At 36.7% G+C, this 64,030-nt stretch overlaps 3 protein-coding genes and 1 long non-coding RNA gene across 10 annotated transcripts; 1 reads left to right on the top strand and 3 right to left on the bottom strand.

Annotated features, from left to right (window-relative positions):
* Nucleotides 1-4,441: 4,441 nt before the first annotated feature.
* Cluap1 (clusterin associated protein 1) lies at nt 4,442-13,303 on the bottom strand. Its single transcript, XM_019058220.2, has 8 exons — nt 11,725-13,303; nt 11,106-11,302; nt 10,162-10,332; nt 9,179-9,274; nt 8,339-8,556; nt 7,067-7,217; nt 5,448-5,562; nt 4,442-4,881 (listed from the first exon to the last, which is right to left on the bottom strand). The coding sequence occupies exons 1-8, from the start codon at nt 11,744-11,746 to the stop codon at nt 4,652-4,654; spliced, it is 1,200 nt and encodes a 399-aa protein (XP_018913765.2). The 5' UTR covers nt 11,747-13,303; the 3' UTR covers nt 4,442-4,651.
* Nucleotides 13,304-13,524: 221 nt separating this feature from the next.
* Usp7 (Ubiquitin-specific protease 7) lies at nt 13,525-35,153 on the bottom strand. Of its 4 annotated transcripts, none has more exons than XM_019058233.2 (21): nt 35,006-35,153; nt 31,441-31,572; nt 30,698-30,873; nt 29,722-29,818; nt 29,196-29,314; nt 28,710-28,853; nt 27,110-27,660; nt 26,288-26,441; nt 25,592-25,786; nt 25,029-25,250; nt 23,488-23,782; nt 22,548-22,672; nt 20,863-20,966; nt 20,514-20,675; nt 19,634-19,790; nt 18,630-18,769; nt 17,320-17,412; nt 16,368-16,491; nt 15,068-15,139; nt 14,662-14,758; nt 13,525-14,103 (listed from the first exon to the last, which is right to left on the bottom strand). In XM_019058233.2, exons 2-21 carry the CDS (start codon nt 31,517-31,519, stop codon nt 14,003-14,005), a joined length of 3,207 nt encoding a protein of 1,068 aa, XP_018913778.1. In that variant the 5' UTR covers nt 31,520-31,572; nt 35,006-35,153; the 3' UTR covers nt 13,525-14,002. The 4 variants fall into 4 exon arrangements, with proteins under 4 accessions (XP_018913778.1, XP_018913774.1, XP_018913777.1 ...); XM_019058229.2 differs by having other exon boundaries at nt 34,720-35,122; XM_019058232.2 differs by lacking the exon at nt 35,006-35,153 and adding an exon at nt 34,256-34,658.
* Nucleotides 35,154-37,177: 2,024 nt separating this feature from the next.
* Nadsyn (NAD synthetase) lies at nt 37,178-44,814 on the bottom strand. 3 transcript variants are annotated; one of them, XM_019058236.2, is made up of 5 exons: nt 44,631-44,814; nt 43,514-43,662; nt 42,684-42,854; nt 41,252-41,336; nt 37,178-40,033 (listed from the first exon to the last, which is right to left on the bottom strand). In XM_019058236.2, the coding sequence occupies exons 2-5, from the start codon at nt 43,660-43,662 to the stop codon at nt 38,339-38,341; spliced, it is 2,100 nt and encodes a 699-aa protein (XP_018913781.2). In that variant the 5' UTR covers nt 44,631-44,814; the 3' UTR covers nt 37,178-38,338. The 3 variants fall into 3 exon arrangements, with proteins under 3 accessions (XP_018913781.2, XP_018913780.2, XP_018913782.2); XM_019058235.2 differs by having other exon boundaries at nt 44,635-44,813; XM_019058237.2 differs by lacking the exon at nt 44,631-44,814 and adding an exon at nt 44,442-44,590.
* Nucleotides 44,815-49,064: 4,250 nt separating this feature from the next.
* On the top strand, nt 49,065-58,743 carry LOC109041799 (uncharacterized). Of its 2 annotated transcripts, XR_002009998.2 has the most exons (3): nt 49,065-49,776; nt 50,222-50,271; nt 57,268-58,743. It is a non-coding gene; the product is annotated as an uncharacterized lncRNA (long non-coding RNA). The 2 variants fall into 2 exon arrangements; XR_011899210.1 differs by lacking the exons at nt 49,065-49,776; nt 50,222-50,271 and adding an exon at nt 52,409-52,801.
* Nucleotides 58,744-64,030: the final 5,287 nt, after the last annotated feature.

Raw genomic sequence — 64,030 nt, 5'->3', positions numbered from 1 at the left:
GATGAGGATTGGGCGCGGGGGTAGCCCCTCCCCCGGAAAATTTTAGGCAGAGGGGAAGACCTCCTGCAATCCACCCTCCGTGACTCGAAAAATATTTCCCGAAATGGTCATTGTCGGGTGATTTGTGTGATGAAAATTGGAGTCGTGGAGTTGCCTTCTTCCCTAACCCCGGAATGATACAGATCGGGGGGGAGGGGGTGTCTTAGAGCCCACCTCACGCAACCCGAGAAATGTTTTCCAAAAAGTTCTGGTTGGTTCAATCTGAATGAATCTCATCGAATTTTCGGGATTTATCGAAAAATTGGGCAATGATTTGTTCCAGTTCGAATATCTTGATCAATATTTTCTGTGACAGGGTATTTCCCACTTTGAAGGGATTTGGTGGGTTCCAATAAAAAAGGGGTCCCGATAAAAGAGGCTACAGAACAATATTTTCTGTTCAGTTCTTTAATAAGCCCTACTGCAATTAGCTTTTCATATAAGCTGGGCAGGTGAATAGACTGGGTGATACTGATTCACTGTTGGGGAACCAAGCTTTTGTAACATAAGCTTACAGTATGGTAATAAGTCCAATTTCAACATTTCTTGTACTGTCTTAGGTGCTGGTTTAGGTCTTAGCGCATTAATAATGTGGCAAAAACTTTCACATTTGTCAATTTTCATATTTCTTGTTACTTATTTGGATTACTTAGTTGACTTTTTTTTTTTTAAAAAAAAAAAAAAATTACCAGTTTTTCTTTGGCCTCAAGTTAAGCTTTATAAGAGTAAAACTAGAAATGCACTTAAAAATAAGCCACAAAACAGCAACAAGAGATGTGAAACGTCCCAAGATTAATCAAATACACTTTTTTTTTCAAACATGAAAAAAAGACAAAAAAAAAAAAAAAGTATAGAAATTATCTGTTCAAAGGTTGATGGCGGTCAAAAAGGTTGATGAAAATAAATAGTTACATATATTAATCGGTTAATGTCAGGTTCAAAAAAGTCTCGTTCAGCAGCTTCTCAGAATTAATGAACATTGACCAACAGCAGCCCACTGTGCCCTTCTGAACACTTTGACTTGAAAAAAAAAAAATGAAATGATGTCTACTCAGGATTAGCACTGTCAAAACATGAAACATTCAGGCAGATCCAGGAGGGCCTGAAAAGGGCTCAAAAGCCTCTCTTCCTTGGGTAAAAAGCTCAGAGTCGCTACTGCCAGAGCGCACAGGTATTGGGCTACTTTAAAAATTGTTCATACCCCTACATATATGTTATGATTTTCAAACTGTTTCCAAACATTACCTCCCAGAAGAAAAAAAGTACGCATATTTTCAATTGAAAAAGGAAAGAGAAGACCACGCTGTTTTCCTACTTTCAGAATAATACTTCGAACTAGCCTCAAAAATTTGATCAGAGGTCATAATACTCTGCCAGGCTACTCAATAACTTCTTAAGTAGTTGCAGTGAAAGGACATGGAGAGTCAAATTTAAGCAGCAGTACATGTGTATCATAGGACTCATATTGTCTGAACAACACACTATCTCGGTGCAGAATACCAATACACGCGCATTAATACTGATGAGAATGGAATCAAATGAAAAAGAAAATTTTTTACCAGCTCCGATGTTTTTTCAAAGGTAGAAAAAATGTAAGAAGGCAGCCCAAACAGCATGTCGAAAAGATCATGCACTTAACTATTCCTGACCTGAGGTCGATTAAAATGTTACTTCAGTCGATCCCGCACATGGATTAAATATTAGCCTGTGTCATTAAAAAGGTTAGGTGGATGGAAATCTAACATATGTAGGTCGGTTTTAGACATCAAGTTCGCACGAAACCACCTAAAGTCTGAATAGGTAGGAAAAGCACATCGAAGCCTAGGGTGTTAGAAGAGGCACAAACGTGTCATTCCCACGACCTGGCCAAAAATAATCGGAGAAGATTGTAAGATAAAATTTCATACAACTGTCTGCCGAAGGCGAAAAATCAGTCTTCAAACCGCATTCAGTAAAAATAATAAAGAAGTCAAACCCCAACACGGCTGTTCATAGTCTAACTGAATCCAAGTTTGTGAGGTTAAGTCAATGAGCAGGCGTTAGTTACAGCCTGTATTTCAAGAGAAGGGGTCGAGAATTTGATTCTTTGATCATTAAGAGGAATTGCCGACGAAATATCGAGGTGAAACTTTAAATAAATGCATACATTTCACTACTCAGAGGATAGAACCATACGTCTGCAGGCAGGAGAAGAGCCCAAAGTAGAGCAGACACATCAGTACAGTTGCTGATGCCTGCAGAATTCGAGAATCAGTTTTTGTTCAATTTGTAAAGAAAGTAAGCAAATCAGGAAGAAAGGAGGGTGATTGGTTCTTCAGTCTACTCAAGTTAGAATATAGTAGGTGCCACAAAAACGAGAAAAACACGGAAGGCGCTAATTAGGGTGGCCATATATAAGAAAAAACAAGCCATGAACGGTGCTCACCCGACATGTTATAAAGAACTACTATAATAAAGTTTCAGTGACTCTTATGTTTTATGCTTACCTTTGAATATAGCACAGCTAAAAATAACTAAATTAGGGTGAAAAACTAAGTAACCGATAACGTTTAAAATGAAAACAATTCACTGGGGGTACGAGGTAGGGTACCGAGAATTTCGCGACCACTGCAACTAACTAACCTCCGGTGTCAAATTTCACCCATTTCGCCTTTTTTTTTTGTCTGACACAAAACATCCTCGCTTCTGCGCAGACGCGCGGGAGTCTTCGTCAGTGTGACGTCATGGAAGCGCGCGAAAACTCAACAATGGTAGTTTTTTTAAAAACGCGCACAATTTTCCTTTTTTAAATAGCGCATGGCGACGGTGAAAGCCGTCAAAAGACGCATCTCGATTGCTATGTTTGAAAGCTTGTGCTATTTTCAGGGCTGGATTTATATTTTTGGCACCCTCGGTTAAATTTTGTTAGGTTCCTTAAAAGTAAACCCTTAATGAGGGAGGGCTTCCGGACTCCCCTCCCCTCCTTTACAGAACAAAAGAAATAAGTTATTTCAGTGTGAGAAAATTTTTTCAAATTCACCGTTAAAAGAGTGCAATTTAAAAAACTATAGGTGCCCAGTTGGTACATTTTGATACCAGGAATAAGTTGATTTCGGAAAATTAGAAGTGACTAAACATTCTCCTCGCCTCAGTAGGTGCTAACTATTTCACGGCGATTCCTTCATAATAATAATGTTTCTTAACTTACAAAATCATCGATTAAGAGAAATGCGATGAAAAGATAATACGGCGTGCCACAACTTAAAGCTAGCAGGCCTGCACCAGTTTTTTGATCCATTCTTTTCTTTGCGCCTTTGTCCGAATTAAATTGACTAATGACGGATGAAGGAAATACATATAGGTATTACTTTGTCAACAACAACGGCACAACATAGAAATTTTTTAATACATACGTATTTCGTTTTTCAATACAATCTCAAAAATTTTGCACCCTGGGCTTCAGCCTTTGATGCTTACTGGCAAATTTTGCCTTGGCTGTTTTTATATTGTTTTAAAGGAAAACCAATGAACACTAAATACTGTTCGAAATATTAAAAAAATTGTCCACAAAGGATGATGGAAAATCTTTGAAAATTTCAAAAAGACATCAAAATGATCAAGGTACATTTTTGGGACTTTCACCATCAGTCCTCATAGGTAATTTTTTCTGCTTCCTTGACCCGCAATAAAATGGACTGCATTTTGCAATAAGGAGCTGCACTTACTTCTTTTATATCCCTTTGCACGTTGCATCTATTAATAAATAAAATGTTTGTACTATGAATATTCCCATATTTATTAACAGTGAAACTGCAGGAATGTGTATCTCGATTTGCAATGTTGCCGACTTCTTGTCTTATTTACTTTATTTTTTAAATGGAAAAATATACAATATCATTCCTTGAAAATTTCACTGATTTCTCTTCTTTGTGTGGAGCTTAGTCTAGGAAAATTTGAAGCTAGCGTTGATTTGTTCTGCTTTGATAAAGTGAAACAAAAGCATAGATGAAAGATAGAGATACAGCTAGGGGGCGAAGGAAATTTAATTTAATTAGGTAATATACTTTAATTTACACCAAAAAAAAAGTGAAGTTGATTTAACATTCTGGATGTAAAAAAAGTGTGCAAGAACTTATAAAATGCTGAATTATCGGCTACAGCAGTTAGTTTTACATCTTGGCATTGTTAAGGTAACTGCTGAAGCGGGTAATTCAGCATTTTATAAGTTCTCGCACACTTTTTTTACACCCAGAATGTTAAATCAACTTCACTTTTTTTTTCAGTGTAGTTATTTGTCTCAAAGATTAGATTGATAAATTTCAATTTTAACTTGACAAATTACTTAATGTTATTTTCTAGCTAAAACTTTATTAATTTAAAAAACTAATCAATTTTTTGAACTTAAGTAGTTTATGTTTATAAAGATAGTTATATAAAAAAAGTAGAATTTGAAGGTCAGGATTCAACTTAAGGATCATACTTGAGGAAAATTTGAGACAACAGAAAAAAAAAATCTCTTCATTTGAAATCTTTAATGACAAAGCAATCATGACTGAAAGAAAATGTTTTAGCCATGGGCTAGGTACCCTTTATCAGACTAACAACAATTATAGAAAATTCCAGTATCATCAGACTAGTAATCTCCGTCTCCTCTGTCTGCATTCTTGTCATGATCCTCATCATGTCTGCCATCATCATCATCTTCATCATCGTCATCATCATCATCGTCTTCATCATCATCATCGTCATTGTCATCATCATCATCAAAGAACAAATCAGAGTCAGAATCAGAGCTGCCCAAGTCATCACCTCCGCCTGTCATGCTTCCAAATACTCTTCGTTTTCCACCGACCATTCTGGAACCTGCGCACAGAAGAATTAATTTATGAGAGGCTTGTGTTATGTAAGCCTACATTGGTTTGCCATTTACTTCTTATAAAGTATTTTTTTCTCCCTAAAAATCTCCTTAAAAGGTAGCTTTATAAATAACCTTTTTCATGCAGACGCTTTTGTCCTAACGTTACTTGAAGGATTCTCTGTTGCATCAAATAGCATCGAAAGAACAAGAACGACTTGACATCTTTCAGTGCTACAAATAAAAAGACAAGGTGGTAAAATGGTGCTGGGCTCACACTATTTTGCGGGGAAAACAAGGCCATATAGTTCACAAATTTTAACTTTAGTCAAAAAGTTTAAGCTTTAATGAGTACCGGCACAAGACTGAGGGGGAAAATGTTCAGCTCAGGCAAAGAAAATGATAAATATCACTTTCTTGATGCTTTTTTTCAGTGTTATGATGAAATCAGAATCTCATTATGACTAGATCAGCCTAATATAATGATTGCTTTAAAACATTATTCATGCTCTCAATTTCTTTTCATTTTTTAAAAATAACATCCTGCTCAAAAGATAATAAAGTGATTCTATACCTGTGCCAGCAGTTTGTGCTCCATTAGCGGCCTGCCCTTCATCTTCAATTGTTCCATCAAAAAGTTTTGCAGCTGCTTCTTGACGCATTTTTTCAACCAGTTTTCTTGTTTCCTCCTAGAAAGCAACAAGCAATTTGACATTGATTTGAATACAGTGCTGTTTTATTGTTGTACATGCTGGTTATTATTCTCTCTCCCTATCCCAGACCTCTGCGGGTTTATATTTAAAATTTATAGACAAAGCGATAGACAAATGAGACATAGAGAGTATGGAGCGATCCTATCGGTTCAAGTGGGTGGTACCTATAGACTAAGGGTGTAAATGATGGTTTATAACTAAAGGGTCTCTCGTGAGTTGCCGTTAGTTAGTCTATTACCTACCTCCTTTGTCCATCGCAATCACCCGCTTCCACCAATAGGGACCCTCCATATTTCTTTCGTCTTCTTTGTCTATTGCTTTGTCTATCAGTTTCAATAATCACTCCTCTGCTCTTACCTTCCTGGGACTCTTCATTTTTTCCCATTTTAACATAATTTCATGAAGGAGGAGATTTAATTTTATTAGAGGTATTAAAGCCATATTGACTCGATTATTTCTCTTTGCCCTCTTAAGAGAAGAATTTTGAAGTCATTCTCCAAAAAAAATATAAGTTTGTACATACCTACTCTACAATATGATGCCAAGACAAAAGCGTCTAATATTTTGATGATGGCAGGGAAATAAAATTTTCATTGAATGACAAATAATCACTTTTGGCATAATATGTCATCTAATTTTGTATAGATGGAGTAATACATCACAAAAACAAACTTAAAAAATTTGCAAAATAAACTTGATGAGTGCTCAGGAAAAAAGAAGAATTTTTTACAAGTCTAAGAAACTAAAAGTAGGAAATAAAGGTTTTTTGCCAAATGAGGACAATGTCTCACTCAATTGGAATTTTTTTACTTTCAAGGAGAGAATACCTTGCAAGATGTCATGGACTTATTTGCTAATTTTTATAGCTGTATTCACCAGCCCAGCCTGGCCAATATGGTTTTCCATCAGCATCCATCTCTTGCGACTGTAGGCTCTTTTTTATAAGCAATTGATGTAGTACAGGGAGGGCAGTTCCTTCCTCACAAACCATTTTTAATAGATCATTGCAAGAATGATTTGGACTTGCACAACACTAACGGTACAGCACTTGATACGTACAAGTCTGCTGCCCAGCATCAGTGCAACAATTTGACGATGGAACTTCAATGGGACACCCTTAGTCACAGCATTATGTCGCCTTCGGTCGCCACCTTACATGAAGGTCTTGAGTGCTTCAGGTGCTGCACCATAAGATACCTTCATAAAATTTTCACCCCCTCTAAAATTCAGAGGGAAAATTTCAACTTAGAGCTCAATTAAAAAACTGAGGATTTTTTGTTTGCTCCTTGCGCTTCTAACTCGATAGGGCCCTCTATCGCCACCTATCGTTCTATGGTTCTTAATGATGGAACATTGCCCTAGACAGTGGCGTAGCTAGGAATTCTTTATGGGGGGGGAGGTGTCCAGACCCCCTGGACACCCCCCCCCCCCCCGGTCTACGCCACTGGCCCTAGATAATAATATTCTTGGTGAAACTTACATGTTTAGCATCAATCCTAGATTGTGTTGCCTGCTCAAATTCTTCAAGTTGTTGCTCTAAATAAGCTACACATCTGTATCTCACAACATAAGCTTCATACAGTTCTTTAAAATCCTTCTCAAGTTTTTCGTACTCTTCCAAAAATGATGGTCTGAAAGGACAAAGGTTGCAGTTTTTACCAATCAATGTTTAGAAAATAATCAGCAATAAAAAAATTCACAAGACACTTGGTTTTTTATACTGGCCTGAATCCGATCAATGAAAATGGAAAGTGAAAAGTGGTTTTTACACCACCAAAATTTTTTCTTCTCAGTAGAAATCAGAGGTGAGACAGCAAGGACAGGGAATAAATGCGGAGAATTAACAATAGAATCCAAGGAGTAATTAGGTTTTCACTCTCAAGTTTAAAAATCATGGTAGCGAACATATGAAGCATTACATGAAAGAATAGCAGATGTTAAGTTTTTGGGTTTTGAGAAAATTGCGTTTGAAGTTTTTGAACCTTTGTACTTTGAAGCTCCTAGAATTAAGGAGATTTCGATAAAGTTTTTCGTAATAAGTAGCACTTCTTCTGCCTTGATGATTTACATAAGTGCAAAGTTGAGTGAATTACAGCGATTTGCCGAGAAAGTGAAATCCGCTGTTTTTATGTAGGACACTTCTTTCGCAACCAAAACTTGATCTTCAGAAGACAAGTGCATTGAGATAAGATTGAAATCAACACAAATATGATCACTGCTCAGCGTATAATAAAATGTGAAATAAAAAAAAGAACTTTCAGTAGCTTCATTAGAAAATAGGAAAAAATTGTGCTCTTGTCCTCCTTTTGAGGAAAACCAATAAAAAGTATTCTCACCACAACAACCAATGTTGCTGGTAGTGTCCCAATTATTATCACTACTTAAACTTAACTGCCACCTGTTTCAGAAATAAGACTTGACGCCTATGTCATATGTAAAACCAACCGCTGTTTTGACAAATAATGATATTTCTTTGGGCCATTGCACGCTGGCAAATTACGCTGAAAGTCTGAAACTTGACTCATACTCTTGAAGAGTTGATGATTTGAAAAAGCTGTTATCCTTGATAATGGCCTGTGTCAGCATCCAAATTTTACAAACAGTGCTTCAAATAAATCTGCCTACCTTTTCTTACTAATGTTGCAAGAAGCTCATGGCCATGTGTCAAATTTCCCGCGGTGGAAGACTGACTTAGAGCATTTTAAATTACATTTAAAGTTACATCAAACCAGTAGAAATTTGGAAATCATACCTAACTTTTTTTAAGGACTCCAGTCTTTTTTTGTTGCGTTCTAAATCTACCTGTCGCTTCTCTATTTTCACATCTAAACTTGCTTCAGTTGTGGCTATGTTCTCAATCATCTGCTTTGTCTGCGTGACAGTATTATTCAAATTTTTTATTGACTGCTTCAGACCACTTTCAATACTTGATATGTCTAGCGGCATGTTTACCTTTGTGTACCTAGCTTCCTGTAAAAATAAATTTGAGCTCTTAGTAATGAATTTAAAGAGATAAATTTAAAGAGTAAAATCTATTAGTATCTACCAATTTGCTGTTCTCAGGAGTTGGAACATGTAACCAGATATACTTCAGCAACATATTGGGAATGAATAAAGCAGTTCCAGTTTCTTTATTTCACAGAGATTGAGACCCGAAAAAAATTTTTTAGTGGAGTCATTTTGTAACTGAGGGTTAGTATAAACACAGCAAAATTTTAATTTTTGAGAGCCCCAGGCTTAAAATATTTCATTTAAAAATTCCGGTTCAGCTTGAAATTTAGATAAAATCACTCTAAAAAAATTCACAGATTCATAAATTTGAAAGTGGTTGACTCTCTGATGTGATGACTGGATCCATGTGTCAATTCAAACATTTTTATTCCAATTTGACCTGCCAATAAGGCTCCTGAGGAGTTTAACGGCTGCATCATGTTCGCTTGCTTTACAGCTTTAATTTACAAAGCAATCACTATCAGTGCAGTGAACGAAGTTATTACTGAATCTCATGAAACGCATTAGTGTTTAAACCTCCTCAATTGAAAGAGGAAGACACTCTTAGAATCTTAGAGAAAAGCAAAATATTCAAACTTACTCGTAATTCTAGTTCCTGTCCAAGTAACTCATAAAGAGAGGCACCGTCAATAGCTATCCTTGAGGAAAGTTCTCGGACTGTTTTCAGATCCTGAAACTGAAGATAAAAAGTCTTTGCTAAAATACCGGCATAATTAGTTATGTCTAGACACAAAAATATTTTATTCACTTTTCCACTCCTTCTACGGCCACAGCAAGGAAGGACTTGCCTGATACAGAGACAAGAAAACTATTTTCTGACAGAAACAAGCTGTAAAATTATACGCATGATGCCCCACATGAGTGAAGAAGAAAATTATTTTGAGTCCGAAACAAAAACATGAAATTCCAATTATATCTTACACTTTTCCCAAGATTAGGCAAAATGAAAAGGGGAATAAAAAAAATGAGAAATCATACTAGATTTTATGAGATTTGAACTCATCGCATCGTCGTCTGGCACCAAGAACCTACTCCAAACAACTCAGAGTTCCTGTCAGATAGATTGGCAATTGCTTTTTTTTACCTAAGTGCGTAGGCTACTGAATCAAGTACCTGCTCACAGCAATTACGACAGCGTCTTCGGTCAATCCTCGGTTGCGAAATAACGGCAGCAGCACAGCTGTATGCTAACTGGAAGGAAACAACTGCCAACATATTTGACAGGAGCCCTAAGTTAATAAAAATTTCACTTTCCTTCTTATTTAATGTTCAATTTTCATTATGCATGATTTTACTTGTCTTGGTTCTTTCTTGCTGCTATAAGTTATGATAGACTCCTAAGCTTGGATTGGTTTAAAGATGCATTTAACGCTGAACCGGCCCTTGACCTATTTTGTGATTAACAGCAATTTGCGTACCGTTTTGGTGTCAGGAGAGATCAGCATAAAGAGACTGCTTATCCACCTTAATGAAATTTCAGCATTATTTAAAAAGCGTACAAGATATTGAGTAGAAATTGTTTTTGGAGGAAAAGAAAGGAATGAAAAATATTGGAGTACATACATTACCCGTTAAAGGAACCCTGCTGGATGATTTGACACTATCGACGTTCTTTGTGCTACTATTCTTCAGTGCTTTGTAGATAAGGCTTGTTATTTTCAGGAGTTCTTTTACGGCATGACCATCTGCTTGGTACAATCGTTTTGTATTTAGTTTAATTCCTGCTTTAACGGCCTTAGAAGATGAACACGAAAAAGAGTAAAAAAAAAAAAATACTGTATATTATAATGTAAAAGTTGTAAGTCATTTAAAGATGAGCTTTTTAAGCTACAAAAAATAAAACAAATTTTGAATTATTTAAAACTTCAGGTAAAAGCGGTGTACCTAGTGAAAAGAAGTACGTACACATATTGATTGAAAAATTAATATGCCGATTTTTCCACTTAGAAAGAGGGAGGATGTGAGTGAACGTTCCCCTCTTGTTTTTGCATGCCAATGATCATAATTGTGAGGCGTCTTGTCCGAAGTCAACAAAATACGTGTCAACAGTGAAACTTCCAAATCAAATATCTTTTTTGCAATGTTTTGGAATCCTGCTCTTATGTTACTTTATTCAAGAATAAATCAACATCATTCTCTAGAGTTTCCACAGAATTTTCTAATATTGGAGAAGAAAAGTCTTGCAAGATTTTAAAAATTTACATTGAGTAACTTCCCATTTAAAAAGTAAAGTAAAACAGGAAGTCTAAAACATTGCTAATTTACATGGTTTGAGAGTTTCACCGTCCGTATTGTGTAGATTGTTGTGAACTTAGACCAATGAAAATAAATAAAACAAAAAAAAATGACAAAAATAAAAAATAACACTCATTCTGTTTGAGATTCTTAAGGGTTTTCAGCATACCTTGGACCAAGAAATAAAATTGTACTTGTCATCTTGATGAAATGACACTTTAAATTATTCAAACATTTCTGTGATCATGTAAAATTTCAGTAAATATTCTCACCATGAATTCAGCAATACTCCGTACCAAGGCAACTCGTTGCTCCTCGGTGTCATAGTCTGTAGAGATACTGGCGACTGGATCAAATCTATATACGAGCCACACTAGAATTTCCGCAACAAGACAGAAATTGGGGTTCTGGAAATTTTCTATGGAAATTAAACGTGGATACCCCAAGACACGCATCATTTCTGTAAAGTCTAAGAGAAAATCAATGGCAGAAGGTCAATGACAAGATGATGACTTCAATTTTCGGGTAAAATGAAAAGAAAGAAACTATACGCGATTCTGATTGTGAATGACTTTCGAGCAAAGTCGTTCTAGACTCTGATTAGAGGTACTGTATCATTTGAATAAGGGCTCATGAATCAGCCAATACTGAGTAATCTCAAAAAAATTTTATGAGTTTTAAAATTATGGATGTATTTTGATATATATTATTGTGTAATGAATCTTTAACTATGCAGAGCAATGCTAGTTTCAAGGATCGATGATTTCAATTTCCTCTCTTTGTTTCCGTTTTTTTAGACACTATCTGCAAATAATGAGGAGTGAAAATAAAAAAATAAATTCTCAAAGTTACTTCCAATCTTTGAAGGATGAAAAGCTGATGGTTACATACCTCTTACTTCTCGATACGACATGGTGCAGTTGACAATCAAGAATTTCAGTTGTATAATTCATTTACAAAAATCAGTCAATGTCAAATTTATGAATTAAATACGCAGAGTTTGCAGAGTAAATTCTGCATGGCAGGATAAAAAAAAAAAAATAATAATCGGTTGGAGTCCCAAGGGAATGGAATTCAGGGTCCAAAGCCACTCTAACCTAATGTGTGGCAGGGTATTTCATATTTGTTTTGTGTTGACTTGAGAGAAGGGATAAGTTGCCATGGTAACCACCACATGTAAGAAAACACAAATGGACTTTCAAAATGACATAAGAAAGAAAATGCATTGTCTTTGTAAGTGATGAAAACTTCCTCTCTTTTTCACCCATGCTGTTTTTGCAGGTTGTAATCATGTTCAGCATTCCGTAAACATTTCTGGAACGGAAATCTGAATCGAGTGCTCCTGGTTCCTATTTTTTGTGCTTTTCAAAATAGTTGCCCCAGTAAGCAGAAAATGGACAGCATGATTCGTTGAACGTTACTAGGCAGGGGAGATTTATTCACATTGAGAAGTTCAGTTGCATAGGTACTTAGGCCACTACTGCGTAATGATATGATGATCCTCCAACGTCTGAATGCTGATAGATAGCTCCAGGTACTTAAATGAAGTCCAATTGACAGAACTGAACCTCATTGCTTGTTCCTAGATCTTTACGATGATCAGCCTAACCGCATTGTTGCCTAATTTTCTTTCATGTTTTATTTTTTTAATGGAGAACTAAACTACCTAGCACCTTAAAACTCCCTGTGGATGTTTACCCTGGATAAAGGAGAATAACCTGACCACATTTTCATGTTTCAGATTTGCTTGGTTTTCTACTTAAAAAATTAAACAGTAGAGAAAATAAGGCAATGTTTGATATAGTTTGGATGATTCCATCGGAATCCATCCTGTTCCAAGCCAAATTTTCACATGAAAAAGTATGATGGAAATCAAGTTTTGAGCAGTCATTTTACTAGTTGAAGACAAACTCAGATAATAGGAGAAATTTGCCACGTCATGAGCATCCTGTTAACTGTAATGACCTTGGTTTTCATTTGGATTGCATTTTGCAATAAAGAGCCACTATCTCTGGCTCGTCCATAAAAACACTTTTCTGTATAGAGAAACCAATGACATATATGCTGTTTCTAAGATGAGCTAGAAATAGCGGTTCCTTTTTGCAAAGTGTGGTCCATTTGATCTTTTGAAAAAAAAAATAAACAGGGTATCTTTCCTTTTTTTTCTCTCATTTTTTAAAATTTTAAAACGGATCTTTTTTCTTTAAGTTTTTTAAAAAAATTAAAAAATGTATGAATCACCGGACACTTCTCTCATTTTTTCAGTTTGTATTACTATGTTAAAACGCACTATTAATAGGCTTAAAATAGCCATATAACTTTTTGATGGCTTTACGTAACAATGAGCCTCCTACTTTTCTTAAAAAAAATTTTATTGCCATAGTTGTTTGTCTTGTTGGTTTAAGTATTCACTGTTACTGCATGATGTAATTTTTGTTTATAAATGTAGTGATTCTGGTCTTAATTCATTGAGAGGTTCCGATAGCTATTAAAATTTACACTCCTCTTTAGACTGAATTGGCTCATAGCGACCAATTTTCTTTTTGTGAACTGATGCTCTAAGCTATTTATTTAAACTATTTATCTTGAAAAAATTTATGAGTGCCAATTTTAGAACAATTATTATATTTGAATTAATATTTACATACAATGTGTTATTAAAAAAAAGACATATTAAAAATTAAGATCAAATTCATTAAAAAGAAAGTATTTATATATTTATAAATAATATAGATACAGTAAAACATACTTTAATATCTTTCTTTAATAGTTCACTTGTAAATCTTGAATACAGACTGATAAAATCGATTCCACAATAATTCAGATAGTCCGACGTTTTGATTTCGTCCTATGCATACCTCTCATTACTCAAGATGATTCTGTGATTTAGTGAAAAAAGCAAAACTGGATTTTAAACTAAGCGGGGTCGCAAAAGTAAAAACTGATTCAAAATTAAAAAATAAATAAATAAAAAAATTATTATACTGATTCTGAGAAAAAGAAAGTCAAAACGAAATAAAATGCAAGTGTTAGTCGGCGAATTAATTCTCTATTCCAAACACAATAGCTTCTCACGCTAGCTTTAATTTTCTGCAAACAATTGATCCTGCTATTTTTTAAAATTTTTGTAGAATTTTTTTTTAACATCAACATAAATATTTTTTAACTTTCAATTGTAAATCTTTATAGCCTTTTCTAAATAGTTGAATCGCGAGCGCTTCGGTGCCTTGTTGTGTTCTAGACCCAGCCAAGCCTTAGTGCTTATGTTCCCTAAAAATGAAAGAAAAAATAAATGCACCTTTAGTAAGAGACCAGAAATATTTTACCGACTAAAATAAAGCAGTCAGGAGAGAAAAATCTGAGCTTGTCTAAAAAGACAGTTTTTAGCAAACTATGTTTCAATGATGAGGGTTGCAACTGGGAAGAGAGCAAAGACTGTCCCATTAACACTAGGGTTAGCCTCTTTTGAGAAATTGCCAAAGGTATTAAAATAAAAATTGTAGAAACGTATTTCATTAGCTCTCTAACAAACCCTCATTGAATTCATTTGGTCAAAAATTTACTTCTTTACTTCGTCCATTGGTTCATTAAATAATGCAAGACATGTTCTCATTACAAAAATTATTTCAGAGCATAGTAGAAATTTACATCATTGAGTTATTAGCGTGAATAATTCATAATGAATTCAGTCGATTCAAGATAACCTCAGAAACTCTGATATCTTGCACTACTTCCATTTGCATCGAAATATTTGGAACAGAGCTTTGTAAAAGGTGATTCATAGATCATAAATCATGGAATTGAAAAAATGATTGGTAGAAAACTTACCTCCGACGATGGGGTGTCTCCATTCGTTCAAATTGATAGTTGTTTCCAAATCTTCTATGCATTCTGGTATGCCTTGGGAAACGATCATAAATTTAAACTGGAAAAAAAAGGGAGAAAAAATTACAACACAATAAAACAGACTGCAAAATGAGGGAGAGTGATAAGAAGTTTTCTGTTTCAAAAATACGACCTTCATGACTTTTAAAAGTCCTAAAATTTGGAATTTCTACAAGATGTTAAGTTTTCTTTTAAAATAAAAGAAAACTTTTTCCCCCTCACACTTGATTCCATTCTGCCTATTTCAGAAATTTTGCAGGGTACAGTTCTGATGATATGCTAGAAAATAGTTAAGGGGGAAATGCACAAATCAGAATGATGGAAGTGATTTTATTATTGTGGCACAAACCTTTTCAAACTCCTTCTCTGGAATTCCTAGTTTCTTGATTAGTCTATCTTTTATCCTACTAAACGATTCTCCCTGGAAACAAAAAATAAAGACAATTAAATCAACTTGCAAGGAAAAGATTCTGAGATTTCAGAGCTGTTGCAGGGCCCACAAAAATTGAACGTATATTTTGTAAAACTTAGCAAGAAATACATACGATTTATTCGAGGCGTAAAAATCATAATACTTCTCACTAGCAGTGGGGTTGCAATCAACAGCTGTAACATCTGAACCTACATTGATCTTACGGGCCTAAGCGCCAAAATTCAAGAATTGAGAAAAACAGGAAAAACTGTGCCATTTGGCTTGCGCTAAATCTTTAAAGCACAAAAATTTGCAAGTCTCAAAAAGGCCTGTTGAAACTGGGCTCGAAAGATTGAACGCAAGCTGCACGGCACAATTTTTTCCTATATTCTCCAAACTTGGATTTTGGCGCTAGGGCCCTAGCGCAAAATAACAGTTCAACTGTGGATTGTGGCTGAGACAACACTGTGATTATAACAACTATGGCTGCAAAAAAATTTATTTTTATGAATTTAATGAAATATGCCATCGAGTTTCATTTTCATGATTCATTTTCATTAAGTCATTAGCGTGCATGTTAGGATGCTCCGGTGGCCCGGTCGCTCCCCCTGTCAGTCGCTTGCAGTTGCCAATGGGTGGGATTTTTGACGCTCCCTTCCTGGCACATGCGAACAGTAGATGCCAGAGTGCGGTTTCCTCCTGCTTTTGAAGCAAAAAAAGAAGAAAAAAAAGGTGCACATATGCCACTGAAAGCAAGAGACTTAAAAGCTGAAAACCGTTCAGTTTACTTTGAAACAGCATTACATGACCTCCAAATGCACCTCCCTGAATCAGGGCGAAAGCACAGCTAAATTTATCGTTTTTCTAGGCGAGATCAAAGACACAAAAAATCAGGGGAGGGGAGAGAGAATTTCTACCGAGATGAAATATATGAAGACTTTAGGAAGATAAAGGGTCGAGCTTGACATTTTTTTTTTCAAGATAATATTATTTCTCATCTTAAGGGGGCATTGTCTCTCACACATGATACAAAATTGCCTGGCCCAATGGGATAAAACCAAATATTTTCATTCAGTCAGGCGAAAATAGAAAAAAAAAACCATTTACAGCAAAACCCCCTTGTATTCTTAACCACTTATTTCACGTTCATCAAATGGAGACACATTCTAAGCAAGTCTCATTTTATTTCCATTTATTATACATTTATTTTTTATTTCAAGTTCTTTTGAAAACTCACCTGTTTGACTTTTAAGAAGAAAGGTATACCGAAGACAGAGAAAACATCTTTACAAAAATGCGCAACAGGTATCAACATCTCATCTTCAGCAAGATTAAGTTCTTCACGCAATATTTCTTCGATCCTGAAAACATAGGGAGAAAACAGTTGTATATTCTCTATATTATGAGAAAGTTTCAGATAATGAATAAAACTCACCTCCATCAATGGTTCTTTAGATTCTTGCTGACATGGATTACCGTGACATTAACTTCAGTCATAGTTTAGAGCTTGGACTATTTTAATTTTGAAGAATTCTGATTTTTGATGTAACGGACCAGTTCAGCCCAGGAAGGACTGGCCCCTTAATAGTTGGTTTCAACAGTTTTTGGCACGAGAAAAACAATGAGCATATTAAAATTTCTTGAAAATTAAATTAGTCCCCTTGGAGAAGTAATGGTGTGTTTTTATGGAAGTATCACAATTGCATTAGAACAAAAACCGATCCAAAGGTAATTCTGCAGGCAAAATGGCAATAGTATCAACTTAATAATTGATGAACCAACTTGATGACCAAATTGGAGAAAAGGTTTGTCTGAATAATCTTTCAAGTGATGGGCACCCACTTGATTTTAAATTCCTTTCTGCAGTGCTTTGCCTCAGGTCTAAATTTAAGGTGACCCTAAGTTCCAGAACCTGGGCACATGATGATTGAGGCAGAATTAAGGAGGGTTCCCGAATAAGGGCCCATAGTAGTCCAGGTATGCTTGTTTCTCCAAGCAGCAGCTATCTGGACAAACGACAGCTTAGTTAAGACCATCGTATTGCTATCTACATGTCCAGATGAGGCAAATTAGAGAAACAAACTCGTCCATGATTAATGAGCACTTCTTTTGCAACCCTCTTTACTTATAAATTTACCTTAAGTAAAGAATTAAAAAAATTAGCAAGGTGATAGACAAAAATAACATACCTATAATTTTTGGCCTGATTCATAACTAGGTTTTCTATTGGGGTGTCTTCTGGTGGACCAGGTTGAATCCTATTTGTAACTATTTCCACTAACCTAAAAGCAAACACAAATAAAGTCAATAAAGAATTTTTCCAAGTTTAATGGAAGCAAATGGCTCCAAGTTTAATGGTAAATATTTACAGACTTGAAACACTTTGATTATTCACTAAAAAGTTTGATGGACAGAAAAAAATTATATCAGAAATGGAAATAATTTTCAGTGTATTTTGTGGAGGTGAAAATAGACTGAAACCACTGCAATCTATAAAATGTAAGCTTTGGACCTCCAAAATCGGATGTAAGTACCACTTTGAGGGCATAAAATGAGAGTGATAGCCCTTTAGACATTTCTTCATATAATACATATGTGAACTTCTATTCATGCGTTTCTCAGCCCAGTTATTTGCGTCAGAATTCTTTGCTTAAATGATACCAAACCTACAAACTAACCTATTTTTTTTAACCTTCTCATGATTTTGCATTGATCCCTCTTTCCTCAAATGATCTTAAATATTTGTATTAAAATGTTTTAGTTGTATTTGTTGAGCCTTTTGAAATATCTTTCAGTGAAAAGAAACTGGAGCAAGTTCTAATTTTCGAAAGTGGAGGCGAAAAAAGGAAAAGGGTAAAATTTTCCCTAATCAATATTATGGATAACTTTGGAGCTTCTCGGCTAAAAGTTTGAGGAAAAGTAATTTTTTCATAAAGCACGCTTGGTATCAAAGTAAAGCATAACTGACTGAGCCACCCCCTGGTGACAAGCATTGAGGGTATTGAATGGAAAGAACTAATACGGATTGTCATATAGAGATTCTTGGACAAAAAGTTACAGGCAAGTTTTTTTTTTAATGATAAATTGTGGACGAAATGCATTCAATTATTGATTTTGGGGTAGATTCATCCTGATTTTTGGAAAAGACATTCATTGGCTATGCTGCATGAGTAAGGAAGTAAAGGGCTGTTGGTAGAAAGATCACTCCTTAAGGACAGCTTCATTTAAGACTCATTAGGACATTCTGAATTGTACACATGCAATGAAGTTTGAGATAGATGAACAACTCTCTTTTGAGACTTGATCCCAAAACTTAGTGATGAGAAAATTTCAATTCTGCTTGTTTGTAAGAATTCTGGATCGCCATGTGTTTCTAACACATGCAATATTCATAATATTCTGATAAAAAATCGAATTCAGAAAGTTGGTATTAATGTTACGCATACCAGGCTTCCAAAGTATATTTTAAAGAAGAGGGTTGCACACAAATACAACATACCTTAATTTACCAGACCCAACTTCTGGATTTAACTCGACTACTTTCAAAGCTTCATCGAGCAAATCTTGAACGGTCCCTGTTTTGTTGACATACAGAGTTAGCTCCTTTTCTTCTTTGTATTTAGGGCCTACCCATGAGACCTAAAACAACAAAATTAGAATTAATATAGCTTTAGTAAAAAGGCTATTAAATAGACAATGAAAGTAAAGATATACCGCAGGAGCCTGCAGATAAGTAGCATCCCAGATTTTTAGGGACCAACCTCCCCCTCCCAAAAATAGAAAAAAATTGGCTAAGTAATGCGTTAACCTTCTTGCCATCACTTGACAACACCGCCTTAACTGACTTCCATTTTGTCATTGGTAGAGTTTGTAACTGCATCCTCTCTTCTAAAAATTCCCATCACTGGCAGAGACAAGGTCAACAAGTGCTCTCAGTTGTTCTCACGTTAACATTCTCGAGCATCGCACAGAACCGACCAGGAATGCTAAGTCGTACTTTGGAGCACCTAGAAAGGATGCAAATTCTTCAAGCATCATAGGTAAGCCACACCCCTATTTTAAGCTTGTCGGATCTGGCAAAAGTGCAGCTCACCTGCAGGTGCATACGTAACCCTATGGGTGGAAACATTTGGAACAGATTTGTTTTTTTAAAGGACTCTTTGGATTAGACGCCAACATTTTTAGAACAGGATCTTGCTACTTTCAATTGTGCACAATGTCATTTGAGTGGAAATAATGTAGAACAACTTTGCCATGGATAAGTTAGTATAAGTTACAGTTGTGTAATTCATGTAATCCATAAAAAATATGGTGCTTGATTAGTATAAATTTGACTGAGTCTTCGATTCCATAATCCTTTTGTTTTATTATTACAGAGAGTGTCTACAATAGAGCTAATTTGAAACGTTTGCACCAAAAAACAAGGATGCAAAAACAATAATGAGAGGTTGCACAAAAACCACTGTTAATTAATGGATTATTTCTGCTATTTGTTGATCGTACCTTGAACTGTTTTTTATTTTCCAGCTCATTCAGAGGTATAGACAATTGCTGATAAAATATTTTTTTGGGTGATTTTGCCGGCGGCTTGGAGAATACGAGATCTTTTAAAGTTCCTGCAAAGTCATACTGAAGAGCATTGCCAGGCATATCCTTGTAACTGAAACAGAGAAAGAGGCAATAGGTAAAAGAAAATCATATTAAGAATAAAATGTCAAAAATTCAAACCAGCCTAATGAGATCTATTTCATAGGGATATATTCAAAATCGAAAAAATGTTTGAAAGTCAACTTATTATATTTCTTATTGAGGTGCAATTCCCAAAAATGTCAATGTCCTAGATGAATTCCTGCACATACGACAGCATTGCAAGTTTAAAACTTTGAAATGCTCGTTCTCCTTAGATGGTGATGATAGTGAACGTATTCTGTGTCAAATTAGGTTTTAAAGGAGAGCATTGTCGATCACTCGGGAGAAACACACTCAATTACAGTCTAATAATGGATAAAATAATAAGTGTCCCGTTGATGTAGATTTGCAATGATATCATTCGCCTCATTTATTTTAATTGCCATTTTTTTTCTTTTCTTTTTCCAGAACAGAAAAACATCACAAGGGGATTAAAGAAAAAATTTAATCTTTTTTTAATTGAAATTTTCCATTTAATGTCATACTTTTAAAGTTCCATGGCCATGGGAACTGCTGGCTTAAAATTTCTGCATCCTTTAGCCAGGTGCTTTGACAGTGCAAAATGTTGAAATTTTCTGCTGAGAATTTCAGCTGAGATGAGGACCTGAAAGTCCAAAATCGACCAAAGAATGTTTTACTTTTTCAGGTTTCTTAGTAAAGCTGAAATGGTTTCTATTGTAATAAACTAACTTACCCTTGACATTTGAAGAATTGCAACCGATGCTTGTCAACACCAACTCTGCGTGCGACTTCTTCTACCATCTCCTCATATGTTGTCCTCATCCACAATTGAATAGTGAAACCAGGGTCATTAGGGATTGATTTATCACAGAAGGTCACTTCAACACGGAAATCTCTGCAAAAAAAGGGAGGAAAACGTGATATTTGAAACAAGCCAAAAAAAAATAAAAAAAATTAACAAGCGATTTTCCAAATGACTGCAAAATCAAGAAATTTTTTACAAATACTTGAATACTGCAACTGAAATTTTTGTTAGAATGTTTGCACAATATTAGATGGGGTAGAGACAAAATAGGACTCACTTAAAATATTCTCCGGGAGTTTTCAATTTATACTGCGCCTCCACAGCAGGGGGTTCTTTCTTTTGAAATACAATGATATCTCCGTCCATGAGCTCTTCAAGAACCTGAAAAAAGAAATTATAAAAAATTTAAGGACTTTAAATTCAATTTGGTAAACTTGGTGACCGACAATGTCTAACATTTGACTTTTCTTGCAAGCGTAAGGAACCTTGGGCTCCATTCCTGCGAAATGATCTTGGCAATCAGTAATGAGCGAAAATTGCATTTTTGCAGCGCTGTTGATCCCTGGCCTTACAAATGGATGCATGGAAACATTTGGCCAACGACGCTGACAGAACAAAAAAAATGTTCACTGAAAATATTACGGGCATGCGGCTAACATTACTCCATAAAAGCCCCAAGAGTCAAGCCCTTAGCAGCCAGTGTGTTAATTTTAGTTCCATAATTAAAGAATGAGATCCACTGCAGGGGTGTAGAAAGTTCTTAGCTTTCCCTCTATTCCAACCAGCCATCTCATTTTAAAAACCCTTCTTTTTCCAAAATTTTCAAAGCTGTGTCCTTCAGTCAAAAATTGACATGATTCAACAAGAAACACTCAAATTTTTCCATGATTATAATGCAATTGCAGGCTGGCTTTTCCATTCTTTATGCAGTGGCCAGAACGATCATGATTGTGTGATAGGGAAATTTTGCCTGTATAAGTCAGAAACCCGCGGAAGCCGGCACAATCGTCCAGTCCCGGCTGTCTCCCATTTACCACAATGCTAAAAAACCCGGATAACTCGGAATCGCGTAAATCAGAAACCCACCTAAACCAATACAATTGTTGGTCCCAACTGGAATAAATAACCTTTAAACTTGGTTTTTTCCCATTTTGCAAAGTCTACCTTCGTTTTTATCTCAATTTGTTCATTTTTACTTCTCACTTTGCGATCAATTGCAGTGCATTATACAAATTAAGACTTGTGAAAACAACCCTCGAGTTAGGTTGTCATAATGGACCACTAGATAAGGTACGAATTTCAGCATTCTGATACATGTTTCTTAACCAAAATTTTACGTAAAACACGATGCACACAACGAAAATTACCGAAATTAACTCCTTACGAAGATATTTTATGATTCTTAATGCGTGAATTCAAACCACCCGCTCATGAAAACACAATGCTCTACGTGATTCACATCGCGCGCTAAACGTTATCATGACAGTCTCTGCGATATAAAAATCTGGCAACCTTAATCTTGACGCTTTGGCTCAGTTATAGCAAATTGCTAATAGTTTGAACAACACATGATGGGAAATGAACATTGCTCGATTGAGAAGCTTGCTGAAACCGTTGTAGTGGGCGATTTGATTCACGTAGAGTTTTGAGTTTCTTGTGAGCGGGCAGTTCAAATTCCTCGTAACCAATGTGAAATAAAAACGTTAATATCTTTGTTAGGAGTTGGTTTCCATAATTTTCGTTGTGTGAATCGTTTTCCACGTGAAATTCTGGTTAAGAAACATGTATCAGATCGCTTAAATTCGTACCTTGTCTAGTGGTCCATTGTTGTGAAATGTCTTGCCCGGAAATTAATGTTCAGTGATTGAACTTGGTACTTAAGCGATAAATTTTTTAACGACGGCTTAAAAGCAGATTTTCAAACACAAAACAAAAACCATAATATGTAAATAGTGAATTCACCTTTTCTAACGGAGCATCAAAATTAGTAATAGGTTCCAGAAGACTAGGTTTCACTTCTTCATAGATATGCAGTTCTGTATTTGGAGGGAAACCGGCTCTTTCATTTAAAATTGGAATTAAGTCATCTGAAAACAGAAGTAATAAAAATTAGGTGAGAGAACAAGAGAGAGAAGACATATAAAGCTTATATCAGAAGCTTTTGGCCGATGAAAATTATGGACAAGTATTCCATTAGTGAGAAAAGTTAGCTGTGAACTATTTGTATTATTGTAAGGAAATTCAATAGGCGGAAAAAATGTCAGAATAGGCCGAAACTTTGCTTAACGTAGAACACAACTTGATGAGAAAGAGGGAGAAACTCAAATGTTCTAAAAAACCATCCATCAATTCAAAATACAGCATGACAATGATCGGGATATTTAACAATATGTTACCAGAAATTTTAACTTTGCTCTTCAGAATCTGTTTCCGTGATTTAACTTCACCACGTTCCTAAAAAATCAGGATCAGACCCCTAGAAGTAAGGGATGTTCTGCGGAAGCGCCTCATGGCATCTAAAAATTACTTCAGCCTAAATTTCTATTTCTCTTTGCATGGTTTCTTGGGTTATCGTAAAAAATCTCCCTTCTAAAAATCGCAAGGGGCAGCTAAAAATTAGGCTTCCTGGTAAATAGCTTTTAAAATTTTGGTGTGATTTTAAAAGAAATGTCTCTTTGGGGGAACAGAATAATCTAACTAATAATAACTAATAAAATAAGCTGACTAATCAATCATTTTTTGATGCAATCAATCAAGGTATAACTGTTGTCGTTTTTTTTTTCCATATAATAAAGTGATAAAATGTTCAAAATTGATGACGTTTCCATTACTACGCAGTTTTCAATCAGTGATAGCTATACGTAGGAAAAAGAGGTGAGTGAAGATTGATAATGGAACTTACGCATTTTTTGAGAAACTGGTACGTAATAATGACCACAGTAGAATATTTTCATCAGCTTAGGGTCGTAAAGTTTAAAGAACAACAAAACGTCCTCATCCTTGTTGTAGGGCGGAAGAGATGTCAGGCCTGAATCAGGAGGAACAACTTCAAGGAAAATATTCCATGGACTTTGGTTCTCTGATAATTCTACAACAAGACGATGCAAGTCATGCTCCAGTTCGATAAGGTTTGGTCTGCAGGTTTGATTAGTACGGTAATTGAGAGGCCAAGGTCGAATTTGTTCGAGGGGATATTTCTGTGAAAATAATGATAGCAAAATCAATGAAATTAAATCAACACTGTAAACGTTAAATACTTGCAAGTCAGGAAAAAAATCTATTATATTCAGGAAAGAGGAATGGAACAGAGACAAATAAAACGAAATGATGAACAAAAAAGAACAATCTCAGGGTTTCCATAATTTCTTCACTTTCCGATTCCCAGACTTTTCTTCGACTATTTTTACTTTTCTATGAGTCAAACATTTTTGGAATCCCTTACTTTCCTTAGTATTTAAATAAAATTTTCATTTACAATTTTTCTCCTTTGAACGACTTGAACTAACTTAATACAAACGCTGCTAGCAAAATTCCCCGACATTTGCTATTGAATTCCCTCAATTTTCTAGGTTGCCATACATTTTCTGACTTCATCTTAAAAATCAGTGGGGAGTTTTAATGCTTTCTTCTTGAGAAATAAGGAATCACTTTCCAGCATACCATGGGGGGAGGGGATTAAAATTTCTTGTAAGATAGGAATGAAAAAATTACAAGACTTGATTAGTACCCACAGTAATCTTTGTATCACTTTTTTATTTTATTTTTTCTCTCTTACGACTAAAATTTCCTAGGATTTGAGATTTGTCAAAGGAAACATGGAGGCTTGTACAATATTTTTTCTTAGCATGACAGTATTCAGCGGCATCCAGATCACTGATTATGCTAAAATAGAAGTGGAAAACTGTACAAAGAAGGCACAAAAATCATCAAAAGCAGTGGATTGGAAGTATTCTGTTTGAATAATCATTTCCTTGTCTTAGGATCCGACTTTAGTGAGGAGGCACAAATTATTAACTAACTCCTCTTACCAATAGGCCAGTTGCACTGGAAACAGTATCGTGTTTTGATGCTTGATTCTTGTAGATTAGCTAGAAATAAGAAGATCCGTCTAAGCAGCAACTTTCTACGTTGAATATTAACGGGTATATCGTCCTTTGAAAAGTCGGGTTTTCGGCGTCATCCACCACGATAGTTCATAACTTGGTACATACTCCCGCAGTGGATGACATCATAAATCGAGTTTTTCAAGGCGCAATATCTCGCTCAATATTCAACATAGAAAGTTGCTGTTTGCACAGATCTTAATTTTTTTAGTTGATCAACAAGAATAAAGCATCAAAGCACGATTTTGGGACCAGCCTAACTGACCAATTGACAGTTGATCAAATAACAAGCATAACCATCATTGAATGGAATTTGTATAAATAGTTTAAAAATACTTACAAGCGTCTTAGATAAATGATCTAGAAAATCTTGGAGCGTTGTATTTCTTTTGACACGGAAAACTCTGTACTGAGCATGTTCAGGGTCAAAGAGATCGGTCCCTTGATGACCATCAAAAGCGTCTTCCAATAATATTTGGATCGTCATATACAAGTGAGCTTCAGTTCGCTCCTTTCTCCTGATCTGCTCTAACCGTTTCTCTTCTGCAAGCCTCTCCGAAAGCTGAAACAAAATAATGGCAAGCTGTGCTCAGCAATTTTTTTCACAATTAGCTCTACAACATACTTCCTCTACAATCTAATTAGCTGTACAACATTCTTTCCGTATTTTTTCTTACTTCAACAAACTGGTTTTCTCCAAATCATGTTCAAAGCATTTCATCATACATGTATGCTTGACTAATATAAGTTCAAGGCTATCTCTTCTAATTTTTTCCTCTATTTTTTTCTGAACAGATATCACCAAATTTATTTTGCCAATGGGAGGATTAAACAAGAAAAGAAAAAAATTAATGACAGGAAAATAAACAAAAATTAAGAATCGCAAGGAAACGTCCTCCTTACCTCTTGTGGAATATCTTCTTCTGTAACTTCTTGTAAAACATTCTTTAACTCAGAATCTCTGATGTAAACTAACATGTAGGCATTCGTACAATGTTTGACTGTCATGATTGTGTCATCGTCATGTCCTCCAAAGTTGTTTTCTATTGCTTCTTTTTTCGTACAGCTCGACACAACATCATCATCAAACTTACACCACTATAACAAACAAAACCAAGTTCATTTAACATATTTATACGCACAAATCATGCTGACTTCCAAAATTTTTAAAAAAGTTAACCGTTAATAGAAAAATATAAATAATATTAACTACATTTGTGCTGCTACTACTACTTTACACTAATGAATCACTAAACAAGGTGCAAATTGCGACGGTATGACAAACTTATGTTTTCTCATCAAACATGTAGAACACGATATTTGCAATGGAAATTATTGAAATCAACTCCTTATAAAGATATTTACTTTTTTCTAGGCATCAATTCAAATTTTTTGCTCATAGAAAAACCAAGATTTACTGCGTTACATCGCACACCAAACATTAACATAACAGTCTCTGCAGTATGATATTATAACTACTTCAATCCTAACACTTTGTTCACATTTTTTTTTACTTTTAATTTCTTTCGGTCCGGATGATTTAATTTGAAGTTTGCTTCTTGTTAGTGCTTTTTCATTAAAATTAATATTGATAAATACCTTTCCATCACCACGAGGATTGATAAAGACAACATAATGTCCACCATGATTATCACCACTGTGAACTAACACAGCATGTAAGGTGTAGTCAGCTGGAGTAGTCTCTGGCTTGTGAAGGTAAGGGTTAAGAGAGACTTTCTCGGTAAATTCAAACCTGCAATAGGAAAATGGACATCATTTTTAGATGATGATCAAAAAGAAGTTACAAAAATATTCTGACTTTAACTGAACAGTAAAGGAAAGCAAAATCAAATCCGTAAACAATTTTGAAGTACAAAAATATATATTGTAACAATATTTTGTTCAAATCAGGGGTACAAAAATTGCGCAGAGCATCACATGTGAGGTAAGACTGGCGATTTAGGGAAATTTTTAGAGAGTAATGACCTTGAATTGGAAACTTAGAAAAATTTGGAATTGATTTTAATTGAATTGAAAGATTCCTCCATGAGTAAATGTGCCTGATCTGTGTCTTGGAATGGCCTGCGAAGGGTTCCAACTTAAAAATTAGATTTTAGGAGCTATCTGGGTAGGCAAGACTAATTAAGAAGAGCCATTCACAATTTTTCAAGCACAAAATGATTTTTTACATATGTGCTCATGGTGTGTAATTGCTGCCTTAAGAATTTGCATTGGGTTGCGGCTAACTAAAAGCTGGAAAACTGGATCTGCTCCCTTGTTACAAATCGGACGATTCAGTTCGCAAGTCCAAGACGAATATAAATATTTTCAATACTATATTTAGCACAGTATTCAACTGTACAGCTGAAAAAGTCCCAATCTTAGAATAGATTTACAAGAAAGAAAGATGAAAAATCTTACCTATCATTAAATTTCACTGAGCAATCAGTGACTGGGTCATACTGAAAGCGCATGAGGTGTAAGTGAAGGACAGGTGGAAAAGTGGCAAAAATAACTCCTTTCTCCGCATCCTGAAGGCCATGCTCACCAGCATCGTACTTGTTATCGCCCTCCAAGACTTCGGGATTGACATAATCTTTAAAAGATTCTGTGATGTTCTTTTTGCCTTTAATGTTCAACTGAATGTCGTAATAAGTCTCTTCTCTCGTTGAAGAGTAATCAATATTTTTACACTTAATGAAGGACATCATTTTTCCTTCAAAGAGCTTGGGAACGGTCCCTTCTACACATGTCCCTTTCATTTTGCTTTCAAGTTTATCTAAAAGCACTCGAAGGAATTCTTGTACATCGTGTTGCATGAAGGAATCTAGGGTCTCCCAGCCAAATGATTTGGTCAATTTTTTGGTTCCAACTGGTTTATCACTGAACTGAAGCTCATGGAAGACTCTTTGTAATGCAAGAGCTACACTTTTGCTACTGTCATCACTTTCAGTTGGCATTTTATAAACAGCCTGTAACATGAAAATAATACGGTTCAAATTTCTCCTTCAGATAATAGAACATTTGACGGTTACAACAGTTTCTGAGTTAATTACCATGTGATTTTTAAACAAAAGTGCAGGAAGTTTCTAGCTTTTCCATTTTTCAAATTGGTTTTTCTGTTTTGAGAACTCTTTTTTACTGAAAATTTTCAAACAGATTAAGCTCTTCAACCTCACTTAAGAGGTACCCTGATTTTGTATTCAACTTGCGATTATCACTGCTATTTTGCAAATGAGACACTATTATTGCTCTGATGTACACAGGCCTTCCCATTTTTACAGCTTCCCTCGTTTTTCATGCAGTTGAAAAGTATCAGTGCCCCTATTTTTAAAATTTAACATGTTTTATCTGAAAACCTATCAAATCATACCAACATTGTTTAAAAAATTTAAAAATCAATGGGACAATTGCATAATTTGCATTAAATTCATTCTCAGAACGTGCGTAAAATGAGAGAATGCCTGCAATTAGCTCTCAATTAAATCTTAGCTGTCAACTGGGCTTTCAAAGTTGCAAGATTCCAATCCAGTTTCAAATGGAAAAATTTTGCTCCGACAGATTTCGTAATGTCACAAGAAAAATTGGCCACCATGCGTCGTTTTAACTGCATTTGTTTATTTACCGTTTGGTCGCAAATGTATCAAGAGATTATGTATCTCAATTATGCTCTACACTATTATTGCTGTTAAAAGTTGTTGCCGCCCCCCCCCCCCTCACTTTTGAATTCTTTATTCTTGCTTTTAATCACACAATGGCCATGTTGCATTGAGTTCAAGGTGGTTGATACCATAAATTTGCCAACAACTTCATAAGCTTCAGGCCGATGAGAAACATTCTTCTTATAACTTCAATAAAAAGCCTCTCATCTTATAAGTAAAAAAAAAAAAGCTGTTCTGAGCATTTCTAAGCTCTACAACTCATATCTTGCTGAAATTTACATTGGAGCACCCATTTCCAAGGAATTTACAAATTCTAGCGACAGCCCAATTCTCAAACATGAAATGTGAAGATGTATTACCTTTCTCAACTGATTAGTGAAGTATAAAGTTTGGAGTAAAGAGTTCATGTAGCAAGTGGCACCTTGGTTCTTCAGACCTACATAACCAGTATGTTTCTTTGAGTCCCAACTGACTCCATGAGGAGCTTCTGCAGCAACATGAACCTGCAGAGTGGACAGAAATATAAAAAATAAAAAATTACTAAACACTTTAAAAAAGGGACGAATCGAACCGAACAATGATTGAATGGTGTCAAGCTGAGTAAATTATTACCATCTTAAAACATGAGAAGAGTAAACAAATTCAAATAATATTCATATTCATAAACTTAATTTGTAATAATGTCATTCCATAATAGAAACAGGCACTCATTTGTTTAATCCCAAACATTTTCACGCACACATTGATATAGGAATGCTGAAGAGGAATTTTACATAATAAAACACTATATGGTTGATTTGTCAGAAAAAAAGGTACGGCTTAGTAAAAGTAAAAGAAAACATTACCTCTAGAGTGATCGAGTCATCTTTGATATAGCCTTTATCAGGATCTAACATGTCATTCCAGACCATGAAGTGACTAAAGCCCCAATCATTTTCTTTTGAGAAGAACAAATGCTGAATTTCTGGAAGGAGGGGGAAAACAAAAGGATTAGTAAAACAAAATAAGAAATTAATTAATTAATTTAGGAAATTTAAAACAATAAAAAAAATTACTTAAAAATCGATCGTGGTACACATCCCCATTAGGAGTGTGCAGGGTCCTTTCTGTTTAAAGGGGGAGAGACTGGAGATTGTAGAATAGTGGTCAGAGGACACAATTACAGGGATTAAGGTAATCCCTTAAACATGAGAAATACAGGTTTTGAACGAAGTGTCATGTTTTTGTCAAACTTTGGTTCAAACACTAAATTCAAACACAGTCTATTTTCAACCAGGCAAGATTGGTGATACAGGGAAACGATAGGGGAAAAAAGCTGCAGAGGGTTGGAAGATTGATCCATTCAGGAGATGAGCCTCCTTAAATACTTACTTCTTGAAATAGGCTCTACTCCTTCTTTCTGTGGAAGGATTTTCAGTTCAGCAGCTGCAAAGCAACTCCACGAGGTATTTTCTGATTCACCATTACACTGGAAAAAATAAGTAAATAAAGTAAGAATGCATGAAGATTAGGACTAGAAATTTTCAGACAGCTGAGCTACTATCAAGACCAATCCACACAGGTCAATCATTGCGCAGCTTTTTTGAAATCCACTCCCCCGCCTGGCCATAACTCGCAGCACTCAATGCTACGTCACAATGGGTGCTCCCATAAGAAATACATTGCAGGCACTCAATACTACGTCACTGCGCAGTAGAGTACCAAAACTCGTCCCCGGGAATGACTGACCTATGTGGATTGGTCTTGACTACTATAATCATGGGTTTTAGGAAACCCTTGCCTTTGCAGCATCTCAAAGACAACACGATACACACTCAAAAGAGACATTCGACTCAGAACTCTTGAATGGGTGAGAAAATAAAATGTAATCGCAAGCTATTCAAACTATCATCATTATGATCTTTATGAAAATAAGTACTATTTTTTTCCATTTACCTAGTGCTCAATTAAAGTAAAAAATCCAGAATCGATCTTGAGGCCTGCCTTAAGTAATTATATGGCAACCTTAAAGGACAGAGACAGGGATGCAGAAACTTCCAAGCTTCCATATCCTTGCACCCTTGCCAGACGCTTTTCCATATTTTCCTGATCCGCTTTCCACAAAATTTCCAACCAATGTTGAAAAAAGCGCCCTGATACTTCTTTTTCCCTCCAACTTGCAACTTTGGATCTTTGAAAATTTGTCTCTCCTTCCGTATTTTTACACGGCTGCCCAGGGCATGATCAGACATTTATGGCATTCCTGAGCTGGAGTGCAGAAAATTTTATAATGCTGATCTTTTCCTGCAATCTCACATTTTCGCCTCGTGGCCAAACCCACACTGCTGAGAGGAAAAAGATAACAAACCTGTAAGAAAAATCCAAGTGATTTCTGATTCTTTTCATGCATTTGCGTGCTTCGCTGCATGACCATTATCTTCCAAGGCAAGTTGCGAACATAGCAGGGAGGTGATAGCCTTGATTCCCTGAGTTCACTGACATTATCCACAGTGAATCTAAAAGTTGCTTCAGATCGCGCTTCATCTACAAGAAAAACATAAAAATAAATAAATAAACATAATGAGGAATATGATGATCATAACAGATGGAAATGGTCTGATTTTTCATTTGTTTTCTGCAATAGCATGGATTAGAGAAACATGTTAACATGAGTATGAGGTCACCAGAATTTTCTACATTTAGTTAGTCTTCAGGATATAATAGTTAAGACATTGCTTCACACAGATTTTAGCACTGCATTAAGTAAGACTCAAAGAGGAGGTTGTAAAATTCTCCCTTAAAAATCCTTGTTATTTCCACCCCCTCTTTCCATCCCTGGTAAATGCATTCAAGTCAGTCTAGAGTAATAAGTGTGGTAGGTTTTAAAGCTGACATCAAAGGGCATCAGATTTTGAATGAGTTTTAATATAAACTTTTTTTGTACATATAGCTCTACATATAGACATATTGATAATCCTTTCTTTAGAGAGAATAAAGGTTGAGTATTTAGGTGACAGGTGTTGTTGGCAAAAATAATGAGTGACTTGAGTCAAACATCATTGATTTCAATTCATATTATTTATTGATCGGTAGAGAGGAAAGCAAACGTACCTTCTGCCATTTCGGCGTCCTGGGATGAAGAAATAGTATTTATCAGTTCTCCGTTCATTCTTCTTTCAACATTAGTCATTCCAAAGTTATAATTTTCTTGAGAATTCAAATTTGTACCAATTTGCTCATCAACTGGAAAAAGAATGAGAGCCATTTTCATTATTTTTAAGGAGGCTGGATGCAGATAAATGAGAATTATTTTTGCCCTAAGGAGATATGGAAACTTTAAGTGACAATTCATCATTTTTCTGTGAAATCGACAAAAGACATATTCTAAAGTTTGGGAGAGTGGAGCACCTGTGGCCAAAGCCATTTCAGGTCGTGGAAAACTTTTTACCTTACACATACACAAGTTGTACCTTGAACATGAGGTCACCTATTTTTTTTTAAAACAGAAAAAAAAAAAATTCAAAGGAACATCATGTTTTGAACTTCACTTATAACCGGTGATCATGTAATTTCATCCGAAGTACTCAAACTACAACTCCAGTAGGAAAAACACAGTTCTTCTGAGATTTTTTTTCAGCTGTGCCTATGTCTCTCATGAAAAATCTATGAGTTCTACTTTCTTCCAGACTTTTTTTTCATGCTATTCCTCTAAAGTTGGGAAAATATAAATCTCAATTGCTGCATAAGTAAATATGGAAAAAGTAAATAAAAATGACATCAATTTTAATTTAGTTGCAATGATTGGTCACCCTAAAAAATAATAAAAAAAAAAAATCGAGTGATTGCAGATCAAGTGCAAGGTATTGCAATTTCACCCTCAATAAATGTTAGGACTGGTATGCTGTGATGGATGTTAGAATTTTTTGTCAGCATAGTTGGTATTATGAAGAAAAAGGTCTTCTGGACCGAGTATTGACTTAATGGATATTCTAGGACTTCATTTCATTTAGGTGTATCTTACCGATACTAATTTTCTATCAAAATTAATGCTTTCAGAAATGATTTGTCAATGTATCCAATTATTTTCCAAAAAACAGTTCACACCAACATTTTTCATTTTAGAAACTATTAAGATAATTTCATGACTTATAAGAACTTGACAAACCTCTCTTTGCCACAGTCAATCTCATAGAGAAAAAAAGGGAGGTGTTTGCATTTCGGGCATCTTGGAACTTTTTTGATGACGTAGGTCGGTACAGCAATGTTTATCATCGATTTTCTTGGAAATGGTGTGATTTATGGAAAAAAGTCATTCTATAATAAGTGCTTGAAATTATATCATGAGTTGATTTAAGTAAACAAATCGGACACTATGGTCCATTTTTCATTTTTAGAATCCCGGATTTTTCTGGCCAGGTTGTACCGACCTACATCACAGGGTAAACAAACCTCAAGATGCAAACACCTCCTTTTTTTCTCTATAAGTCAATCTGGGTTGCACAAAATGCTTACATTTAATTTGACCTTATTTTCTAATAATATAAGATAAACAAAAACTAATAGAGAATAGAATTAAGAAGTACCATACTGTTAAGTTCTCATTTAATATGAAGGGTAATGGAAGAAAGAATAAGTTAGTTAGAATGAGGTGGATAGAATGAACGAAGTATTTTCAGCTAAAAAACTATCTCACAGTGAGTGATAAAATCATGGCTTCGTTTGATCTGAAAGACAGTGGGGATATGTACATACAGCAATGCTCAAAATCTTTGGTTCAACATCAGAATGTTGAAAGCACTTCTTTCACTAGGACTGCACAAGATTTGTATAATTAACAAAAGTGTAACGAGTTTCATTTATATAGATTGTTAAGTGAGGTAAACCCACTCTTGAGGATAGTTCGACACGGGAGCATGCAGAAAACAGTAGGATTCAGAAAATAAAATGTGTTGGTTTATGTCGTGTACAGCAATTTAAATGTTGTTTTCATTGAAGTCATCGATTTATCAAAGTCCAAAACATTCATGAATTTTGCTCTCATCCCGTTCTAAACTTTTGAAACTGAACAAAGGAGCAAGATAAACAGCAAGGGAGAGAAATAATATCTGATAGTTGATAAAAATGATACTGATAGTTTTTCTGGGCATCCTTTAAAAAAGGACTGATGGGAGGGACTTTAAAAATCTCTCATGGAAACTAACTTGACTGAAAATATTACCATGAGCCATCGGCAGTCTATTTGTTGTATACTATTGCTGCTTTGTTACTATTGGCTAAAAGGGAAGTGAGAAAACAGGGGCATTACGCTCAAGGGTAGCAGCTGTTAATGCAAACGATTGAAATTTTTCCCTCACGAAATGATATAGCCTACCAATTTCAAAAGTTAAACGGATCATGGTCTAAGGTATGAACAAGCAGTACTTGACAAATGATCGGTTGTGGAGCATAGAAAACTGGGACCAAACAAATTTCCATTCAATACATTTAAAGAAAACGAAACAGATGCACCTAAAGTAAAAAATATTCTCTCTTGGGTAGATGAATAATTTTGATTAGTTGAAGTTTGTGATGATTGAATGGTCGGCACTAATTAGTGAGAGGCTTCCTTTCCTCTCTTTATCAAAACGTAATGTTTAACTCAAATGTGTTATATTACATAAAGCAACAGAGCAACTGGAAGGAATGAATAAACTTAGAGGAACTGATGAAGAATGCGACAATTCCAGCATTTGATATTTTGCTTGGACAGGTAAAGTCTTGAAGATAAGACCAACAATAGATGCTACGATGGAAGAGGTCTGAAGGGAAAATGAGATGCGGAAAATGGATACACTGAAATTATATTAAGTAAATAAAAGAATTGGATCTCAATGAGAATGAAAACAAACGACTCAATATAAGAGAAGAGGATTAGAACAATGCCTACCTACTCAGCATTTGATGATAGCCTCAATGATTGGGTCGTACGGGCAAATAAGGTCAGAAGATTCATGATTCACTGGACACTTTGGAGAATATACTTTGTAAGTAGTTCCCACATTAAAAAAAGGTTCAATCAGCACGTTTTGAGGAGTTTTAGATTAAATAACAGTGATATCTGCTAGGCTCAAGAAGGAATTTGAAGATAACCTAAAAACTTCTGAACAAGATGAAATGCATTTTGGTTTGTACACGAGAATAAAGAGCTTTAAACTCTAAGTAATTAAGGAAGAGGCACGAAAGTCGAAGAAAAACAATTAAAACGTGTAGAAAAGTCTCTGACACTGCACTAGATAAAGTAGAGTGATTAGGGATTAATGAAAAATTAGGCCAAAAAAGCGAGATGAATTAGAGGCAAGGAAGGAAGAAAAAATAAATATTTTGTACATTCCTAGTTCCGAATATTCCTACCTTCCTGAGTGTCCATATCCTCCACGTCATTTTGAGTCTCACGATCAGCAATCATATTCTCATGCTCACTAATAATAGATTTCATTCTGTCCTCATCTAAACCTGGACGTTCACGAAACATCAAATATTCCATACGCCGACGACGCGAGAGTGAATCGTAAGAATGGCGATCCATACTATAATTTACGTTTAATATACCGGGCTTGGGCAACCTCGTTGCTTGCCGCACTGGGCGCCCAAAAATTAACGATAGCCGCCACCGACATTAATAATGGTTCAAATTTACCTTGCGTACCCCCAAATAAATTCACAAATTGGGTACCAAACGCTCAGGGGAGCGCAGGATTATCAAAATGCCGATGCCGAAGAATAACAGGACTTCCGGGGAAAAATTGGGGGATTCTGCAAAATAAACAAGATGGCCGACGCGTATCACCGCTACATTTGTAAACACGTTGACGCTTGCGCAAAAATGCTATTTTTTCGTCGTTCTGCGCCACTTTCATTAACCGCGGCAAATTCAAATCTTATTTGCTGTCTGAGAACGAGTATCCGTCACTGCAAAAGTTTAAAAATCTCTCGTTATGTTCTACTTAGTTAAACAAATTACTACACTAAAATTGAGGGGCTTAGAAAACAAGTCGGATAAGAGCAGTTTTTTGGGAGAAGAAGAGTTATTATTAATGATTTAAATTAAAGCTAGTCTTAAAATATCTTCTGTGAAAAATTCATTAAGTATACCTATAGGTACCATTTTTCAAGAACCATTTTTTTTGGTTGGAATTTTGAGAATAGTTTTACTTTATCCTTTACATATATCCGGGGGGGGGGGGGGGTTAGTAAGTTCAATCTTTCAAATATTTACAGTAATCATAATCTAGTGCCCACGAGTTACTCTCTAACATGTACTATTTTACTCATTTTTCAGGTAATAAAGCACGAATTTTTAGGGCCTAAAATCCAATTTTTAAACAATCCAACTCAAAAATTTTCATTCAATTTTTTTATTTTTTCTCTCTGTCACGAGGCTCCGAGAAATTTTTCAACTTTAAACACGTATTTCTTGAGATGGCAAAAGCTGCACTTATCTATTTTGTCCTCCAAGCCCCTCATAATTTTGCTTTGAGTATTTTACCTACTGTTAATAGTTCTGAGTGATGAAATTATGAAGAGATGCTGTCAGTTAGTTCTCTTAGGAAAAAATAAAACATGAGCAGAGACAAACGATGTTATAATCGATGATAACCCTTTTTCAACTTTTTAGCCATCAATAATTGACACTGCCCATCTTATAGTTGAACTCAGTTCTCCCCTTGCGATTATTGGCATGTACCAATTGTAAGCTAAATAGGAGAAGGTCGACTCTCGACTCACGAATAGACTACATCTTGATTGCTGAGTCTCAAGTTTCTTACTCTTTATTTTTTTCTTAGCGATAAAAAATTATCAATTATACCTTGGCATAAAACTTTAAGGTGATTTTACAGACGGATAAGGAATAATCAAGCATAACTTGATAAATGAGAAATAGCAAGTTCTTCCTCAGTCAAATTAACTATAACAGAAGTGTTCAAAAAAATAATAGGTAGATACAGTACTGACACAATGCTAAGACTGTGTTGGGGCAGCATCCTTGTATTTCTTTCATCAACTATACTTTGCTGAGCAGGTCCTGCAAAACAATTTCATTATTTTTATCAAAATATTCTCACCCATTATTGGTGGGTAGTTGAGCCTCTTCTCTACTGAAGAATATTGACTTTTTTCTACCTGCCCATAACTCTCCACCCTTGAGAAAAAGTTACCATTGCTGCCCTAATTATTAAATTCAACTCATGAAACTTTTATTTCTGTTCTGCATTGAGACAAGGAACCTCTTCACCCCTCCAGACTAGAATTTAGAGAGGAAAAAATAGTTTCGTTCTTAATGTAAGGTGAGGACTCAATCGACATTTTAGGTATTCTTGTATTAAAAAATAGTTTCAATTTTTTAGATATATTGCATTTTATTTTCATACTTTATCATTTAAAACTCTTACGTCTCTTTATCGAGTAGGTAACCTTGATTGATGAAACTCCATGAGATGTTACATTCACCGATTAATCTTAATGATCAGCTCACTTATGATGAGAATATTCTCCTGATCTTTGCTGTGGTTCCTATCAATTTTTGAGGTGAGGAAGACTCCGTTGAAGGAATTTTCTCTGATTTATTTACTTAAAGTAGTATCAACTTTAAAGGAAAAGTAGGGGAAAAAAGGGCACATATGAATGAAATATTCAAAACATTTATCTTTTTGTTTCATAAAAGTCTAAGCTTTAACAAATGAAGTGCACAACAAATGGTGCTATAACAAGAAAATGATGTACATGAGTGATGAAATATGCAAGACATGCATCCTGATTGTGACACTCATAATCCTCGCTACTGCTTTACTTTTTTAAAGGTAAACCAATATTGAATAAAAATTTCATTGTTGAATAAATAAATGAATCTTCAAAAGTTCAAAATGTCCACAAAATGTTCTGGACAAGAAGAGGAATTAACAGCAAAAATTTCAAAAAATAACATTTGTTGGTTATCCTCTGAGAAAATAATAAGTACGTTACAAGAGATCTGTGACATCACAAATGGAGATACGCATTTTGCAACTTTCACCATTAATATACACTTACATATATTTTGTACATATTATGCCACAGGTGGAAATTAAGTTTCACTACTTTTGTTTGGAAATGAGATAATGAGACATTAGGACTAATGTGGGCTTCTATAAAATCTAGAATAAAAAATAAACTATTTTACAGATCAGAACAGGTATTCAAAAGATAATGTGCACTAATTTATGAAAGGAGTGATTAACATGAAAATAAGTTACTCTAAAAGTTCCAAATTAATTAACGGCTCGAGTGATAAAAGATAGTCAAGAAAGGGGTATTTCCATTTATATTCTACTGCAATTTAGCATCAGTTTGCCCTAAGTGAGTGACATTGAAAGTTTTAATTTGCCAACGAAAAAAACAAATAAAAATTACTGAGTGAATGGAGCAACGTTTTGATGTCCATGATGCATTTTTTGCCCAGTCATTATGGACCTCCTTTCAGCAAATACACAAAATAGTCATGTTAGCATAATAAATTACAACTTAGTCTGGTGACTAGAACTGCCTGTGCATCGATCTATTTGCTTTATAATTTTGTTGAATTATCATTCATTGTCATTTGTGCAGTGTATTCCTTTCTTTCAAGTAAGCATTAGTCCTTTTACGTCTTGTCCTAACTGCGAACACCCTGTTAACTCACTGTCATTTGATTTAATTTATTCTAGAAAGAAAACCACCAGTACAACAGAGATGGCTGTGGTTTGTTTTATGATTCTTAAACATTTCTGTTAGGATTTTAGTAAAATTTTGTACTTTTAAAAAGCTCAATGTTAGCCAAAGGTTGTTGATGGTAATAATTGTATATTTTAAAAATAAATGTTATAATGTTGTGTTGACTTGTACAATCCCCAAAGGGGAGTAAATGTACCAATGAAAAAATATATGAATAAATAAATAAATAAATGGCAAACAAAATCTAGTCAATATGCCCAGTCTATATTCAAAACGTCTGCGTTCAATGGCTCTGCTTTAGTTTTGATAAATGTTTATCTATGGCTCCGAATTGCCATGGCCACCTAACATTATACAAAAAGGGGCGATGATCAAACCTATTATCATCAGGACTGTACGTCTCAGCGTGATAACTTGGAGTTAAAATTGTTATTTTGTGACGATTTATTGCGTAATGACGGAAAAAGTGTTTGACTTTATCAGCAACTTCTTCCGGACTACATTTTTTTGACCAGATAGGTAGTAGTTGACAGAACATTGAGTAAGGCCCACAATATTCTTGCTTGCGTAATTTACCATACACAGTTAATTCTTCGTAAGTCATACCCATGTCCGCCTCATCTGTTTGCACCAATTCTTCTCCTGCCAAGGGCTCAAGTTCTGCTGTTGGAGGTGCAGAGAGAATTTCATGGAGGGCTGTCAAATTATACTTGGAAGCAGTGTACTTTAAAAATCCTTTCAAGTCTGTTTTTGATATACCACCAATTGGGTTCACGTCGGCACTGGAGCAATCATACTTGGTGTAATATCCTCGCAATGCTTCGTCTACGTTGGCAGACCCAAGAACTAACAGACCTCCATCCCTTCCACGTACCCACAACATTAATTGAGCGAATAAATACGATAGAACCATTCTTAGCCGAGCTTGAATATTTTGTAAGGCTAAAGATTCTCGACTTGTACCACCATGAGCCGCAAATTTTGGCTCTCTTTTTGTAAGTAATTTGAAAATGGCTAGAACAGCAGATACCGCTGTATCTATAACAATACTTGAATGGTAACTGCCAATTTGTGAGGCCAGAAGTTTAGCTCTGTCATGTGTTTGTTTAGAAGAATTTTCTGAGCCCATGTAACAGGTTACGAGCACTTTGTTACACAGGTCTAACGGGTTGGTTGGTTGATAATTAGGATCTCCAACTATACGGCGTACATCATGCAGAACATCTGCGTTACCACTTTTCACAGAATTAACAATTAAATTACACATTGAAAACACGATACAAGCAGAACTTGAAGAGTCAACACCACCACTTAAAGGTAAAAAGTAGCCACCTTGACCAGATCTTCTAAGGTAATCCCATAGCCAGCAAGCTGGGCCTAGCGCAATCTCTTCTTCTGGACAGTAAAAATTTGGCTTAATTGGTATGGATGGTGAGAGTAAGAGATCATCTGAGGATAAACAAAACTCTTGTACAATTATCCTCTTATATGGTTGAGCAGATCCAGCAATACTTGCACGAGAGCGTAATGCATTCCTGTAGGTTCTGATAAAATCTAAGTCAATCGTTGCTGTGGAAACTTCCACTTCTTTCAACGTGAACTGCTCTGCTTGTCTGATCAAGTTACCATTAAGATAGATACAAGAATTACCATTGAAATAAAACCGTTGACCATCACAGCCTCTTAAATTACTATAAAGGTAGCAGCCACCACATTTGAATGTTGCTGCTTTGATTAAATCTAACGTAACACTGGCCTTGCGCAATTCCATGTAGGAGCCCGAACCATTTAAAATAATCTCTACACCATCCAAGGACAAAGGAACATGTGAACTTTCTGGACTCCATAGTTCTTCACATATTTCAAAACCAAAACAGGCATCACCTGTGGCTATCACAGCATCTCCAAAAGGTACGACTGTTTGATTCACAATAGCACTGACGAAAGATGGCAGGAAGTAGTCTTCAGTTTGTCGAACCTGAAACCACAATTAAAGAGCGTAATTAAAAATCCTGAATTGAATAGATTTCCTTGAATACGGCACTTTCTCCTACTTATGATCAAATAACATTAATTGTAAGGGTTTTGATGTTTTTGGCAAGAGGAGAAATGCTAGAATATCAGCCAAGAAAACTGATAAATATAGAAATAGTTATAAATAAACTTCAATTTCATGGGCTTTTGAACTTTTGGTGCGCCTGGTAAATGGCTGCAATGTCAGCCAAAAAAGCTAGCAGAGTTAGAAAGATAGAGCACCAAAAGGACTGAGCATAGACATGAGAATGAAGCGCAAACAGCTGAAAATAAACATAGGCTCCAAATAAATTAAAGGTATCACAGCAAAAGCAGGACCACTTTGAAATTTAGGGAACAAAAACTATTGTGAGGTTTCCACTTATTGTGGAACTTAAGTCTCCTGACCACTGACTTTTAGGATTTCATTGTATTTTTCTAAAATCTTCAATTCTTGTGCTTTCAGTGAATTTTCTCCATAGTTCGAAGCAAATTTCTTAAAATTTTCAAAGGAATCTGCACAAACTTTCTCTTGTAAAAAATTGAACTGCCCAATTAAATTGGCAATAGCTGATGTGACTTAGTTCCTTTCTGTTAAACGCGGTCCAATGGGGTAGTTGCATGCAGCTGGGATTTTAGATCTGATGACTGTTTCCAGCAGAACTTTTCGCGAAAAAACCATTTATCGCATTTGCAAGTTCCAAAATTGAGTCAAAAGCTCCGTAAAAGCTCCATAAGAAGTCATACTTTGTTGGCTAAAAATAAATATTAATAATAGAAAAATACTTTTATCACATTCACTCGCTCACCTACTCAGTGAACTTCAAAAAACTCAAGCAATTTTTCAACTCAATTTTAGACTGAGTAAGATTTGGGACTATGAAGAAATTTCCAACTTTACACACCAACATTCTCAAATATAGACATTTCTTTGGCCAGGGTGGAAGGATTCTTTACACTCAAGAACATAATGGTCACTTAGGAAGTGAAACATTTTGAAAGTTCTTCTTCCCGATACTTGGATTTTGACAGTTATTAGAGACACTAGCTTTGATCTTTCCTATTTTCACCACAATTTCTCTCAATTTCAAATAATATTTCATTACAGGTAAATATCTAGAGCTGAAACTCAAAATAACAAAGAAATAGAAACAACCAATGATTTGAATCCTTTACATCATACCTTGTGCCAGGCAGTAAACCATCTTGATTCTCTGTAATTTCCTGAGTCGCACAGAATTAATTTGGGACGGATCAGTAGGATTTGCCTGAAATATCACAACAATCATTGGGTAAGACGAACCAGCATTGATACGAAAATAAAAAAATTCATTATGATGATCCTTCAATATACAAGAATAGATTCACATTCGGTGGCATATTTTAAGCTACCTAATATTTCTTCCACCATCAATTGGTACGTGACCAAATATGTGAGTTCTTCCCATTTCTATGTAATTCTATATTGTTCTCTGGTTTTTATTCTCATTGACTTGTTGAAAGAATAGATGTAAGACCTGATTATATAGAGATACAGCATTAGTACTGATTTCATTTCCCACTTCTTTCTCCGGTCATCTTTTAATCTTTTTTTTTTTTTTTAAATTTCTAGAACTGCTAATTGTTGAATTGATCAAAAAGTGTTGAAAATAAAATTGATTTTGGTAAATTCTGGTAAAAAAGTATTTTTCGTTGGTTAGCTGATGCGTTTCCTCCCTGGGTGTTTTCGTAAAACAGTTCCTGCCGAGCCAGAAAATGACGCAAAAAATGGCAGAAATGAAACAAAAATTGAGTCGGTTTCTACTTTGGGCGTGAATCCAAAGACTCATGAGCCCTAGCATCATGCATGATCAACAAAAGCCAGAGCTCATGATTTTTAGGACTCACGCCTGTCTAACAGAGATCGATTCAATTTTGGCCGGTTGCCACGAAGCTATAGTTTTCTGTAGATTACTTGCATGACTGATACTCTACATATCATTCCTCAAAGGGCCTCTTAACAGCAAAATGAAAATGAGTTATTCAAAATGCCAGTCACTGTGACCCTTAGGCTCAGAGCGATCTGACAAAAAAATGGTCACGCTGACCAGCTTGCATGGAATTTGTAAAAATTAGAGAGAACTCTACAGACTCAATTTCATCCAGTTTTTGGAATCCAAAAAATTTTCTGACCAGAAAGCCCAATGTGAAAGTACATTTTTTCTATCACGGTGAAGAAAAAATCTGATGACAAATTCTTAAAAAACTCATTGCAAAAAAAGTACAATATGTTTGCACATTGGTTTTGCATCTGTTTTTATCATAGTATGTACTGAAGATATTTACTGTACTTTTGATCAGATTTATAATTATTGTAGTAAGTTTAGAAAAGCCAACCAGACTCAGGAGCAAAAATTGAATTTGAACTTACAAGAAATCTGAAATTGTAATCCATTTTCTTTTTAAGTGAAGCATTGCCAAACGAGCTAGTCTCAAGGATGGTGTCTCAAATATTTTGATATTTAGGTGTAAATTTGTACAATTGCATAATGAATAAATAAATTACAGATATTTGTGGTAAAGTGAACTACCTTTTTTTGTGTGTTAGAAATCAAGTTTGAAATCAGTTGACTTACTTGTTCAGTAAAATCACTCTGCAGTTGTATAAGGTATTCTTGTGCATTACTGGCATCCCAATATCAATTATGATATCTCTGCATGAGTCATTCCGTAGAAGTTCTGCAACGACTTCCCATGAATGTAGAGTCGTGTCACTTTCCAGGAAATGATCCTCACACGAGTAGCCACTGGAAAAGTTTGGTGGGTAAATTACAAAGAGGCAATTATTTTTAGCTTCGTGGAAGAGATTTCACATTTGAAGTATTTGAAGAAAAACGATTGAACTAGTCACAGTCCAACAAAAAATCCAAAACCATCATTTTGAGGAGGCATGGGTTCGAGGAGAGATGGATTAAGCTGGAAAAATTTGAAAGGAAAAATCGGATGTGCACCTCATAATACCTTTACTGAGCTAGTTTCTGGCTATGTGAAATAAAAACGTTGGTATCTTCTTTCGGAGTTGGTTTCAGTAATTTTCGTTGCGCAAGTCGTGTTCTACGTGAAATCCTGGTTAAGAAACATGTATCAGAATCCTTCAACTCGTACCTTCTCTAGTGGTCCATTGGCTGATTGTAAGATTATGTCACGTAAATTTTTGCTTCACATTTAAATTTCTTGAGTTTGCTTTGTTACTACAAACAGTAGGAATAATTTATTCAGAGGCGTAATCTGACAGATGCAACCAGTGTAAACGCTCCCCATGCCCCAAAATCTGTCTCCTCATCCCATCCAGTATCAATCTATGAAACAAAACTGGACAAGCATACCTAGGGGTAGAAGTATGAGCAGATGGGCCTTCACAGAACCTTAAAAATAATTTATGTGAACAAGAATCGATATATCTTACCTTACTTCTAACTCAGGTCCGGTTCTTAATCTGGCTCCTTCCTGTTTGGCAAGATGTATACTTCGCACAATCCTCTCATAATTGCCCTGAAAATCTAAAGCCCATTGATTGAGGGTGCTCACAGATGCAATTACTTTTCGTCCCATCATCTGAAAGCAAAATGGAAAAGATTAAAGAATCAGAGACACGATCCTAGATTGCTGTTGCGAAAAGTAAGTAAGGAGATAAATTTAAATATTATTACTTATCAGATGGATTAAATATAATTAAACTTACTGTAACTAGGAAATTATCAGCTTTGTCGTAAATTTTGGCCTGAAAACTAATAGGTTTGATCAATAACAACCGAGGAGATGACTTTCCTTGCATGGTTGCCCTTGGTTACAGGACAGAATCTTAGGACTTACTCACAGGTGACTTAATCAACCGATGAGGAGGGGACTTCAGTTACCCTGTGTTTCAGATAACTTTGCCTCTTGAACTATGCACAGGATAGGGAATTCCTTCCCTATTCGGCATGTACGGAGAATAGGGCAAAGTCATCTAAAATGGACTCAAGTTGATTATTCGTTCCAAGAAAGGGCTTACAATATTTGACTAATATTCTACAGAACATGGCCAACCAATCATACAGCTTCAATTTATCATGACCGCTTCATGCCCAACAGAAAAACCTGCAATCAAGCCCACGGGCAAATCGACAACAACAAATTTCAATTGGCCGTCAGTGCGCCGATTATTGAAAGTTTAAAGCAGCGTGATAAGAGATCAAAATGACATATATTTCATGGTAGAGATAGGGCCTTTTCCTGCTTTATTACAGCAACATCCTTTTTATTATCAGGCCTCTGCTGAATGTATGAAATAAGAATAAGTACCTGCCGTGAGAAGATAACCTCAAATGAGTACAATGAACCAAACCACTTACAGAGCATGAAAATTAGGAAAAGGCAGATAATCTTTTCATTCACCAGTCTGAGTGTGAGGGAAGTATTGCATGTAATGTTTGTTTCAATGAAATTTTCAGAGACAGAGTGGATGCAGAGTCCCGTTCGGGCAGAGTGTTGCAGAGGCTGAATAAAAAATCATTGTGCTCAGTTTAAAAGTAAGTACTTACGTACACAAAATTAGAAGAAAATCACAGGGAGCTGCAATCTACCATAATACTCTTTGAAATATTTGAAATGACTTGAGGAGGAACGCAATAGAAATTCTAAATTCGGAATAAAAAGCTAATATTTTGAGTGTGAGCTGAGTGTGAGTGTGACAGCGTGACTGATAACAACAATAACAACATGAGAGAAGTGATAACACAAATATTCAGTGTTGACAAGTCGTTGACTTACACAATACTCGATTACGTCTTGTGGCAAGACGGTATCGGGATTGCTGATCCCGATCGATGTGTTACATTTAACAATGCTGACAGCAAAATTCTGACTAATGCAACACGAATTTGTACCCTGTCCTGTCGCCTAGTCGCCTAGGTCAATGATTCGCCTTCAATTGGCTGGCTATGCAAAATGACTGTCGTGACGCACGAATAGTGGTATCAGATTTTACCATTCAGATTGCATAGCGGGTTGAAGGCGCTCTTCTGTATCGTATCAGAGTGGCCCTGTACAACGATGTTGAACAGAAATGTTTAGAATTTTGGAGTCTTCAATCGATTCGTGATTTTGAAAAATGCCCGAAGAACATTATTGCACTTTCCAAGATTTTTTTTTTCCTGTAATTCTTATTTCAGAAAAGAGAGCCCAAACGCTCGGTTCAGATTGTGGTTTTATGTCTTGTGGTTTTGGCTATCGTACTCTAATGCAAAATTGAGAGAGTCGTCGTTTACAAGATCGCAAGATGAAGTCTGAAAAAGCATCTTATTCTTGCTATCCTCAAGAATTATTGCCCCTCTACTAACAAAAAAGAGGAATGTACACAGTTTTTTTTTACTCTCTAGGAAAATCGTGTTTTCCGAGATGCGCATTTCTGCACTTTCACCATCGATGTATATTCTCACTACAGGCCTCGCATGCCTTGGATAGGCGATTGTGTCATCATCTATGGGTTAAATAAAAAATAAAAAATAAAATAGACAGTGACACTGCAGGAACGCGTAGCTCAGATTGCGACGTTGCAAACTTTCTGTCTTGCTTCATTTTCAAATGGAAAAATATAAGTCCTCAACTTCATTCCTCGAAAACTGACTCTCCCGCAGTCTCTGATTTTCTCTTCTCTGTGTGAAAAATACTGGTTTGCGGTTTTGTTCTTTCCTGGTGGAATAAATTGAGAGCGGAGATTCAGAGACGGACTAGCCATAAGGCCAATCTGCCTTTGGCAGATACGCCCCCCTGACGCATCGAAGAGGCGCCCCTCTGCTAGATATAGCAAAATAAGATGAGGGAAGAAATGCGGGAAATTCAAAAATGAAGAAAAAAAGAGCGAAAGTTAGAGTAAAAAAAAGTCCTCGCACGCATGATAGTGGAGACTGGAGGTCCTGGAAATATAAACCGGATTTAAGTCTTCAGAGGCGCCTGGGCCTACAAAAATGCTGGAAAATTAATGTTTTGGTTTTTTTTATTTGCTGAATTCAGATTTTGTATCCGTAGCTCAATATTTTGGAGAGGAGAATGTGAAAAATTGGGACATACTGGTTTAATCAACAAGCTGCAATGAATGACAATTATTTCACTCACTGGCAGACACCCGATTAAATAAAATGCAAACTTACGATATTACGTTTTTAGCCTTTGCTATTACTACGTGAAAAATTAGTCACTCCTCGTCGTAAAATTAGATTTGAGGCATTGAAAATTTTTGTCGATTATCGTTCTCGGAACAGGGATGATGAGTGTCATTAAGTGAGGAAATCAAAATAGCTCTCGAAACTCTGTCAGGGGTCAGAATACCTATACATTAAATTTCTAAGATCGGTGTAAAATTCTTTTCTTCGAAATTTTCACCTTTTTGGTAACATAGAGACGCTTTATCGCCCCCTGTCCTCATCAGCCATGTGTCACTCTCTCAGAGGATGTAGCATTGTCAATTTGTAGACGTGCGCCTTTTTGATCGCTTGAGAGACCTTTAACATTTTTTTTTCTTTTCAAAATGATAGGTAATTGATTAGGGCACATCCTATTTACGGCTGTGTTGCTCATACACCCTTTAAAACAGCACTAAAAATACGAATTAAACAAACTGAAACAAACACAATATGGAAATGGTGCAAATGGAAAGACGGCGCAGAGATACAACTATTCGTGCTTGATGGATGTCTGTGTTGCATCTGCAAAATTGAAGGCGCGGTGGCGTGATGGCGCGAGCTGTGAATTCGCGATGTTCCGCAGCTCCGCTTTGTGCAGCTAGTGAGGTGTCGTGAGAAAATTAAGAAACGAGGCTAGATTATTACGGCTCTACTATTTACGGCTGTGTTCCTCATACAGTATTTCAAGCACCGCTACAAATACAAATAAGACAAACGGAAACAAACGCAGTATGGAAATACAGCAAAGTAAAAGGAGGCGCGTTGATGACGGCGCAGAGATACAACTATTCGCACATGATGGATGTCCGTGTTGCATCTGCAAAATTGAAGGCGCGATGGCGTTAGGCGTGAACTCGCAGTGCTCCGTCCTATGCTGCCAGTGAGGTGTCGCTCAGATTCGAGAGAACAATTTAAAAAACTAGGCCCGATTACGTCTCGACTCTGTTGTTCCTCAATTTTTTTCTTCTTTCCGTCTTTCTTTTGTCGTTCCAAATTGCAAAATGAGGTTCGATTATTAATAGCGGTCATGTTCCCACGTTATTGCTTTCGACTGTCTAGTTTCATTGTTAGGTACTCCACACATAGAAGCTAAAAATGGCAATGGCTCGATTGCCCCCCCCCCCCTCCTCTTCTTAAAAAAAAGTCACTGCGCAACAGGCTTATAGGTACATAAGCACCGGATCCTTCAATAATTGGACTGCATTTTGCAATTTGGAACTATAAATTCTGGCTTTTCTGGAAAAACACTTATTTGCATAGGGAAACTAATGGCACATACGTTGTTTTTAAACCGGGCCAGAATTTATAGTTCCAAATTGCAAAATGTAGTCCAATTGAGGGGCTTGGAGGACATGCGCAAGGCGCATAAGGGCAGTTTTTGCTATTTCGAGAAATACGCGTTCGAAGTTTCGAAATTACATCAATCCTCATTGTGGAAAGAAAGTTCAAACTGACTTTTTGATGATTAACATTTGGAGTTTGGGAGCGAATTTTTCATAGAACATGCGTCAAGACTAGTTATACTTGAAATCGTTAATAACCCAATTTTTTTTTAAAAATCTGCAATTATGCACCTTGCCCTTCAAATCCCTTAATTACGAAAAGTCAGCACGTTTTTTCTCACCTTGCACTGCATTTAAATTGCTGGAAGATTGAGTAGGAACTTTTTGGCTAAGAATTCGATGAAAACTGTCGGCAAGTCTCTTAGATCATGAGCGAATCGTCTAGATACAACCTCGGATCACTTATTTTAAGTGCGGCACGCTTGTATGAGTAGTAGTGAATCGGCGCCACTGAAAACACAAACAAGCTGAAGAATATCAAAGACGAAAAAGTTACATCATAGTGACTTTTTTGTAATTTAACAGAAGCATGCTCTGAAAATTAACAAAACTACGTGGAAGTTTATGACACCAATAATGTCTTAATTCAAAACGAAAAGATACGAGAAAAAGATCTCTAATTCAATTTTTGCGAATGTGCAAATATGGGGCGTAAAATTTCATTATAATCCAGCACCCTGTATACAACTGAATTACCTGGATATCCATAATAATTTCTGAGCATGGGATATTGGAATTTCAAGTACGTAGTTTTCTCTCGAAACTGCAATCGTTGAACTGCTGGTTCCAAACCGTTCTAAGTCCGGTTTGTTTTGATATCCCAGGATATTTTTCGTTCCTATTTCAAACTAAATTTTACATGAATTTAGATTGACTATACATGAATAATCCGAAGAAGTGGTGACATTTTTTACTATATAGTTTCAATAGGGGGATTTTGCCGAGGAGGAGGGGGGATTTTTTGGAGTGCCGAGTCTAAAAGTTACCTTCGTTTGTCTTATGCATACCTACATCGATTTCCTTTCTCTTCGGGAAAATCTCAATTTTCCAGAAATTGGTGGGTACTGAGAAAAACTGAGGCCATCTTCAATCACAAGCATGCGCTGAAGATTACATGAGATTCAACCATTATATTCCTGACGATTTTTTTTGACCTGTGTAATTCATTAAGGAAAATACGGCGCAAAAACACATTTTTCACAAAAGAGTTCAGTTAAATCAATGGCCGATTTTCATTTTCCCGGCCATTTTTTTCTGAAGTATTCCTCGGTAGTTTCCCGCGTTCAGATTTAGAAATTGAGAATTTTTCATAATCTCGTTAAGACCACCCGCATATTGTTTGAGAGGTTGTCCCAGAGCCCGTTTAGCGCCCCCCCCCCCCCCCCCCGTTAGAGCCCTGGGCAGTTGAAAAAATCAGGGCCTTACGTCTGTAATCGCATTGGGGTCGGCGTCGTTCACAAGGGAGCCAGACGGTTTGCTTTGCAGGATATCCAGACAGATGTCTAGACAGGGTAACGATGAAACCGGCCTGAAAGACAGGTGAAAACGAACCCTAGACACACGCAAATTCCTTGATAGTGAGAACGATTGAACGTTCCTCCCGGAGACGACCAAATTTCGCTCTCAAAACTTCGAAACGATTACATAAGAGGGAGCGACAAAGGGACTGTTCGGCTGCCCGTTCAGGAAAGTGTCTCTGAAACGTAGCGTCAAGGGTTGGGAGAGAGCCGGGCCCACACACACACGCACACCCTAACACGTCTGCGTCTTTCAGTTCGCCAGATAAAAATTCCTGGTGGTTTCAGACCGTCCGAGTACACGTGCGACCCTCCCCCTCCACAATGCCTGTCCTGTTGCTCTTTCCTTTGCTTTTGCTTGGTGCTAGTTCACTTGAGTGATTGACTCCCACACCGCTACACGTAGTGTTCGTCCGGTCTCAAAAATAGTCTCGCTCAAAATCTAAAATCAGATCACTCATCGTAAAAACGTTTCTTTTAAATTGTGCTTCTCTTCTCGTAATGGAATTTTCAAGGTATCGTGAGTGAATCCTCGCTAAAAGTAATCGTGGTGAGAAAGGCAATACCCGAATAAAATAACGCCTCCTCTACTTCGTGAAATTGCAGCCCAAGAATGTCACGCTGAAGTCGAGCAGATGGATTTTCGTAAGTCTAATTTTCTTTTATGTACTCCTAAAATGCGAGTTTATTTGAAGGGCTTGGAGGAGAGGGCACATAGGTGCAGTTTTTGCTGTTTCGAGATACCTATACGTGTTGGATGTTTCGAAATTATATTGATCCTTATGGTGGAAAGAAAGTTCAAACTGACTGTTTTATGCTTAAAAATTGAAATTTGGGAGTGAATTTTTCACAGAATGTTGTTAATAACTCATCAATTCTTTCAAAAACTGCACTTATGCGCCTAGTACTCTAAGCCCCTCATTTTATTTACTTCACATTTCCTTCAAAGCTTCAATCCTTATGCCGTATCTAACTCACAGACTTATTTTCTCCCATCCCGAAAATGAGACGCCCTATTCTCATTTTAAATCATAGCTCTCACTCCTTTCATACATTCCAATAATTATTTTCTTTTGGTTTTTTTTTCCAGAGTTTCCCACTTCCCAACTTGCCTATAATGAGCTTACGAGTCTTCAAACGGTATGTAGTCTTATTTTTTTACAATACCGCACGTTTAATGCGGTCAGCTTAAACATTTTCTGAAATTTTACGTTTCCAGCATTGTATCATATTTAGTAAATGTTACAACAAATTGCATACGTTTGCTTCAATTAAAATGGATAAAATGTTAGCGGAGGTTTTGAGAGGATGAAATTGCATTTCCATCGGATAAAGGATAATTTCTTTTCAGCTGACTGAGAGACTTTAACGCAGGAGTAGAAAAGTTGCTTGAGCCAAGAACCGAGAGCGAGACTAATGATCGGGCAACTGTCAATATTCTTGCTCTAATTTTTTATACGATTTCATCCACAATCTTAAGTATTTGCTAAGCCAAGGAAAATCCTTGACTTTCGTTACAAATAAATATTTTATTAAAGATTTGGCAACATTCGAATGTTTTTACCAAATTCAGCCTCGGCAAGACGGAATTGGGGAGACCACGAGAGACGGATTGCCCCCGCCCCTCACATTAGATTCATTGTATGACTTTTTCTTGAGAGAACATTTTTATCTTTAGGGGCAATTATGGCGTTAGGTGCAGGAAGAGCGCTTCTTGATTGCGGTGTTTTAGAATCTTTATTGCTAAATTATATTTCAGAGAGAAAACTATTTGGTGCGGATTTTCTGAAATTGTTAGTTTTCAGCATTGTATTGTTGTTTTGCGAACGTAAAATCGCAAAGAAACCAAGAAATGACCGTTCTCCACGCAGCGCTTCAATTTTCCAGATTTTTTAAAATCTGCTCCACCCTCCTACAAACGAAACTTATCTCCTTCCGCACAATTTTACTTCCGCCCTCTTTTAAGTTTTTGTGACAATAGCGATCTTGAGCAAACGACGAAACGTACTTCTTGCACGACGTCATACTGCCGCGCAAAGGAAGAACGCCGTAAAAGCCCTCAAACTTTGCCACATTTTCTTTGATAAATGTGACTTTTCATAGGAATCTGTGAATATTTATCTTCCAATTATTCATAAAATTTTATTCTATTCGCGATCAGATTTCAACTGTCTGAAAAAGTCATTGGAAATTACTCACAACTCTCCTCCAAAATAAACATTATCACGGGGAAATTCGGCAACTGTCGAATACTGACACAGCATTTTCTTTAGGATCGGATGGCAGTACTGCCGTGCTTCGGAAAAACGCCGTATGAACCTTCAGAGATTGTCCCTCCAATAAAGAACTGATTTACTTGAAAAATTAGGAAGATTTTTCTCCACATTTGTCGGACAATTTTTTTTGCAATTTAATCTCAAATATCTGAAAATTTAAAGAAAAGTATATGCATAACTTCCCTCAAAAATAAATATTTTAGTCGAGGAAATTTGGCAACTCTCGAATGTTGTTCGGCGTTTTACCTTAGCACGGCAGAGTATATCGTCACCTTCCAGGCAAAGTATCACAAGCGCCATGCGACGTTTAAAAATTTCCGCCGCCATTTTATTTCTTTACTGAGAAATTGTTGGTTGAATCTGTTTGGAAATTTCACTAAAATCGGCAGCACAAGGAAAATTCAGTGAAATTTTCGGACAGCTTCGTTGAACAATTTCTCTGTAAAAAAATATAATGGCGGCGGAAATTTTTAAACGTCGCATGGCGCTTGTGATACTTTGCCCGGAAGGTGACGATATATCTCGTAACGATGGAGATTTGCGTTTGATGGGAGGAGGAGAGAGGGCGAGATCAGTCCGTCAAGTTCTTCGTTATTCGAGTGTCCCAGACAGGTGCCTTATCAGCATCGTTTTGACCAACATCACCTCTTTTGTCTTTAATGTTACCGATTTCTGTTTTCCTCCTCGCCCTCGTCTCAATTTGAGGATTTTCTCCGACTCCGCGTCGCCGACAGCCAGACTGTCGTGCCAAGAGAGAACGCCGCATGAGCCTTCAGGCGTTGCCAAATTTCCTTTAATAAAACACCAATTTCCTGTTACACTTATGAATATTTTCCTTCCAATTTTTAGGATAATCTTATTCGCAATTTCACCTCAAGTCCCTGAAAATTTCAAGGAAAAATATTCATATCTTAAAAATAAACATTTAATCGAAGGAAATTCGGCAATTCTCGAATGTTGATACCGCGTTTTTCTTTACCACGGCAGAGAAGCCAGACCGAAATTTACCAAGCCGCCCGGATGTTCGGCACGTTTGACCACCCCTAGTCCCCCTAGTCCTTTACCCCCTCTCCAAGAATGATCGGAGACGTTACCTGAAACGGCCGTCGTGGCTGAAGGAAGGAACGGCACGTGGCAGTCTGGTTCGTGAAATCGAGAGTGTCGGTTCAATCCCTTCAGTCGCTCATGATTTTGAAAAGCTTAATTTTCTGTCCGGTTGGAAGTTTGCTGTGTGTCCCAAAGAGCAGAGTTAACTATGTCGTCACTAGTGTCAGTCATCATTGTATGGGTTTTCAGTACCCGTTTTTTCGCGGTTTAACTTCATATTTGGTTCGAGGATGTCATTTGTGAAGTCAGTTTGTCCATACATATGTGAACCCCTCAATGTTAATTTGGTGAGTCGCTGCTCATTTCATCCAAGTTTTCCTTTTCAAACGAAATGTTTTTATGTACAGTACCAGTCTCTGACTTTAGAGTCTCTGAGGAGCGTTTTTTCCTTTTAAGGTGATTCGCTGGACGCCATATTTTTTGTCAGAACGGCATGCGATATATCTCATCAATTGGTTCCATTTTTTCAGCTACTCGTCATTTTTCTCCGAATTTTGAGATCGCAATTCTGTTGTCAGGAGACTAAAGCACTCACTTACCAATTTTAACAAAGAAATTCAACGTAATAAAGGCGTGGTTTTTTAGAGAGAAAATATCGCATTCGAGTGCAGTTTCGATATCAGTATCGAATGCGATATTTTCTCTCTAAAAAACCCACGCCTTTATTACGTTGAATTTCTTTGTTAAAATTGGTAAGTGAGTGCTTTAGTCTCCTGACAACAGAATTGCGATCTCAAAATTGGAGAAAAATGACGAGTAGCTGAAAAAATGGAACCAATTGATGCGATATATCGCCTGCCGTTCTGACACAAAATATGGCGTCCATCGAATCACCTTAATTTTCTCGAGGTTTCTTTAATCCTGAGAGTTTCACAGCCAGTGGGAATACCATTTCGCAACTCGTGTCGGATGTCATTGTATGAGTTATTGGTAATCTTATTTCCTCGATCCTTTCGTGATATTTGGTTTGAGGATCTCTTTCAGGGAGTCATTTTTGTTCTTACGTTTACTCCCTCAATTTTCATTTGATGAGTCACTTGTCTGGATTGCAACATATTTTAAATGTTTATCTCTTGCCCCTTCATCGGCCTCTACTAAACCGGTGCGGAATGAAGCATGCAACTTATCGAGCTTCTGCGTGTGTTGTGGTATCACTCGAAACTGAAGGGGCTCTCTTATTCGTCATAACCTATCGTCGCGTCTTCGTCACGCATTGTCGCGTCGCGCTGAATGTCTGCCTCTGTCAGTAGTCAGACCGGATTTAAGGTGATTCGATGGACGCCATATTTTGTGTCAGAGCGGCATGCGATATATCGCATCAATTGGTTCCATTTTTTCAGCTACTCGTCATTTTTCTCCAATTTTGAGATCGCAATTCTGTTGTCAGGAGACTAAAGCACTCACTTACCAATTTTAACAAAGAAATTCAACGTAATAAAGGCGTGGTTTTTTTAGAGAGAAAATATCGCATTCGAGTGCAGTTTCGATATCACTATCGAATGCGACATTTTCTCTTTAAAAAACCCACGCCTTTATTACGTTGAATTTCTTTGTTAAAATTGGTAAGTGAGTGCTTTAGTCTCCTGACAACAGAATTGCTATCTCAAAATTGGAGAAAAATGACGAGTGGCTAAAAAAAATGGAACCAATTGATTCGCGAGTCAAGTGACAAAGGATCGACGATCGAGTAGAGATAGTGCGACGCGTGAGGTATCCCTACAGTTTTGCAGGCGCCTTCCCGCGATTGGTTTTCGCGCAAAGTCCAAACTTTCGGACACTTCCTTCCGACAGATGAGGTCCTTTTTTACAGATCTGGTCACATTTATTATGAAGCAATGAAACTTCCTTCCATATCTACAACATCGAAAAAGGATTTGGTCTTTTCTCCGTTGACTTGAAGATTTTAACGCAAGGAGTAGGAAAGTTGAATCGGACGAAACGCGTGATACAACTATTATTTCGATTTCGAAGAAGATAAAATCGCATAACCACAACATAACGGAGAATCTCTTTTCGACTAACTCGGAGACTGAGGTGATTCGATGGTTGCCATTTTTTGTGTCTGTGTCAAAGCAATGTGCGATATATCGCATCAATTCGTTCCATAATTTCAGCTACTTGTCATTTTTTTCGAATTTTGAGATCGCACTTCTGTTGTCATGAAACTAAAGAATTCATGTACTTTGACAAAGAAATTCAACCTAATGAAGGCAGGGTTTTTTTTAGAGGAAAAATATCGCATTCGATTCTGATATCGAAACTGCGAAATATTTTTCCTCTGAAAAAATCTTGCCTTCAGTACGTTAAATTTATTTTTCAAATTTGGTACATGAATTCTTTAGTCGCATGACAACAGAAGTGCGATCTCAAAATTCATAAAAAACGACAAGTAGCTGAAATTTTGGAACGAATTGATGCGATATATCGCACGTTGCTCTGACAAAATGGCAACCGTCGAATCACCTTAACGCAGGAGTAGAAAAGTTGAATCAAACGATACGCGTGATACAACTATTATTTAGATTTCGAAGAAGATAAAATTGTCTAACCATAACGTAAAGGAGAATTTTTCTTCGACTGACTCGGAGACTCAAACGCAGGAGTAGAAAAGTTGGACGGGGCAAAACGCGCGATACCACTATTTCGACTTCTGAGAGGATACATTGCATAACCACATAATGAAGGAGAATTTCTTGTGGGCTATCTCGGAGACTTTAATGCAGGAGTAGATAAGTTGGACGGGGCAAAACGCGTGATACAATTATTTCGACCTCCAAGAAGATAATATTGCATATCCACAAGATGAAGGAGAATTTCTTTTCGGCTGTCTGAGAGACTCAAACGCAGAAGTAGAAAAATTGGATGGGTCAAGATCCGAGAGCGAGACTAGAAATCTGCTTCCGCCGCACGCCTTGCTCCACTGACCTGGGGGGGGGGGGGGGGGGGCACGATGCTCGAAGTATAGATACAGTTCTACAGACTCTTCCCGCGATAGTTTTCCGCACATAGTTTCAAATCGGAATCTGAATTACATACTTGCGATCCTCAGGAGAGAAGTATTACATAAAATTAAACCAAACCACGCTTTTAATAGAATATAAGAAGCATGTTCTGTCGATGGAGAGCAGGATTTCAGAAGAAATCGACTTTAAGGTGATACGATGGACGCCATATTTTGTGTCAGAACGGCATGCGATTTATCGCATCAATTGGTTCCATTTTTTTAAGCTACTCGTCATTTTTCTCCAATTTTGAGATAGCAATTCTGTTGTCAGGAGACTAAAGCACTCGCTTACCAATTTTAACAAAGAGATTCAACGTAATAAAGGCGTGGTTTTTTTAGAGAGAAAATATCGCATTCGAGTGCAGTTTCAATATCAGTATCGAATGCGATGTTTTCTCTCGAAAAAACCACGCCTTTATTACGTTGAATTTCTTAGTGTCATATTTTGTGTCAGAACGGCATGCGATACATCGCATCAATTGGTTCCATTTTTTTAAGCTACGCGTCATTTTTCTCCAATTTTGAGATAGCAATTCTGTTGTCAGGAGACTAAAGCACTCACTTACCAATTTTAACAAAGAAATTCAACGTAATAAAAGCGTGGTTTTTTTAGAGAGAAAATATCGCATTCGAGTGCAGTTTCAATATCAGTATCGAATGCGATGTTTTCTCTCTAAAAAAAACCCACGCTTTTATTACGTTGTATTTCTTTGTTAAAATTGGTAAATGAGTGCTTTAGTCTTCTGACAACAGAATTGCGATCTCAAAATTGGAGAAAAATGACGGGTAGCTGAAAAATGGAACCAATTGATGCGATATATCGCATTATCGCATGCCGTTCTGACACAAAATATGGCGTCCATCGAATCACCTTAACTATGCCCTGAGTACATGGCGTCTTCTAGACCGGGCCCAATAATAATCGATCATCCTCATTTTTCACAAATTCATTTTTCAGTTTTTCCTGTGACATTAGGTTCTTCTAGACGCGTGTGGACTAAAATTTTAAAACGAAATGACGCACGGTTAAAGCCTGCTTCCTCCTATACGGTGGGTCTTTCTCAGCAGGGCAATCATTTACAGCTTGTAAATGTCCGTATATTTCCTCAGGGGGGAGATCGGAAAAGTGAGCTGATAAGTTTGCTGAAGATTTATATAAAATCTATAAAATCAATAATTTTGTTGCTCCCCCTAATTAAATCTTAGTTGAGACCCATATTCTTTTGTGATTCGAAGATGAGCCACCATCGTGGTCGGTATAAATTTAATTTTTTTTTTAATTATAGGGATCGTACACACATGCGTAACGCGTCAAGGGGTACATAGTAGGAGGGCAATGTTAATATGCGCTTTTCAGTTAAAGCAGCACAGGCACCAATACATTGAAATTATACGCTTAAGTTACTGCTATCGGATCGGAGTGTTGTGTGTGTAGCCTTTTCATTATTTGAAGGGGATTCTCTTATTGAAATTTATTGGAATAAAATCGCGATAAGTTGCACTTTTTTGTAATGTAAAATGCCTAACTGCCTCACACGTAGATATCTGATAGTTTACAGTGGGAATTTATTGACCAAAGGATGGAAAAAAACAGTACAATTTTAATGGTAAAAAATGGTTTCTTCCATTATCATGCAACATTTTTTTCAAATTTCCTTTGCTCTATACTCCTTCGTAACGATAATAGTATACACATGATCATTTTATGTTGGATTTATTTATTGAAGCATTTATTTATTTCTTTTGCAGTCAATATTTTGTGGTCTCTCCAACATTTGTGAAGGCGGTGCACTAGGACGGAAGATTTTCACTCTATTGCGTCAGAGCTGTTCATAAATTTACAAACCCACACTTCATCACGGTAAAATCTCTCCAAGTACTTCCTGCTCTCAGAATCAATTGTGAACGAATCGAATTTTTGTCTATTGTCTCAATTTTCAAAGTGAACGGTTGCAGTATCCGTCCTCACCACTAATAGTAGCAGTCGCCATATAGGCGGTTTTTAGTAAAATCAGTCTAACTGCAATACTGCATTCCACGTTGCCGATATAATTGAAGCTCTCAGACAACGGCCCAACTCGGGTTGATTACGATGTTAATTTTTTGCGTAGGAACACTCCTTTCTTAGCTATTACGCAGTTTTTATCTTCTCCTAAAAAATTTCATTTTTTCGAGATGTATCGTTTTCGAACTGAGAGATTCGACTCTTTCTGATATTTTGTCAGCTTATACCAAAAACTAAGGAACTAAGGAAAAATCTGTGTAGAGAAAATTAAAGTAGGAGAGGAGGAAGAACAAACAGAGGGAGGAGAAGAGGAGAGAACATGGAAAAAGGAGGAAGAAAACGAGAAAGAAAGAAGAGAAAGAAGAATAGGAAGAAAAGAAGAGAGAGAACAGGAAGAAGCGAGACAAGAGAGGAGAAAGAGGAGCAGGAAGAAGAGAGAGGAAAAAGGAGGACAGGACGAAGAGAGAGAATAGGGGGCTTGAGAAAGAGGGAAGGAAGTTAGAGAAAAGAAGGATGGCAAGAAGAGAGAGAAGAATGGAAAGAGGAGGAAAATAAAAAGAAAAGGAAGAAGAGAATAAAGAGGAGAGGAAAGAGAGATAGAGGAAGAATTCGAGGAAGAAGAAGGTTGAAGAGAGTAAAATAAGGATAAGAAGAAAAAGAGAAAGAAGATGAAGAAGAGTAAGGAAAAGAAAAGAGAAAGAAGAAGTAAAGATGTGAGAATGGACGAAAAGAAGAGAGAAACGATGAAGATCAAAAATAGCAAGGAGAGGGAAGGTGGGACAAAAAAGAAGATAAGGAAGAAGAAGCAGCACCACATTCTGCATAAGAACATTGATGGTACCTGCGCTGTTTTGAAAATGAGCCTAAAATATTGATTCCTTATTGCAAAATATAGTTTTACATAATCAGAAATGAAGTAATGTTACCTAAGATTTCAGTGTTTTAATTCCTGAGTGGCATTAGGATATATCTGACATACGACGGCGAAACTACTACACCGCGTATCTCGTTTCGAATGAATGAAGTCATCTGAATGGATGGGAGTTATTGGTGAAAGAGGAAGGAATAGAGTTTTCGTGAGTGTTGTACATTTGGAAAATCAAGAAATTTTAAAATGAAATTGGTCAGATTATTATCCTCATTCTACATTCTATCGGTTATTTTCATTTCGTCCCTCTTCTTTTTAATTAGGGATGCTAGTTGTATTCTTAGGTATTAAATATTTTCCATAGCAATAAATTATTTCATCAATACAATTATTTTTGTCCTGGAGCTGCGTTGCTCCTTTTTTGAACAAAAATTTAGAAATATTGCAGCGCTGTGCGTCCCAAGGTTTGCCATTGACTCTGTATCTTCTTGCATAAAAAAACTTTTCTTTCAATTGAGCGAGTTTTACTCTGGTACAGAAAAGAAGGAAGGAAAAGAGATAGAAGAAAAGAGAGAAGAACGGAAGGAAAATAGAGAACAAAAGAGAGAACAAAAGAGAGAACAAAAGAGGGAAGAAAAGAGGGAAGAAAAGAGGGAAGAAAGAGGGAAGAATAGAGGGAAGAATAGAGGGAAGAAAAGAGGGAAGAATAGAGGGAAGAATAGAGGGAAGAATAGAGGGAAGAATAGAGGGAAGAATAGAGGGAAGAATAGAGGGAAGAATAGAGGGAAGAAAAGAGGGAAGAATAGAGGGAAGAATAGAGGGAAGAATAGAGGGAAGAATAGAGGAAGAATAGAGGGAAGAAAGAGGAAGAAAGAGGGAAGAAAAGAGAGAAGAAAAGAGAGAAGAAAAGAGAGAAGAAAAGAGAGAAGAAAAGAGAGAAGAAAAGAGAGAAGAAAAGAGAGAAGAAAAGAGAGAGGAAAAGAGAGAAGAAAAGAGAGAAGAAAAGAGAGAAGAAAAGAGAGAGGGGGGCGAGAGGAAGGGAAAGAAGAAGAAAGAGAAGAAGAAAGAGAAGAAGAAAGAGAAGAAGAAAGAGAAGAAGAAAGAGAAGAAGAAAGAGAAGAAGAAAGAGAAGAAGAAAGAGAAGAAGAAAGAGAAGAAGAAAGAGAAGAAGAAAGAGAAGAAGAAAGAGAAGAAGAAAGAGAAGAAGAAAGAGAAGAAGAAAGAGAAGAAGAAAGAGAAGAAGAAAGGGAAGTAAAGACAGAAGAAAAGACAGAAGAAAGAGAAGGAGAGACAGAAGAAAAGAAGAGAGAGAAAGAAGAACAGGAAGAAAGGAGAAAGGGAGAAAGGGAGGAAATAAAGAAGAGCAAGAAGAACAGAGAGAAAAATAGAAGAGAAAGAGCTGGGAGAAAAGAGAGAAAAAGAGAAGAGAAAGAAGAACAGGGTGGAAAGAAAGAAGAAAAGAAGAGAAAGTAGAACAAATAAAGAACAAAAATCCAATTAACTTTCGTACTCTACTTTCAGTCCCTCCCCCTCCCAAATGGAGATCAGTCTTAGGGATTTTAAATATTTTATCGCCCAGTATTATTAGAACGGGGGGCGTACGATACCGCAGCTTTTGGTTTGGGGTCGCAGTGGTGCTTGCACTTCCGTCAGCCGGTCGGCAGCCATGGCATCCGTTGAAGGCCGAAACCAATGACCCAGGACCCGGGTGCACGGTTAGGCCTGAGGGCGGTAGAGGAAACCCCTTCGGCAGATGAAAATGTCTTCGAGTTGGCAGGGGTCCATAATGGCGAAACGAATAATTGAAACCTCTTCATCCTCTCTGTTTTTCTTTCAGTTTTCGTTAAAGAGTGAATTGGTATAGGTCTAATGGGTAACTGAATATTTTCTTAACTTTTCTTGATATTTCAAACGCACAACTCTCACGAAAATTCTATTCCCTCTTCTTTCAGCGAAAATTCCCATCCATTCAGGTGACTTCTTATATGATTATCTTCATTTCGTTTCTCTTCCTTTTAATTAGTAATGATAGTTGCATAATTGGTAGTTATTTTTCCGAGCAATGAATTAGAGCTACTTACCCCTACCGTTTTTATCAATTCACTTTTTGTTTTGGGGGTAAAATGCTCCTTTCTTTGACATACATTCATTACTAAATAGAATGAAGGATGAGTACGGAAATAAGTGACTTGCGGGGGGGGGGGGATAAAAATAAATGAATAAATAGTAAAATAAAATATCCGATGTAGAGAGTGAAAATGAGATGCTAAAAGTGCAGTAGAAATTTTAAAAATTGAGTTTGATGCCATTGAACAGTATTGTCGCCGTAATACCCTTGAGACCCAAGGTGTTCATTCGCTTGCCCTGGTAGCGTCGCCCACGCAGACCCGTGAAATTGTTACGCGTGTCGGCAGAGCTCCCAATATTTATGTTGCCCCGGATGTGTTAGATTACTGTCACCGATAAAAAAAAATTGAAGGAATGGCAAGCCGCCTGCATTAATTTTTGAATTCGCCCGGAGATTTGATAGAAACAATTTTTTAATCAAAGGAAAAACCGTAAGTTCAGCTGTACAAATTTTGAGTTGCAATGCACGTCCAATGCTCTTATTTAGGTACCTAGGTCCTAGCCTGACTGCTCATCGGAGCAAGCTACGGTTTTTAGCACCTCTAAAGAAATATCAGCTCCATCATGAATACTTGTGGGTAAGACATGATGGGGATATACGGACGAGAAAGGATGAGGTAATAATAAAAAAAGGACTTTCCAAATTTAATATGCATGATGTAGATTTAAAATTAAAAGATAAATTATTTCATGTAGCTTATGTCAATAATGAATCATTTGCATCTTGTTGGTGTAAATTCGTAGTAAAGTAGTAAAAAATTACTTTGATGTAAGTGCCCTCACTGAGACACGAATAATGAGATGAAAAAGAGATGATAAGGGGATAAAATGCAGAGGAAATGAAAAGAAGAGGAGATGAAAAGAAGAGGAGATGAAAAGAGGAGATGAAAAGAGGAGATGAAAAGAAGAGGAGATGAAAAGAAGAGGAGATGAAAAGAAGAGGAGATGAAAAGAAGAGGAGATGAAAAGAAGAAGAGATGAAAAAGAGGTGAAATGAAAAGGAGATGAAAAGGAGAGGAGATGAAAAAGGAGATGAAAAGGAGATGAAAAGGACATGAAAAGGAGATGAAAAAGGAGATGAAAAAGGAGATGAAAAAGGAGATGAAAAGGAGATGAAAAAGGAGATGAAAAAGGAGATGAAAAAGGAGATGAAAAGGAGATGAAAAGGAGATGAAAAAGGAGATGAAAAAGGAGATGAAAAAGGAGATGAAAAAGGAGATGAAAAAGGAGATGAAAAAGAGATGGAAAAGGAGTTGAAAAATAAGATGATAAGGAGATGATAAGGAGATTAAAAGGAGATGAAAAAGGAGATGAAATGAAAAGGAGATGAAATGAAAAGGAGATGAAATGAAAGAGAGATGGAAAGGATATGAAATTAAAAAGAGATGGAATTAAAAAGAGATGAAAAGGGGATGAAAAGGTGATGTTAATGAGATGAAATGAAAAAGAGGTGAAACGAAAAGAAGATGAAATGAAAAAGAGATGAAAAGGGGATGAAAAGGTGATGATAATGAGATAATAATGAGATAATAATGAGATGAAATGAAAATGAGATGTAAAGGGGATGAAAAGGGGATGATATTGAGATGAAATGAAAATGAGATGAGAAGGGGATGATAATGAGATGAAATGAAATGGGATGGAAAGGGGATGGAAAGGGGATGAAAAGGCGATGATATTGAGATGAAATGAAAATGAGATGAAAGGGGATGATAATGAGATGAATGAAAGTGAATGAAATGAGATGAAAAGGAGATGAAATGAAAAAGAGATGGAAAGGAGATGAAATTAAAAAGAGATGAAAAGGGGATGAAAATGTGATGATAATGAGATGATAATGAGATGATAATGAGATGGAATGAATATGAGATGTAAAGGGGGTGAAAAGGGGATGAAAAGGGATGATAATGAGATGAAATGAAAATGAGATGATAATGAGATGAAATGAGATGAAATGAGATGATGATGATAATGAGATGAAATGTGATTATAATGAGATGAAATGATAATGAGATGAAATGATAATGAGATGAAAATGATGAGGAGGCTGAGGGTCTGGTGCCGGAGCCTCCTCGTGGTGGACCTGGGGCGGGTCTCCGACCCGTGCCAAACGCCGGCAAACCTGTTGTGATTCTGCACCCTCCCTCGCCTCAGGTTGTTAGCCCATATCTCTTCACACATCGTAACGAGCGATTTAGGATCAAGCGCATCCTTGGTACGTTATTACCTTGGTTGTTAGCCCATATCCCTAATACGCTCGGGCATGGATCAACCGCTTCCTCGGTGCCCTGCTTCGCGCAGCAAGGCTGTTTACACCTTGGATGTTAGGCCATATCCATTGCAGCCTTGGATCAAGCTGAACCTTGGTACGTTATTACCTTGGTTTAGCCCATATCCCTGGCTTACGGAAGAGATCAAGCGGAACCTGAGGAACATGAGGGGAACGATGATCTTCAGAGGACCACTGATAGTAGTTAGGCCATATCCTTGAACCGCGAGGTGCAAGGATCAACCGGTACACAGTGGTCTGAAAATCCCGATCTGTGACCGACTTTGCGCGATTCGTCAGCGACCAAATGCAGGGGTGACCGATCGAAGCCTGGCAATCCTGTTCTGGTCAACCTCCGGTATCTGCCGATGCTTGCGCATTAAGTCTAAAGCCGTCATCCCCCCGGGACACTTTAGACCAGGCAAAGTCGGAACCGGAGGGTCGGACGCCTCTCAAACGGGCTGGTGGTTGGGGCGATGTTGCAGATTGAAGTAGGTTTTGATGCAGGAGAGCCGAATACTTCACGAGAGTTCCGGGGCCTCGTGGCTCAGGGTATTCTGTTCTCCTGGGCCGAACAAGCCGGACAAAGTTTCAGCAATCTCTATCTCTGTAGAGAGTATCCAGCTACGAGTTTGTTGTCTCACTGCTGGATCGCACGGTGGTAGAGGAGTTCCCTGCATTCGGTCATTGGCGAATTGTTCACTGTTGTGAGTGAGGGTGCGCGACCTCGAGGCGACCCAACTCTTCATGGCATGAGATCTTGAAGAGGTCACTGGTTATCCTTACTAAATCTCACTCGACTAAACCTCTGATCTCGTAGGAACTGAGTAGATCCGTTGTGCTTCGTTCGCGCGGGAGTCCGTGTGAAAAAAGCAGAACGGAGAAGAGATCTTAAGGAGGAAACTGGTCGGTCCGGACCGGCTATAGGGCATCCGATCTCGAGTGAAACAAAGGCATGAGCCCCATGCCTTTGTCTTTTAAAATTTCTTCTCAATTTCTTCAAAATTTCTTCAAAATTTTGAATTTCAAATTAACGTAATGCCATGGGAGTTGTAAGTTGGACGGTGGAAGCGTTGCCGTCTGATGTCGGTTCCTCCTCGTGGTGGACGGTGGAAACGAGGGTTTTACCCTCGGCTAATCGCCGACAAAATTGCGTTTGGTAGTAATACACAGGGCATATTTAGTCAAATTACAATGTCTCATGACCCTATCTCTAGAATCTTTTTTATGCATTTATACAACT

This window comes from Bemisia tabaci, chromosome 2 (genome assembly GCF_918797505.1).
Source record: "Bemisia tabaci chromosome 2, PGI_BMITA_v3".
NCBI lineage: Eukaryota > Metazoa > Arthropoda > Insecta > Hemiptera > Aleyrodidae > Bemisia > Bemisia tabaci.
This window is presented reverse-complemented; position numbering and strand designations above follow the sequence as displayed.

Excerpts from the sequence above, each read along its gene's own strand:
- Nadsyn (XM_019058236.2), bottom strand. The coding sequence starts at position 43,662 with ATGATGGGACGAAAAGTAATTGCATCTGTGAGCACCCTCAATCAATGG. Across the intron at positions 42,855-43,513 it reads GGACCTGAGTTAGAAGTAAG|TGGCTACTCGTGTGAGGATC; the intron begins GTAAGATATATC and ends AAACTTTTCCAG. Across the intron at positions 40,034-41,251 it reads GGTTTACTGCCTGGCACAAG|GTTCGACAAACTGAAGACTA; the intron begins GTATGATGTAAA and ends TTGTGGTTTCAG.
- Cluap1 (XM_019058220.2), bottom strand. The coding sequence starts at position 11,746 with ATGTCGTATCGAGAAGTAAGAG. Across the intron at positions 10,333-11,105 it reads GGAGTATTGCTGAATTCATG|GCCGTTAAAGCAGGAATTAA; the intron begins GTGAGAATATTT and ends TCATCTTCTAAG. Across the intron at positions 9,275-10,161 it reads GGGTTCCTTTAACGGGTAAT|TTTCAGGATCTGAAAACAGT; the intron begins GTATGTACTCCA and ends TTTTATCTTCAG.
- Usp7 (XM_019058229.2), bottom strand. The coding sequence starts at position 34,894 with ATGGATCGCCATTCTTACGATTCACTCTCGCGTCGTCGGCGTATGGAA. Across the intron at positions 29,315-29,721 it reads AGTAGAGCCTATTTCAAGAA|AAATTCAGCATTTGTTCTTC; the intron begins GTAAGTATTTAA and ends CCCTCCTTCCAG. Across the intron at positions 16,492-17,319 it reads AATCAGGCCAAAAATTATAG|GATCGAAGAAATATTGCGTG; the intron begins GTATGTTATTTT and ends CTATGTTTTCAG.